The sequence below is a fragment of the Copadichromis virginalis genome, linkage group LG22 (genome assembly GCF_057382275.1).
Source record: "Copadichromis virginalis isolate Kocher_CV1m ecotype Utaka linkage group LG22, C_Virginalis_male_GT1.1, whole genome shotgun sequence".
NCBI lineage: Eukaryota > Metazoa > Chordata > Actinopteri > Cichliformes > Cichlidae > Copadichromis > Copadichromis virginalis.
In genome coordinates, this window is record NC_140638.1 from 16,326,741 (window position 1) to 16,378,871 (window position 52,131).

The 52,131-nt window shown below is 40.6% G+C and overlaps 4 protein-coding genes and 1 pseudogene across 9 annotated transcripts; 2 read left to right on the forward strand and 3 right to left on the reverse strand.

Moving 5' to 3' along the window:
• Nucleotides 1-927: 927 nt before the first annotated feature.
• On the reverse strand, nt 928-6,902 carry vps72a (vacuolar protein sorting 72 homolog a). Its single transcript, XM_085447101.1, has 6 exons — nt 6,363-6,902; nt 3,988-4,140; nt 2,915-3,032; nt 2,546-2,722; nt 2,033-2,177; nt 928-1,708 (listed from the first exon to the last, which is right to left on the reverse strand). Exons 1-6 carry the CDS (start codon nt 6,477-6,479, stop codon nt 1,318-1,320), a joined length of 1,101 nt encoding a protein of 366 aa, XP_085303227.1. The 5' UTR covers nt 6,480-6,902; the 3' UTR covers nt 928-1,317.
• Nucleotides 6,903-7,043: 141 nt separating this feature from the next.
• LOC146683073 (cathepsin K-like) lies at nt 7,044-22,777 on the forward strand. 4 transcript variants are annotated; one of them, XM_085447104.1, is made up of 10 exons: nt 7,044-7,107; nt 7,185-7,260; nt 17,635-17,702; nt 18,863-18,983; nt 19,066-19,188; nt 21,360-21,512; nt 21,599-21,823; nt 21,930-22,095; nt 22,431-22,536; nt 22,616-22,777. In XM_085447104.1, exons 4-10 carry the CDS (start codon nt 18,864-18,866, stop codon nt 22,713-22,715), a joined length of 993 nt encoding a protein of 330 aa, XP_085303230.1. In that variant the 5' UTR covers nt 7,044-7,107; nt 7,185-7,260; nt 17,635-17,702; nt 18,863; the 3' UTR covers nt 22,716-22,777. The 4 variants fall into 4 exon arrangements, with proteins under 4 accessions (XP_085303230.1, XP_085303231.1, XP_085303229.1 ...); XM_085447105.1 differs by lacking the exon at nt 17,635-17,702; XM_085447103.1 differs by lacking the exon at nt 7,185-7,260.
• Nucleotides 7,045-25,907, forward strand: LOC146683074 (cathepsin S-like). The gene is made up of 8 exons (XM_085447107.1): nt 7,045-7,107; nt 24,110-24,238; nt 24,486-24,608; nt 24,676-24,825; nt 24,916-25,140; nt 25,220-25,385; nt 25,463-25,565; nt 25,651-25,907. Exons 2-8 carry the CDS (start codon nt 24,119-24,121, stop codon nt 25,748-25,750), a joined length of 987 nt encoding a protein of 328 aa, XP_085303233.1. The 5' UTR covers nt 7,045-7,107; nt 24,110-24,118; the 3' UTR covers nt 25,751-25,907.
• On the reverse strand, nt 7,349-13,369 carry LOC146683075 (leucine-rich repeat and immunoglobulin-like domain-containing nogo receptor-interacting protein 1 pseudogene; annotated as a pseudogene). The gene is made up of 2 exons (XR_014917768.1): nt 12,984-13,369; nt 7,349-9,610 (listed from the first exon to the last, which is right to left on the reverse strand). The product of XR_014917768.1 is annotated as a leucine-rich repeat and immunoglobulin-like domain-containing nogo receptor-interacting protein 1 pseudogene (transcript).
• Nucleotides 25,908-27,605: 1,698 nt separating the features above from the next.
• On the reverse strand, nt 27,606-51,307 carry LOC146683076 (synaptic vesicle glycoprotein 2A-like). Of its 2 annotated transcripts, none has more exons than XM_085445469.1 (13): nt 51,074-51,307; nt 44,465-45,208; nt 42,005-42,185; nt 39,970-40,121; nt 39,410-39,543; nt 39,224-39,313; nt 37,056-37,163; nt 36,143-36,231; nt 35,883-36,047; nt 35,653-35,786; nt 33,833-34,039; nt 33,584-33,743; nt 27,606-32,269 (listed from the first exon to the last, which is right to left on the reverse strand). In XM_085445469.1, the coding sequence occupies exons 2-13, from the start codon at nt 45,072-45,074 to the stop codon at nt 32,086-32,088; spliced, it is 2,214 nt and encodes a 737-aa protein (XP_085301595.1). In that variant the 5' UTR covers nt 45,075-45,208; nt 51,074-51,307; the 3' UTR covers nt 27,606-32,085. The 2 variants fall into 2 exon arrangements, with proteins under 2 accessions (XP_085301595.1, XP_085301594.1); XM_085445468.1 differs by having other exon boundaries at nt 44,465-45,212.
• Between the last annotated feature and the right edge of the window lie 824 nt (nt 51,308-52,131).

Below are 52,131 nucleotides of genomic sequence, written 5' to 3' on the forward strand. Positions count from 1 at the left end.
TAAAAAACAAAACAAATTGCTGTTTCTAATAAAATAAATGTGAAACCTTTGATTATCTGAGGCCTTGAAACTTAATTAATTGTATTTGGGGGGTTTAAGAGTGCTGGGACTATGGGACATTGTGCAGGGGAGTAGTTCGGTGTAGAAGGGGTCAAAGGTTTCACACTAGTCAAGCACTCAGCTGTGTTAAGGGCTTACTCTGTCTCTCTGTGATTACACACAGAGAATAAATATAGAAAAGCTAATTTAAGGTCCCAAAGGGATCAGCAAAGCAGTATTGTTCGAGACTGAAGCTCAAGCAATTTTCTGCCATTAACAATTCAGAGAGGAGAAAAATTTTTTTTTATAAAAGCCTCACAATGAACTAGAATATACTCTGAATGCTCGATGAGACAGCCCTGTCTGCATAGAGGCAGATAGAGGAAATAAAATAAAATTTAAACTATCAGACTACACATTAAGAAAGAACCAGGAGATAAATGTGGAAGAAACTGCCTCGCTGTCACCCATAAAAGAGAATATCTTATGCTTGCTTCTGTGTTAAAAATTAAAATGTATAACAGGAGGGAGGATTTAAAGCTTTGATCAATTAAAAGTGTCTCAGTGATTTGTCAGACGCAGACAATTAATTAAACTCCAGGGCCCAGGTTTTCCAAAACAGTGATGTTTTTTTTAGTTACGGTGCTGGACTGAAAATTAAAAACCAAAACATGACATTTAGTTCTTTGCCTTCTATCACTCAAAAACAAAAAAAAAACAAATACTAAACTGTAAATTAAGACGGGCATGACAGATTAAATGGATTTTAGCCTGGTGAAAACAAAGATGATTTTATGATGATGGGCTTATTTTCCCAGTTTTTCCTGTGGTTCCCGCTGTGCAGACGTCCCATTTTTTATTATAAAGCAGAACTCGTTTAACTCTCAATTATTACAAGTTCCCAAAATTTATTTTTTTGATGAGAACATTTGCAAACACAAAAGTAAAAAAAACCCATAAATCTAAAACAAACAAACTAAATAAAAAGAACAATCACAGCTGCCACTGTGCAGATGCACGCCTTTTTCAGCTGATTTCCACACAGACTTCACAAATAAGACTTTTTACATTTTAAGGCCATGCGGCAGCTGTTTTGGTTCTACTACTGTTTGTTTTTTTTTCCTTTTAGCAGCTCAGTGACAGCTCAAACCCAAAATGTCAGTTTTTTCCACTAGACTCCTCGTGAGCTGTAAGGACAGAAATAAAAACAGTGTTTTCGATCATTTCACTGAGAATTTCAAACAGAAACCAATCCTTTATCCTCTTTTTGAAACTAATCTATGTAGCAGCCGCACTCTGTTTCATAACCATTTTCTGCCGAGCGCCCTTTGCTGCTGAAGAGTCAAGTACCGTCGACCCTCCTGAAGTGTTCGGAAATCCATGAGCGGCCACGTATTTGCGGTATGCTTCCCGGATGATGCGGAAGGCTCGTGCGTTAGCGTACGGTATATCTGTGACTGGGTCTCGGTACAGCGCGGCCTTGTGGGTAACAGGACAAACCTCCTGGATGGGCACTTGAGGACTCGTCTGGGAGCTTGGCGGGAAGGCGACCTCAAACGCTTCGTCGTCACTGAATGTTATATAAGTGCGGGAGCACAGGCCTCCGGCAGACTGCTGGGAAGGTGTGGTGGGATTCTGCGGTGCAGTCTGGGGAACGTCCTGGTCCAACCTTTGGGAATATGACAAAACCAAGAATATATGTTTTTAAACATAATTATCAGACAGTTGTGCTCATAAGTCTACATGTCCTGGCAGAATTTATGATTTTCGGCCATTTTTCAGAGAATACGAATTATAATACAAAAACTTTTTTTTCCACTCATAGTTAGTGGTTGGGTGAAGCCATTTATTATCAAGCTGTTGTGTTTGCCCTTTTTATATGAAAAGAACGACAGAAAATACCCAACTGACCCCGTTCGGTCAATGTTTAAGCAGCAGATTACTCCAAAACAGAATCAAAAGAAAAACCAGGTAGCATCGAGTTTCTACGTACCCCTCAACATCAACATTTTCTTCTTTAAGGACTGGGTTTGAGACGAGGGGCATAAGGACTGAATGGTAACGGATGGTTGGTCCTTCAAAACGCCGCTTCTTGTGGACTTGTTTCTTCTTGTCTGCCTCCAGACGTTCGTAGTTTTCTGAAGACGTGAAGTAAAAATCAGCAACACTGATGTGTTTTGTTATACCGCACAAACAGCTTTAGGTAAAGTATTGGTGGAACTATACTGATTTACATTACAATCACGGGCTCTTCCAATCCTGATTAATAGATAATTATAATGTTCAGCTTACATAACTGGCAACGTGATACTCAGTACTCGCACATCCTGGAGTGCTTAACAGGATGCTTTCTGTCTGGTATCATTTCTGTTTTCTATGTTTCTGCTAAGACACACTAATCTCGACATTGGTTCTCTCTTTGCATAACAGGAAAGATAACCAAGAGTCCTGAATTACCCAAAGTTTGTGCAGATATTTAAAGAGTAACTCTCCAACATGTTCTCACCAAGTGATCGAATGTTGATCTCGGCTGTTATTTTCGCCTCAGCCAGCAGCTCTTCCTGGGTGAGGGGTCGGTCACGATGAGCGCCTCGTCGCCTTCGCGGGGCGTCCTGGCGTTCTTGTAAGCGCAGATTCGTCTTTCGTGTATGTTCACTGGTGGACTGTCGGACAGACTTCCGAGCTACACAAGAATTAAGAAATGCAGTGTTAAAAAAAAACAGCTGAATAAAACTTTTTAAACATGTTTGTAACTTTCCCACAATATTATGATCCATTCACTGAATGCACACAACTGGGAGGTTTATGCATCCTTCTTTTCAAATAAAAGGAAAACACTATGGAAGCATTAGTAGGAGGTTTAGAGAAATCTTACTCTCTGCAAAATCTTGGAATTCTTGTGGAATCCTCCTTTTTGGCTCCACTTTAGTTTTCTCCGTCTTCTTCTGCTCCTCTGTTCTTTTAGGTTTGGGTTTTGGCACTTTTATTGGTTCCTTGGATTAAACAAAGACAGAGAGCATTTTCAATTCGCATCTGTTTCACTGACATTCAGTTTGAGGAAGAAGATGAAAAACATTAAATGTTATGCTATAATCACACATTAAACATGTTCATGCCAGGAAATAAAAAATATATTAATATTAAAAACAATGCAAACTGTTATGTTAAAGGATTTTTTTTAAATCAGTTTGTTTTTAACAAATGTTAATACATGTCATTTGACAACCAGTGGCTTCTGTGGAGCTGCAGAGCAGTTTTAACCTTCGGCTGACTGACTGAGGTCATTTATATGTGTCAGTATGACATTTTTAAATCAAAAATCTTTCCTACAATGATTTTGTCCTTCAGCTCTTCATAGATTTTTAAAGGATTTGGCCCATCTGTGAGCCAAGGATAATGTACTGTTTAGATACCACTTTTCTAATCTCACTGAGTACTCCGATTCACTGCTGCAGAAGCCTTGAGGCAGATACTTAATGCCAATATGATGTGGAAAACAGCGAAACTGACAGAGATAAGAGGCTTAACTCCTTTTACCATAAAAATATAAAACATCATTAATTATATGTTAGAATATCTGGCACAGATAAAGGAAACAGCAAAGGTGAAACAGGCACAAACAGAAACAGAGCCACTTAAAAGAGTATTTCTGTGTAAAATATAATGGGGACATTAGTGGTCCGACTTGGCCATTAGTTGCTAAAAAGCTTGTTCACCTGAGGGATAAGGAGCACATGTGTGCAACTGTACCCATGTGGGGCTGAAGGACAACACAGCGATTAAAAAAAGGTGGTAAATAGTACTTTTCCTTTTCCTTTTCTTTTAAAGGGAAAAACAAATAGTTTCCATCTTTGTTTTTCAAGTCCGCTGCAAAGTGATACATGATGACACAAGGTATTAGGGCAATTAAATTCAGCTTAGCTCAAAGTTTGATTGGTCCTGCATTACCTTGTAAGCTTTGGTGACAACCCGACTTTTCCTTCGAGGTGCGTCCTCCTCCTGGTCACTGTCCGGCTCGTCACCCTCATCGATGTCGAAGTCACTGTCAACCTCGTCCTCTGTGTCTGAATGTTCTCCGTGATACTCATCATCTCCCGATTCCTGAACGACAAACAAATGGAGCAATAAATAAAAATCAGGAAAAGAAAAGAACAGCAGAACAAACCATCTGCAAGTAATCCGAGACATACCAGCAAAGACACCAAACACCAAATTTCCTCTGCATTTTTTCTAAGTGTAGTCTTCAGGCCTATTGATTAAAATCTTACACTTTTGTATCTGGCAAGTGTGTAGCTATGTATGCAAAGTCACATCCCATTAAGAGATTCAGTAATAAACAGATTATTTATTTTTAATAAAGATGTTTCCCCTCATTGTCAAAGCTACATCACAAAACTCAAACAAGCAGCCTTAAGCCCAAACCAGGTGCAAAGATAAATAAAATAACACAAATGCATTATGTGCACTAACAATGTGAATTTTCACATTTCTTAAAATAAATGTGGGTCATTTTGAAACCCAACATCCAACGACAGTAAAGATTTAGAAAGCAGCACAAGACAAAAATATCCCTGAAAACTGAACAGATAAAGGAAGCGTTTGCACACACAGGCACGTTCACAGTGCTTTATCAAAGTCCCAGCAGAGATGACTGAGGCATCTCAGGATCTGTTTGTGATTTTTTTATGAAGCCACTCTTGTCAGAACTGCCAGAGCTGCCGCTGCCAAATCCCCCTACACAAGGTGACCCCTGAACCAGCAGCTGTTTGAAGAAAATTAGCCACACTGTAAATTGAGGAAACAAATTAGCATCTTCAAAAGCAAACCATAACGTGTGAGATTGCTACAGCATCAAATGTTCTGACAAACAATATCACACAACTTTCTTCTCTCTTCAAGCGTGAAGCGGGAAAAGCTGGCATCATCTAAGCTCTGTTTACAGCTGGTGTTCAAACTATAATTGTAAGGCCAGCTCTAAACTAAGTCACGGTCACCATTTCGAATGAACAGTGGCAAGACGCACTCATTTTTAGATGTGTCCTTTTAATTCACCTCATTTCTCTTATAGTTCCAAAACTGTACTCTCAGATGTGAGAACCCCAGCCTGATGAAGAGCTTTCTCCATCTATCTTTCCATTTTGTGCTGCTAATCCATGTCCAGGTCATAGGCACAGCAGTCTAAGTAGAGAAGCCCCAGACCTCCCTCTACTGGGTCTGCTCCAGGGCTACCTCCTGCTAATACACACTCAAAACACCTCCCCTGGGAGGCATCATATTCCAATTCTTGACCCACCCCAACCGGCTCCTTCTGATATGTAAAGTAGACGCTATACTCAAATCACTGAGCTCCTCATTCTTTCTCTAAAGCCGAGCCCAGACACCATTTGGAGGAAACTGATTTCTGACGCTTGCATTTGCAATCTCGTTCTTACCCACAGCTCGTGGTCATAGCGAGGGTAGGAACACAGATCGACTGGTAAAATCGACAGCTTCGCTTTCACACTCAGTTTTCGCTCTTGTCAAAATCCAAAATCTGATGAGATTGTTTTTCAACATTACTACGGAAATGATGGCAGGAATGGTTACTGTTAAAAATCACAATCAAACACGACTCCCCAATTACCAGTGAGAGTTAATCAACTTTTAAACCACAACCTCAGCCTAGTAGAGAGGAAGTAAGTGCTTTCAGCAATGCACTACTAAATTTATGATACAAGACCCAATAAACCCCAACAAATATAAATAAATAAACATTTTATTGATCTGCCCTAACAAGAACATGATAAAACTAAAATAGCTTTTAAAATTGCTGTTTACATGATGCACATAACCCTTTAGTCAAGAGCTTCCTGACAAACTCTTTAAAAGTATTGAAGTATAATGCAGCGGCCCTGCCATATATGATACTCTCATTAGGATTTAATACTAAAATAAACGTGTGAAGATGTGCTGGCTTGTCTAAAAGGTCCGGATCGTGTAATGCTGTGAGAGTCTGATTTATATCAGTGAGACCCACTCCCAGTCATGTCAGTCTCAAAATAGTGAGAGATGTCTCCTGTACTAGTGCATGGTCAGTAGCCTGGCAGAAACTAAATTCTTCCGTTGTATTAATGTGTAAATAATATAAATAAGTGAGTTGGCTGCCGGCTTCATTGTCGGGCAGCAAATAGGTATGAACCAATTTCCCCAAAATTGAGCAGCAGTATTTCAGGCATTGCAAAAAACAATAAACTTTGTTTTTTGCAGGCTCTAGTTATTAACACTGGAGCCGGCTAATGCTAACTCTTTATTATCGCGCTCTGTTTATCAGTTTGGTTACTCACATCGTTGAAGCCTCCGTAAGTGGTCTTGTAGAACTCATCCTCTTCTTCAGCATCCAGTAGTTTGGACATACGGTTTCCCGCAGTCTTTCTGGGTTCGCGGCCAACTGCGAGGCTCATGATTGTGGTTTCAAAATATGCTAATCAATGCTAAGCTACTTAGCTCGTTATGTTACGCTAAAAGATATAGATCGTTTTGCGGGAACCTCTTTGACCTCGTCGTTACTCAGTATATTTGCTTAATTTTATGTTGGTGCCCATATTTTTTAGACCCTTTTAAATTCAAGGGATACTTTATAATTTTTCTTATAAGAGACGATAAACACTGACAAATGAAATGTACAACTGACCGCTAGCTCTCATTTAGCAAGCAACCATATCCGGGACTGTTGATCTACTTCCGGGCTAGCGGGCGGACTAAAAGTTTATTTTAGTTGTTTGGCTTGACATAGGAAAATATAATCAATTACACAGTTAATGCGAAGCTTCTATTAGAAAATATTCTATTCAAAAATTGTATAACTGTTTCATGAAACCGAGGTCTTCTTTTGCGCCGAGAAACGTATGCGTTGTCATGGCAACTCTGTAATTTTAGCGCACGATAATGACTGCACTACTCAGCAGTCTCTATCTACTGTTAAAGTCATTTATTTATTACGCATTTATTTATTATATTTGTTTATTGTTATATCCACCCCTTACCGTTTTAGCTGTCAGTTAATGCAGCCAGCTCCACTCACCGGTGAAGGTAAGATAAGTATTACGGTCTACTCGCCCACAATGTAAGTACAAAACTGCTTATGGAGATTTTTTTAAACCTTGCAGTTCACATCTAGACGCATTAAACCAAGTGCTGTGTGTGCTGCTCCTCACTGGATGCTGTAGTGCTGTAAATTTTTAAGTAAGTACACCAAATTTGTGAAAGCATAATCACTTTAATTTTTGTAAGTTCTTGGATAGAAAAATGTAAAAAACCAAAAACAACCAACTTGCATTTCACACATTTATTAAATAATAAACAGTGCAGAAATTAATCAAGAAAAGATCACATGCTACAGAAAAGAAGCTGCATAATAAACTGCACATTAACCTTAATATAAGGTTAATACCGCTATTGTTAGATTCTCCATATCTCATCAGTCCAAATAGTCCACCTGAAGTCCAATGTAATTGTTATTTTAAGTTTACTCTTTAATTTATTTTATCCTCATTTCCTTATTTTTTTGTGTTGCAAGATAAACATGATCATGGTTTGTCAGGTCACATTTCTTAAATGCAATTTAAAATATTATTAATTAAGACAACATGCTCATTATTATCAGATTCAAGCAAAAAACAAATAAATTGAAGCATCTTGCAGTTTATTCACTGATACCTACTAATATCAGGTGAATATATTCTTTGCTTATTGACTCATAACAGCTTCATGGTAAACCTCCCCGTTTCCATATAGCTGCTTGTCCCTCCATTACTGCTCGACATGGCGCTTCGTGGCACATACGCGATTGTGGCTGTGTGTTTTATCTGACCTTTGCCCTTACTCCAGAAGAACATGAAAATGAAACAAACACTCACAGAGCTGAAAAACGAGAGAAACCCTATGGTTGCTGCTATCAGTAGGGTCTTTACATCAAAATTGAGTTTCTGATTTCCGTTCACACCTGGAGCAGCAGATGGAAAGGCAGACCAACCTTTAAGACGAAATGGTTTCTTAGAAGATGATGGAAAGGTTTGGACATGAAGGCTAATGGGCAGGCTGTCGTTTCCCGCTGCGTTTGATGCCACACAGAGATACTTGCCACTATCTTGAGGCTGAGCATAGCGAACCTCCAGCGAGCCATTGGACAGAGCTCGTACTCTGCCGATGGGTGATAAAGATCTTAGCTGTGGGTTTAGCCATCTGACAGATGGCAGAGGGTCACCTTCGGCACTGCAGTGAAACACCACTGTGTGTCCCTGATCTACTTTCATCACCTGAGCTTTGCGGTTAAGAATTCGAGGTGGCCGACAGGTAAGCAAATCCGGCAGCTCAACCTCAGGGAAATCCAGAAAATTCCAGCCCTGCAGCTGGACTGAGGTAATGCAAGTTGGCGGACTTTCACCAAAGTCCATGTATAGTCGCCTTTGCACCACCCAAAGCAAACGGCAGTCACATGCCAGTGGGTTGTTATCAAGCCCCAGAGTTCTTAGGGTGTCCACTGAATAAAAAGCTCCAACCTCAAGTGTGGTAAGACGGTTTCTGGATGCATTCAGCAATCTGAAGTGGGCCAAACCCCTGAATGCTCCGATTTCAATCCTAAGCAGCGATCCCCCAACAAGATGTAACTCTTGGAGCCGGAGCAAGTCTCCGAGAAGGTTTGCATGAATGTAGGTGATGGGGTTAAAAGAAAGGTCAAGGTATACGAGATATACAAGGTGATGTAAGGGGATGTAGGGGAAGGCACTTAGGTTGCCGTGTTTAATGGTTAGTGATGTGAGGTTTAAGCCAAAGAGACTGTTCCCTGACAGACTCTCCAGCCAGGGGCAATGAGAAATGACAAGTTCCTTTAGGTGGACTAGGTGGCGGAAAGAGTAGTTTGGCAGCGTAGTGAGGCCCAGTCGGTGAAAACTAAGGCTTCTCAGCACGCTAAGTTGTGTGAGCGCTTCCATTGGCATAGCAGTAAGGTTGCAGCCATCAAGGTGCAGCTCCTGCAGACTGATTAGTCCTGTAAAAGCTTGATGAGAGACATAAACCAAGTCATTATCTGCAGCTTTCATGAACCGCAGGGAAGTTAATTCACTGAAAGTAAAGTCGAGGAAAACAAGAAGCTGATTGCTGCTTACATCCAGTAACTGGAGGTTTGTTAAGCCAGCAAACGCTCCCACTGGGATAATCTTCAGGTGATTGCGACAAAGGCGCAGAGTTCTCAGACTCTGCAAGCCAAGAAAGGCTTCCACTTCAATTATTACCAAAAGATTGTCACTTAAATCCAAGTCCGACAGCTGTGTCAACGTGTGGAACTGCTGACGCACCAAAGTCTTAAGCGTGTTGTGGGTTAAGTTTAGCAGCCTGGCTTCCTGTGAGAGACCATCAGGAACTCTGGTAAGTTGGCCACCAGAGCAGTTGACTTCCAGCACTGTAGCATTACAGTGGCAGGATGGCGGACACAGCCAACGCGTCTCAGATGTCAGTGCCACCCCTGCTGCCAACAGGTAGAAAGCTCCCCAGCACAGCCGTTGGTGGACGGCGCTCCTCTCGAACATCTGGTGACCTGTGTGCACGAGTGAGGGGATAGATAAAGTGAATCACAGGTGAAAGGAGTCACGGGTCTTTCTGTATACATTTCTTTACTCGTAAATGATTATTTTTGTATCACCACTGCCAGTTAGGAATAGAGCAAAGAGGAATTGGGTGTCAACTTGTCAGATGGATGGTGGCAGAGATCCATTGATGGGGTTAAATTAACTTTATCTAATGCCTGTCTGACTTTAAATCTGTTTAAACTCTACATACAATACACTTTAATTTACAAAACCTGTTTAACACAAGCGATGAATGTGGCAGATGTTAATTTGATCCTCATTCTTTGATTTACTCTCTAAAGCTCCCGAGGCCCTTTGAGATCTATGTGCCTGGAGAATTTACACCAACAAGGAAAGTATTAAAGTGCCCCACTTCAGTGGAAGGAGACAAAGCTTCCCCACTCTCATAATTCCATGGCTAAAAGATTTAACGTTGTTCCTACACAACATTAAGTATAGTGTCAGGCGGGCTCCAACAGTTTTTGTGTTTTTGTTGTTTGTGTGTGTGTGTGTTTTTAATAAAACTTGATATTCAGCTCTTTCTCTGCTCATCTCCATTCCAGCTCCCTCTCTAGAAGATTAACTAAATGGCTCTAATTAGGATAAACAGCAAATGTGAATATTTGATTCAGTCACAATGCTGAAAGAAGCCACTTATCCTCAGTTATGTGGCAATATGGTTGCCAAGCACTTATTAATTTGCTTGTCTAAGCGTTTTAGACACCACCACCGTCTCCCCCCCCCCCTTCCCCCAAATATGAAGAATGAAGAGAACACAATTAATACGATTTGTGGTCTTCTATGGGGAAAATGATCTCTCCTGCATGATCATGCATTTTGACTAGATAAGCCAAAAAAGATGAATGTGAAGAAAAAGATTTATAATTTTAAATCCAAGCCATAATAACATTAAACAAAGACCTTTAATGTATATAGAAAAATAACAATTTCTTACACGTGGCAAAAGTTTGTTGAATCATAACTAAACCCACTATTTAATAATGTGATCCTTTTGCTTGACAAACAGGAGGTGTATATGGAAACAGCTCGTACCCCTGAAGCCTTGTAAGGTGATATTTTGTCGTTTATTTCACACAAGATTTAAAAATATACCTTACAGGACCTCATGTGTTCTGATAGAGTTTCCTTTATTTGTAGACCTACAAATATTGGGAAATGTGCTTTTGACTGACTTTAAGTGTTAATAATTTCAGCTCATATAATACCTTTCATTCATCAGTTTCATCATTTTTCTCCTTTATCCTCACTGATGTGACATTTAAGCCAGATTCACATCTGAAGTGCTCTCCAAAATCATCCGTCTGAAACCTCGACACCTGAGCGATTCACTGAGGGAGGCTGGGAGTTGAAAATTTGAGCTCATTATTTTGTTACAGTTCTCAAAGCTCAGGGACAAACCTCCACACTGTGGATTAGTTTAAGAAACACATTCTCCTCTAATGTGAACAACCAACGACAAAATAAAGATATTAAATTAAGATTTTAACTTCTCGGTGAACCGATACTGCAGTTCATTCAACAGAATCCATCTCTGTATGAGATTATCGCTTCACCGCTTCTCCTTTATCTGTTGAGTGTTACCAGACAAAAGTTGCATCACGCTGACCTGAATTGCCCCTTCCAGGTTGCTCGTGCAAAAGCACGGTGCACCTCTCCTCTAAGAGGCTGCAGTCCTGTGGATAATTTTATTTCAGCTTCAAAGCTCTACTCGGAATAAATTACACCCAGAAAAACAAGAGCAGATTGCACGCTCACTGTTTTTGTTTGATTTTTGTGGATAGAGGGAGAAAGAGTAAACCGGCACCACATGAGGCATCACGTACGAGAGTTATCTGTAGTTCCTCGGTTACATGCCTCTCTGGGCAAGATTATAATGTGAGAGTAGCACATACTCCCTGGCCAGTATTACAATGACTATTTTAGATTTTTAAATTATTATTATTGTTATTATTGTGCACATTCTTCAGTTTCTACAAATGATGGAACTCATTTAAGGTTTATTATTTACAAAGATTGTAAAGAAGGACTGGTGAAAGCTGATTAGAAGGTGGCTGTACTTTACGTCAGTGTCTTTTTAATTTTTTTTGGCAAAGGTTTAGTAAAGTTCAGAGCCGCTGAATTATGGATCACAAATAATTCTGATTATTTATAATTTTCTTTAAGATGTTTGTAACAGAAAGTCTCGCAAAGCTTTCACAAAACATAGAAAATACAATAGTCTGCTGTGCAAAGGTTGTCAATCAGACATTACATAATTGAAGACAGTAGCAAACATAGTGCCAGTAGTTATGGAAAACAAAGGTCATGATCTTATTATTCCTAGAACTGTGATCACATAACAGAGACATGCATGACTGGAAGGACGCCTATTACAGCTACTAAAATTTTTTCAATCTCAAATCATCATAAGCTCGTTGTATGTATTTTTATTTTACTTTGCCACATCCGCCAGTAGGTGGCGGAAAAAGCAAAAGCATTTCGGTGCCTAGAGGAAACACTGTCCACAGGCTTGGTGCATAAGTATTGCCAAGGTAGTGTCTTAATGTGTTGCCAGTAAACACATAATGGTGGCTCTGTGGCTGAACATGTGAACATGTAAACAGTTGTATTCCTGTTAAACTTTGGTTGCACGTCGGTAAATACGACGAACGTTGCAGCTCATCAGAAAATGTGCTGTTTGGATTCCCAAGAGCACGAGAAAGAGAGAGAGATAAAAAAGCAACACCTTCAAGTGTGAAGCCACCCTCTGTTTTGGCAGCTCGGCTCACACGTTGTTGTGCTGAGCTGCACAGAGCGTGGCACATGTAAGAGAAGAGATGGTGTGAAAGAAAGAACGATGTCCATTATGTTTGTGACATCTCTCACAAAAGTGACTGCAGATAAGAAAGTACTCGTATGTGCTGGACCTAAAAAGGTTCATTTGCCGCACTGATTTTCACATTCCTGCTGATTCTGATCCTGATTTTACTCTTGTCATCTTTGCTTTCTTAGAATTTCCTCAGTCATTTTCCACATGATACATCCATATAAAGACGCCACAGTGGAGTGCATGCATCTACTTTTCAGGTAATTTTACATCAGCACTGGTGTCTGCGTGGATCTTGGGAGCGGAGTCTGATTGCTGGTGGTGACGGCAGCTCCCGGTGGCATTGAATCACGGAGGAGTACTCCTCCTGAATTCCTCTGGGAGGGCACATGCTTGAGACTGAGAATAGTTTACAGGTGTGCCTTGGCAGTTTAAAAAACTCAGGATGGTGGTGCAAAAAAGGGAGTTGCAGTAGTTTGTAAAGAAATCAAAGGAAAAGCAAGCAGCCAACTCACCTTCTCTTCAGACTGATGGGTTCATCATTGTAATAGCTCCATTTTTACATGCAAATGACTTTTCTTGTGCTCTTTGTTCTTTTTTTTATTGTTCTGTTTTATATTGTTCTACTTTTATACCAATAGAAGAAAACAGAACTAAAAAAAACCCAAAGTAGATGTGCCAGTCTCTCAGTTCCTCCTTACGTCAGTGCTGATCAAAAATCCAATCCAAATGTACCAAGAAACTTCCCAGAGCAATCAAACACATCACCAAAAAAAAAAAGCTTCATGCTCCCATTCCTCAAACTGAAACTCTGAGGGAAGCGCGATGCAGTAGCTCAGTCCTCCTGTTGTTCCGCTGTCCTCATGGCAACAACAACCTGGCTGCGGACGCGCGGGCGCTTGGTGCATGCTGGGGGATTATATGCACTAGCTCCTGGACTCCATCCAACACAGTGCACTGGATGACGGGAGGCAAGCACAGGTCAGCCAAATGCAGAGATTTATGTGTAACACCAGATGGGGATGAATTTCAGCACTCACACTTGGAAATAAAGGAATATCTTTTTAACTCTTTTGCCCCATCGGAGGCTTCTTAAAAGTTTGATTAAGACATTAACCACAAGTTCCTCTGTGGTTGTAACACTGTGGCTGTTCATCCAGTTTAAAACTAATGTAAGACTCCTGAAAAAGGAGGGACATTAGGAAAGGTGGGATTTCTAACAGTTGATTGGTCAAGGTCCATGAGACGGTGTAATGACCATGCTTTCTTTTCCACATCAGACTCAGTTTGCCCACAGCTGTTCCCTGTATCACACTATATCATTCTAGCAGGTGGGAAATGTAAATGTACAGCTTAGTATTAAAATTTAATGCAAGTTTGACTCAAAAACTCAGCAAATCAACCAAACCTTGTATGGCCACTCTTAGAAAATCAGGTTTATTGTAACAAGCAGGACTGTAACTGCTGCTGTTACTAAACTGCAACCTTGAGCTTTGTCTTTTAAGTTGTTGTCTTGACAACTGGAGACAATTTTGTATGTTAATGTAAAGCGGGAAAAGCAGGCCTTTCAAAGAAAGCAGGCTACAAAAGTATGAATAAGGTGCCCATTCATGTAATTTCCCATTCATTCATACAGTGGACTGATGTTTGCGTGCTGCTTCGACCACAAGGATTATTTTTTTTCCTCACATGTGGAGCTAAAGCCATGAGGCACAATGTTGTTTCTGTGAGGCAGCAGTGCTAGATGTTACATACCGTGGTGGCAATACTTAACCGAGGTTTTCATTTTCCTTAAATTCCAATTAAAATCTAAGAGTAAAATTTAAATTTTAATGTTTTTTTCTGGTATTTGACTTAGTTCAGAACGTCTCGTGATATTACAGCTTAAAATCCAGAAGAAACTGTGTAACTGTTTATCTCTCACTGCCTTTTATGTTTATGTTGGCCAATTTTTTGGCCTTAGAATATGTAGAAAAAACTAGTTCAATTTTATTTTTGATTTTTGGTGAGACTTTGAATCGAAAGTCAAAGGTCTGTGTTTTTATTTCCATACATTGCTTGCTTGTATGTCAGTAAAGATTGTCATCTTGAATGTTTCATTGATCAAGTTCCCACATTAAGTGTTTCCTAATTCAGTTATTTTATTTATTACTTGACCTCCAATAATTATCCCAGGGGGTATATAAGTCGTTTTTTGAAGTAACCCGTGTAGGGTTAGAGAAGTGTTTAGTGTGATCTGGAACAACAGAGTCATTTCTGTTTATAAGTGTGGTAGAAGCTAAATTTTGGGACCAGGCGGGAAAGTACGAAGAACTAGTGTAGCAATATCATCATCACAGTAAACAACTGTTTCATGTCCAAAACAGAAAAAGCTCTGCAGAGACTTTAAGCAGCTAAATGCATTTATTGAACCAATAATTAAGACTAATCGACACTTGCATGGTTAGATTTAATAAACTAATTATAGTCTCACTATAATTATAAAAATCCTGTTTTTCAATGGTCGGTTCAATTACATAACAAGCTGTTCTGCATTGTTTAGGAGGGGCTAGACTGAAAATGAGAAGTGACACAGGTTCCCGAGCAGCCAGAGAAGCAGATTCAAAATTATTATCATTATTTGGTGTTAACTATTAGAGGTGGACTATAACATGTTCCCTGATTTAAACTTGCTAAAGAGGCAAGATGATTCGACTGTTTTCCTTTCCCTTCTGTAACTGAATAAATCTCCTTTAATCGACTGTAAACTGGGAAAACATAACAGGTGTAAATGATTTTCTGCATTTTGAGTTTTAGTTGCTAACAGCCACCTACGCTGCCCTCACTCTTAATTGTACTTTGCAAAGAACTTGCTGAAATTTGAAAGCACTCCCGCCGGATTCAGCGAAAGCCAACAAAACGATCAGGTGTTTGAGTCGGGGGTTGAATTCCCTCTCCGCTCAGCTGCATGATTGTGAGATGTAATGATGCAAAACATGCACAATCACCAACGAAGAAGAGCTTGTGCTGAGTCAGGAACTTACCATCTGCTACCTTAAGGAACCTGCATTCATCAGCAAATCTCCGTCCAACCGGGCATTCAGGAAGAGGCCGGATCAGAGATGGAGACCAAAAATAGCAAAGGCCACCTCAGATCTCCACGTTGCATAATGTCCTTCTGTCCAGTTCTCTTCATATAGTTTCGTCATTGCAGCTCTCCGCTGTGCAGACCGCTGCCATGCCTTTGGGTTTTTACAATATTGTACAGAAAGCTGACAGGAAATGAGAGCGAAGACGGCTAAAAACTTGGTGACCAGCAGATCACGGTATATAGCCACAGTCTCCAAACCACTAATCCCTCTTCTCTTGGTTTACTATCCACTTATTCACGTTGCAGTCGATGATGATCAGCTCACATCTGTTCTTTACATTCTGATCCGTTTGTCTTCTTAAGAGGATTTTGTGGCACGCTATTTATTTACCAACAAATGTACAATCATCAACAGCATCAGCTCGCATCTGCTAATAACACTTTAATTGGTCAATGCACAAAAATAAGCAGAGCACACTAACATATAAAAAAAATTCTATGTGGATTTTTTTCCTTTTTATGTTTGTTTTAAATTGTGGTCTCACATTGACCCTTTTTGCATCTCTGAAAATGCACTTAAAATGCCTCTTAGGCAGTGGACACCTTAGACCCAAGAACCATGAAAAACATATCTATAATGTGTTGTTCAAGATGTAATAAGGACTAAATGTGTTTGTGGCTCAGGAGGCAGAAAGAGGCAGTCTTCTACTAATCTGAAGGTTTGATCCTTGGCTCTTCTCGTCTATATGTCGAAGTGTGCTCGATGTTGTACCCTGGGCTGCCTATATAAAAGTGTGTGTATGAATCTTAAACAAGGTGGTTAGGTATAGAAAAAAATGATGATGGATGAATGTGGGTGTGACTGGGTGAATGAAGCAATTCAGTAATTTACTTTTTCTTGTATGGCTTCTGGACATTCAAAAGTCAGCAACAGGATCACCTCACAGAAGAAGCATAAGCAGCCTGAAATGGAGAAGCTCAGGTTGGGTGGGTTGCAAAGTGTCTTGCAGAGGCAACTACTTGCAAGCTAAAATGGATCAAACAGCATGCCCCATGAGATCTGACAGCAGGATGTGCAGCAGGGAATTCACTGATCGGCTGATCCATCAGTCTTTCTTGCTGGGATTGATTCCCCAACCTGTCAGAGCTAAGAATCCACAGCTTTATTTACATACAACTTTACCAAGTACACTCAAGAAGTAAATACAACAAGCATGAGAGGAAAAGGAGAACCTGTCATCTTCTTGCGGTTATTTGTGGTAGTCTTACAACTCTTCTCTCTTTTGTATCCCAGTAGTTGTTAGAAAAAGTCACATTTTAGATGAATGGCTGCTGCATGTCAGAGTAGAGAAGCTGCTCCTCTGCACTGAAAGGACCAGTATACTTTTTGGAGACCCGCACAGATACAACACAGACCACATCAGATTGAATGACTGGATCATGGTGCATCCGGTGGTTGTTTCCACTTGTATACAAAAACAAGACGTGAGGAAGTTCACGTCAAATTCAAGAATAAAAGAAAAACATTTGAACAAGAATGATCAAGAGTTCTGGCTTGACGTTCAAAACAAGAATCCAGAAAGAAAGAGCATTTTTTAATACGCCTCTTTTAGTTTTCTACAAATCCACAGCATGTTTGAAGGCAAAGAGCCCTGATGATTAAACTGCAGCTTTCAAAACAGACTCGCTCTGACCCTGTGTAATTCGATTTAAATTAGCATCATTAGGCAGTAAATCTGGATTTTGCTTTTGGTTGTGGCAGAATAATAAATTAAGCTCATGTGCCCTTTTCTCATTTCAGCTAACAGCTACAGTACGTCAAAATATGATTCAAAGTCGTGATTAATTATAAAAAAATCTCCCTGAACTACAAAATCAGTTTCATTTCTATCAGTTTATTCTGAAACGTTTTCATTTCGCACGTATTTCCCTCCACACGCAGGGGTATTTTCATCATTTAACTTTCACCATGTGCAACTCTCATACGGGAAGCCTAGTTTGTGTGGTTGCAGCTGGTCGTAAATTACATTCACATGACGAGGCAGTGAGCAGATGCATAAAAGCTCGCATCAGGAAATAAAACTTCCTCTTTTTAGGCGTGAAGATCTAAGCGTGCTCATACCGGGTGAACTTGTCTTTCTGGGCGAAGTCATTCTGCAACAAGGTGAGTGTGACTCTTTTCTTTTTACACGTCTTGTTAAATTAATGGCTTGTTTAAGGTTATGGATGTAAGCGAATAATCATATGGTGTCGGAAAAGATTTACTGAGAAAGAAGCTGGGAGATTACAGTAAGAGATTACGGCTTGAACTTCTCTGTTTTGCGATGGAGTAATCTTCAGACGTCTGCTCTGTAGATGAGAATCATGTTTACAGGCTCTTCTGCTTTTGTTTACAGACTGTGTTTCATTGCAAATGCAGTGTTGTGGTTTTGTGCACTGAATGCTAATCATGCTTAACCCTTTCACGCATAGTGGTTACTACAGTGGACAGCTATTCAAAGGCTGATTTCTTGTATTTGTGTCAGTGTTGATGGTATACTTGCACATAAAGCACTACATCGGGCACTGATGTGCCACTCCTTACCCTGCCACCCACTGGTCGTTTAATGCTACTATAGATGTATGACATGTTTCATTGTAATTTTTGTTTTCTCACCCTTTCATGCATGAATTATGACAACCTCAATCAGGATTTTTAGTCATCTTTTCATGCCTAAAGATGCCTAAAAATCCTGATTGAGGTTGTCATAATTCATGTATGAAAGAGTTACTATGTTTGCGTGACCATTTTCAGGCTCAGTGGTGACGGAAACCTGGAGTTTATCATTCTGTGTTTGAGTTGTATACATTCCCGCACTGTTTATACTGGGACTCTCTTGTAGAGTTTTGTAAACCTGAGCCGAGATCTTCTCAGAGCTCCAACTTTTCACATCTTTCAGTTTAAAGGAAAATACTTTTACTGCATTATTCCTAAACATTATCATTATCAACATTTTTAGACCAAAAGTAACCTCAGGTGCACACCAAATCACAGAAAGTTAGATACTGAAATTTCAAAATGCAATCCAAGTTGCCTAAGTTGAAGGCAGCAAGCTTTTGTTGTTCAAATTTAGATCATGAGGAAATGATTGAGAGGGGGTAGGGCTAAATAAGTATATACTTTTGCCTACTCCTTTTCAAACAACTGCATGGAATGATATTATGAAATGTTGGTGAATCTATATGTTTGAAATAAAAATAAACTGAACTGAACTGAACTACTGAAGTGATTAGCTGATTAAACAAGGATTACATCTGCTTTTCTTTTTTCCCCTTCCTTTTCAGTATGCACACTTTGTGTGCTGTGTTGCTTTTGGCCTTCGTGGTCCTCGCCTGTTCTTCGCCCGCTGTGAACAAATTGTGGGAAGAGTGGAAAACCAAACATGGAAAAGTTTATGATAATCAGGTAGGACTTAAACAGACATTTTGTCTTTGTTACCACATATTCTGGCAAGGTTTGAATGAGACAGCGCGGATTTGTGTTTCAGACCGAGATCGACTTCAGGAGGGCAGTATGGGAGAAGAACGTGCACTTGGTGTTGAGACACAATCAGGAAGCCTCGGCAGGGAAGCACAGCTTCACGCTGGGACTGAACCACCTGGCTGACATGGTAGGATGCTGCTGCTGAGAAGACAGGATGTCTAAACTTTCTAAATCTAGATAACAATCTGTTATTGTGCAGTCGTTCATTAGTAACATTAAAACAGCTTCAAGGCTCATGGATAGAATTGCATTAAATTATCTAAAACTATCTGCAGTCTGGAGTGACCACAGGAAAAATATCTGAGTGCTGAACAAAGCTGTAGCAACAGTAGAAGACAGAAGAGGAACAAACAATTGCAGGATCGGTGCACTTGGTTTGGCATTACCATGAATTCTATGTAAAGTAGAAGTGAGATCTACTACAGAATAGGCGCTCATACGATTGTGGTAGTAACTGCTGACTTTAACCACAGCTGGTTTCATACAGTGACTGTAAACAACATTCAGAAACTTCATTGTCATCATTTGTCTTCTCATCCTGACAAAAACCATCCATCTTAGTCTGATCTTACTGGTCCTTCTCAGTCCGAGTCTGCTCTGCAGTGGTCCGCATACCCTGCAGTGTCTACACTCAGTTTGCAGCATTTAGTGGCAAAACCACTACAACAAACATGTGCTGTACAGCTGAAATCGGTCAGAATAATAACAGTAATTTGTCTAGTTATTATTATGATTTTTGTTCCCTGTATTTCCCTGCACAGGAAAATCTCTGGGTTATATTTTAATCTCAGTATATTGAGGGGCACATTTTGAACATATTTGAATATCAAGTTTTTAAAATATGTTTTAATATTAGGGAGTTGAGTTGCCTCCAGTCTATATTATGACTATTATGGCCTTGCAGCCACACTTTGAGCCACATATCGAGTATAAAGTCAAAAATCTCTACACAGACAGGATTGGTGTCTCTCTCTCTCTCCTTGTCTTTCTCACTCATGTATTAACCAATATGTAACTATTACACAAATCACACTCCCAAATCATTGTATAGTTGTGCTGATGATGGCAGAAATTTTGACAACAAGAAGAAGAATCAACCAAACTGAAAACATTTAGCAATTCTGTTAAACTGAACAGCACGAATTGCAGCGCCAGACTGGAGCGATCACTCACAGGAGCGTATCTGAGAGACCTCTGGTGGATACAAACATTTTAACACCGTGTAAACATAACCATATGTTTGCCATCAGAACCTCAAGCGCATTCATGCACATTGATCTTTTGCTGGTGCAAGATGGACGTGAATGACCACCACTGTTAATCTGCAGATAAAACTGCATCCCTGCGGGCTTAATTTAAACAGCTCTAATCTCCCTTCATACAATCAGATTAATTTAATCCAGTATGGGCTGGGCCAGCCTGGACAATCAAGATGCTTATTTTTATGTACATAAGGACCCTTATGTAATGCTGGAAATATATAACAGAATATAGAATAAGGGTTGCAAACTGGTTGGTTCTGTGCCGTTCTGGTTCAGGTTGGACTTGCATAAACTATTAAATGAAATACTTTGCTTATGTGCAAATGTCTGAGAACCTTGCATTTTATGTGGACTTTGTATTTTAAATAAAAGGATCTCAAGAAAAAAGTTTCATCAAATGTTTTGCACATTGAAAGACCAGAAACACAAAGTGCAAAAACCTTAAAATATTAGAGCAACATGTCAGTGTTACAGTGTTGATTTCTTGTTCCTGCATGGATAATATTTTAAATGAATGAATGGATTGTTAATATTAAAAAACAAGTGCAGAAACAAGAGAGGAATTGTATTCTAAGTTAGAGGGGTTTTGTTTTTGATTAAAAATCCAGGAAGCCCGAGCGGTAAAGCCTGGATGGGCGTGGCGTGTTGGCTCTCTGCAGGAAACTGGCAGAAATGTTTGGGACACATGCAAGCTTTTGGCCCGCTGTCAGAGGACAGAGTGCTGCAGTTGCCTGGGTGAATAATGTGAGGCAGCTGAAATACACTCACATGTAAGGAGAAAGATTCTGTTTTTAAAGCTGCTGTGAAAGATAAAATGACACAGAGCCTTATCTGCTACAGCTGGACTGTTCACCTTTTGTATTTTATGCTCTTCGTCAAAGACAGAGGTGATAGTTGGAAGGGCAAACACACAGCCAACCCGAGATCGGTGCTGTGTTTATACATTCGGTGTCAAGTGAAAACAATGCTGTTGTGCAGAGGTGATATTTAATGGTGTTTTCATTTTATTTACCGCTGCCATTTCTTTGCCCCCAAGACAGCTGAGGAAATCAATGAGAATCTGAACGGCTTGAAGCTGGAGGAGACCGTTAATTTCACAAATGGCACTTTTAAGGACGTGAGTGACTCACCGTTACCTGCGAATGTGGACTGGAGGAAAGAGGGCCTGGTGGGTCCTGTCAGAAACCAGGTGAGATCGGGTGTTGTAAGAAAAGGAAAATCATTAACGCGATCCCGTGACAAAAGTGACACTTTGTACTGTTTTTATTTTCTAAGGGTTTGTGTGGGTCATGCTGGGCCTTCAGCTCTTTGGGAGCTCTCGAGGGCCAGCTGAAGAAGCGCACTGGTACACTTGTTTCCCTGAGTCCGCAGAACTTGGTGGATTGCAGCACCCAGGACGGAAACCTGGGTTGCAGAGGAGGCTACATCACGAAAGCCTACAGCTACGTCATTCGCAACGGAGGCGTTGACTCGGAGAGCTTTTATCCCTACGAACACAAGGTCATCCTCGACACGCACAAAGAGAACTGTAGGAAAGAGGGTGGACAAACACAGAAAGACTGACAGTGCTTCTGTCTTTTCATAAATGTCTCGTTTCTCTTTGCAGAATGGGAAATGCCGCTATTCTGTCCAGGGCCGGGCTGGCTACTGTTCCAAATTCAGCGTCCTTCCAGAAGGAGATGAGAAGATGCTGCAGAAAGTTTTGGCATCAGTGGGGCCGATCTCCGTGGCCGTGAATGCCATGCTGGAATCTTTTCATATGTACAGTGGAGGTGAGGAGGCTAAAAGCTTCACGGTGCAGGAGATTCTAGTGAATTTTACTTTATTTGCTGGTCTCTGATCCAGAAAAAAGGCTTCAATCCCAGAGGGATAACTCCTCTTGATTTTCGTTAAGTGGCTTAAACAGAATCATGCATTCATTCACTTGAAACTGGTGGAGCCCCCTCAGGGAGGTCATACATCTCCTACTTTCATTGCAAAGTTTGCACATTACCGCTGCTATAATTTTAGGTTTGTCAGCCCTTGGGAGGCCCTTAGCACTGACCGGCTGTACCACATATTTTTTACCTTATGTATTTTTTTTAACTTACACGCCTGCATTTATTAGGTTTATACAACGTACCAAGCTGCAACCCAAAGCTGATCAATCATGCTGTGTTGCTCGTGGGCTATGGCACAGATGGAGGACAAGACTACTGGCTGGTGAAAAATAGGTAAACGTACCTCCGATTGTTAACCTGTAAAATATTTCCGATATTTTGAACCTAGATGTGAATGTTTTTGTCTTTTCAGCTGGGGAACTGCATGGGGAGAAGGAGGTTACATTCGGCTTGCCCGGAACAAGAATAATCTCTGCGGCATCGCCAGCTTTCCAGTCTACCCTACAGTGTGAAAATATGGCCCACTAACTCAACTTAGTTTATTTAAATTATTATTAAAGACCAGTCAGTGTCACTGTGTTTTATTTCACATCACCGCTAAAGATGCTTAAAGTCCAACCAACTGAAATAACTTTTCATCTGATAAAAAAAAAAACAATATCACTGTACTTTAAATGTCTGACTACATACTCACACATGTCTGAGACTGAAATACTTCAGCTCTCATTCAGTAGTGTTGTTTCTACATTGTACTCTATGTATTTATTTACTTTCTGCATGTTAAACCTCACAGATTTAATAATAGTGACAATGACAAGTGAAAAAATTGAAAGATTCATAACATTTTGTGCCATGTAAAAATACTTTATGCACATTCGCTTATTTGTACATTTCTAAGCACAAATTTACACTCAAGAACAATAAAGATTTGTTAATCAAATAAGGACTGCTCGGTGTTATCTTTTAAACTGGAAATGTGAAGCTTAGATGTAAGCCCACATGCTTTTAAATCAGTACGTGGCTGGTGCACAGTATACAGACAGCATGAACGGTATACAGTCAGTGTAGAGAACGGGCATCAGCCAGGACAACTCATGAAACATCTGCTCACATCTGGTTGAATTCAGGTGTGTACATCTGCAAAGAGCAGCTAGTCAGCTGATCACAGCCTATACTTTAAAGAAAATCTACTGAAGTTCTCAGTAAAAAGTGAGTTGTGATTCTCTTCCCCACACTGAGCCATTACAACTGATTTTAGTTCCCCCACCCTTTGATTCCACTTTAACCTCAGACTGGACTCCTTTTCCCATTTAGAGGCAAAGAAAACGGAGCTTTTTTTTTCTTCTTTTTCTCTCATCCTGTTCTACATAAATGATTCAAGCTGTTATTATCAAGCTGATATTATTTTATCGTTACATTAATACATTAATATAGCACAATGTTCAGTAAGCTTGTATAAAAATAGCCAGTAAAAATCTCCTCCAACGAACTACTTCTTATTTTTAGTACATTTCAGAGCCGATACTTTTTCCACTTTCAGTTCAGTGAAAAGGTTGAATCACTACTTTAACTTTTACTGGAGTATTTTTCAACACTAGTGCACTGTGGCCACAAAGGGATGGACATGGCAGGCATTCACTGCTTTTTACCAAGTACCTGAGTAAATCAGTGAATGCAGGTTTGATGGGTTTTTTTCAAGTTTGTCAAATAATCTGAACTGCATACAATTTATGTGGATGGCTCATATGACAGCCCCTCTCAGTGCTAACATACTTCAGCTGACTTTAAATGTAAATTGATACCACCTGTAAACTCTGCTGCTCCAGTCCACTTAAAAGCAGGAGCCACACTGCAGGCTGTTTGCTTTGTCACACCGTGGTTGGAACCCGTCTTCTTCTTTTCCCAGATTCTGAAAATGTTTCAGCGCCTGCTTTTCACAGTCTTGTGTGGATTTGCAGTGGCCGATATCAGTTCGCAAACAGATCGACACTGGGAGCTATGGAAGAAAACGCATAAGAAAGTATATTCTCACCAGGTAAAACAAAAGTGGAAAAATACCAAGGTGCTGAATCCTGTAACTTTAACAGGAATGTTTCATGTCTTCATCTATATAAGTGTTTAGCTGGGTTCAGTTTAAGCATATAAGTCTGTTTAAGCTTTATTTTAGAACAAGAACCCACCTTGTGTTTCATTAACATCAAGCTGTTTGGATGTCTGAACTCTGGCTTAGTTACGGTGCACATATATGCCACAGAAGATTTGGTGTAACATTTATGTTCCAGATTGAGGAGTTGGGACGCAGATTGATTTGGGAAATGAACTTGAAACTGATTAATCTTCACAACCTGGAAGCCTCACTGAATTTGCACACTTACGAACTGGCAATCAACCACTTCGGAGACATGGTGAGCATTCTCCTCAAACTTTACATCACTTGATGGTGAATGGTGTGTAATTTCTCCATGCTTGCAGACCCCTGTGGAGATCGCTGGCACTCTCATGGGCACTAGGGTACCATCTGACCTGGAGATGGTTGCTGCGAGCTTCATAAAAGTCAATGCTTCTCTACCAGCTTCAGTGGACTGGAGGGATAAAGGCTTGGTAACTCCAGTCAAAAAGCAGGTGAGGTCCTAGCTGGTCCCCTCAGATATCCACACATGTAACAGGAAACCTCTACATTTTTAATCATGTCACGAGTAACCTTTCTTTTAGGGTTCTTGTGGCGCTTGTTGGGCTTTCAGTGCGGCTGGAGCTCTTGAGGGGCAACTTAAAAAGTCTACAGGCATTTTGAGATCTCTCAGCGCTCAAAACCTGATTGACTGCACCACAGATTATGGCAACCGGGGGTGCAATGGTGGCTTAATAGCACGTGCCTTCAAGTATGTTGTTGATAACCAAGGCATTGCTTCTGAAGATGCTTACCCCTATATCGGAAAGGTGAGTCAAGCTTCCACTTGCAGGTAGACTGTGATTAAACCTAGATGTTTCTCATGTTAAAGAGTCTACTACTTTTCAGCATAATCAGTGCAAGTACAACCCACTGTATCGGGCTGCTAACTGCTCAGGGTATTGCTGCTTACCAAGGGGGGATGAGTTTGCACTGAAGGAGGCAGTGGCTCTTGTGGGGCCCATCGCTGTTGCAGTTGATGCTTCCAGGCCACAGTTTCGCTTCTACCATCGTGGTTGGTTACTTTATTAAAATGATGCACAGATTGAATCTTAGTCAGAGTTCCTATATTTGCCCTCCTGTAACCAACAGGCGTGTACATGGACAACACGTGTACCCAGAAAGTGAACCATGGCGTGCTGGTTGTGGGTTACGGCAGAGAGAAAGGACAGGACTTCTGGCTCGTCAAAAACAGGTTGTTCTGAGTCACTGGTTGATGGACTGGGTTTCTTTGTTTCCTTTAATTTTGAGTTTCATGACAGCAGCTGCTTTATTTGTAGCTGGGGTGTACAGTTTGGAGAAGAAGGCTACATCAAGATGGCTCGGAACCGAAACAACCAGTGTGGCATCGCTCACCATGCTTGTTTTCCTTTTGTTTGATTAAGTTGGGTCTTTGTTTTATATTTTGTTTTTTGTTTAAATAAACTGGATCACTGACATCTTAACATGTTGGAAACTTTATGAATTTGCTATAAATTTTAATCTGAATTTGTTCACTTCTATGGATCTACATTATACAACACTGGTCAACCCAGGGTCTCCCTGCCCTTTAGTAATTAAGGCTGGGAATTTGCTATATAAATGCCAGCTGACAGTTCCCAGTCTCATTTTATTTCAATTTGTCAAATTGTATAAATGTGGCATTTAAAGAAACTGTTTTGTGGCTTGAGGCAAGTTTAAATGGGCTCTTTAGATCCACAATCCTCTTGACTCTCATGAGCAGCCCCTGCTGCACCTATGACTCAACTGCAGCCAGTTTCTGTAAAACAGGGCTCCATTAAACTGCAGGTTTAGAAAAGGTACAACAGGACTCCTGAGTTCAGATGTTGAACCTGCACCAGCAGCAGTGACATCAAACGTACTCCATCAGTGATTCATGGGCCCCAGCCAATGTTTTTCTTCAATTAGACACAAACTAGTTCTAAATCATCATGGAGAGCATTGCTCCCAACTGGAAAATGAAAAAGCATCAATCACAATACCGCTTTGACCTCCAGGTATCTGGTATTATGAGGATAATGCTGCGCTTAATTCAAATGTCTGAACCCACAGCTGTTGTCTGCTTCCTGTTGGATTGCTCTGCTCTGTGGGTTCTTTATATCTGTTTGGCTAACGATCTCTCTCTTTTCATAACTCTGCTGTATTTGATCATCATTCTAAATATCTGCAGAGGTCTCTTAGTTTTTACAGCCTGAGCTGCTGGAAGCTCTGCAATCTGAATATAAGCTGAAATATATGCAACTGATGCAGAATTTATATATTTTTTTTAACAGTTTAACACTGTTCAATATTTGTTTTATATTGGCTTTTGACTTGGTATCACATTTTTGGGGGCACCTTTTCACTAATTGTACTTAACCCCTTTTCTATATTTATGGCTTAATCTGTTCTATTTCTTTTCTCAATTTCTTTTGATGTATCCTTATAGGCCATTTTGAACATTCATTTCTGATGTTTTGCCTTTTAAATGTCATTTAAAATGGCTTATTGCAAAATTAGTTTTATTAATCTTACCAGCAAAACAAAATACATGTTTACAATAATGAAAACATCAAGATGTGATTTTAAAATCTTATTTCACTATATTTTGCTTCTTAGGAGACATTGTTTTTAAAGTGGTCTTGAGCCCTATCAACCACAGATGAACAATATCTGAAAACCATGTCTAATACCGGACACGCCTGAGAGATGCTCCATCTATGTTCACTGAAGCCTCATCAGAAATGGTGGCTGTGAAGAAGCCATTCTTAAGGAAGGGAAATGGGGAGAAAAGGCTGGGGCATGCCACATTACACAAGAACTGAAACGAAAGAGGAAATTCTTTAGGTTTAAATCAATATGTGCCGAGGTCGTCACTGTATATGACAGTGTGTGTATACAGCCAGCTATGAAACACTGTCGTGGTTTCCGTCAAAGGTTTTGGAGATCTAGTCAAATTTGATGGAATTTACGTCATCTGTAAAGTGTCTGATTGACAGTGACTATCCATACCTGGATAGAAAAACGCACAGTGGAACACAATCATGGATTGCCCTTGTTTTTACTGTACTTAAATGCATGTTTGCACATTTCAATAAATCCCATTTCCCACTTTTCCAGCAAAATACAGAGAAGCAAGGGGTGACTCAAGACTCAGCACAGGACTGTACATTGAAAGTACAAAGAGAAACGTCTAAATGAAGTGAAAATTATCTGATGGTGTGAAATGGAGTACAGGACACTGGTTTTCTTCAAGTTTTATTTCCATTATGATTTTATTCAAAGAACTGGATAAATAGCACAAAAGTGCAAAACCCAGCATAATGGACAACTCTCACATAAAATAAATACAGCACCTTTTCAGCATCACTAAAATATTCTCAATATCCAGAAGTAATAAATACTGAATTTACCAAGATGTTCAGTCTTGATTTACAAAACACAAAGACAACACACAATAAAGTTTTGTGTCATACCAAACTTTTTTTGGAACTGTTTCCGTAATCTTTTTGTTTCACAATTTGCATACTTGCACATACAAACATCTACAGTTTCTACACACAGTACACTGAATCTTGAATTGAACTCACATTTAGAGTAGAACTTTTTATCAGATAATAAAACAGCTCAGAGTCAAACTAAAGAAAGCAAACAGAAACGCCATCGCTCCAACTACAGTGATGGATCCTTGCAGTTCTCTGCAGATGCGGGAGGTGTTTCTCCCACACTTTTTAAAAGACTGCCGTCATTAAGGGGAAGTCGTATCAGGCTGGTGTTTGCTTTATTTTGACCGCACCCAATATCTCTGCCTTCCTTTATGGATAAAACTCAAATCAGCAACTCTTTTTATAGTTTATACATGTATATATATATATATTTATTTATATTTATATAGAATGAAATTCTACACGTAGCAACATTAATCCGTAAACTTTTACAGTTTGGACAGGAGCTTCAAGTTGACAGAGGGCGCTCTTTTGATGAGTTCAAACCCGTGGTCCTTTTGAGTTTGACTTGATTACTTAAACCTCCCCCTTTAATACAGACTCACATAAACAAACAAGTTTATGTCAAATTACACTTTTCATGCACTTCACATTGAAAGTGTCCTTCCCTTTCCAGCCAAAGCTTATCTTCAAGATCACAAGCAACCTCCTCAGAAATTCAAGCATGTATATTCACATATATATATAATAAAAACAAAAAAGGTTACCTGGTTCCAAGGTAAACAAGGAGCACAGTCACCACTAACTCACTTTCAGAACACATACTCGAGTTTCACCAGTTTTCACCCCACTTTGATTAAGAACAATCACTGCAAGCAACAAATCTATGTCATCATACGACAATGAAAACACTAGTTCTTGCTTTGGACAAAAACAGCTGGCATACAGGACGTCCAAGAAAGTCAGACAATACGATAACGAACATGCGTCACAGTCGTTTGAATACAGAAGGTTTAGGGGGTGAAGCCGTCTTTATGAATTTAAGATGCGATCCCTTTCTCTTTTTTTCCCTTTTCTGCGTGTTTCTAAAACTGAGGAGCAGACTGTGTGTTATTTCTGGCTGCCTTTCAAGGGACTTGTTTCAAAGGCTGTGTCAGCAAAAGAGCACCCGAGTCTGTTATGAAGAACGACACACTGATTTCTACACTGCATATATAGGTCTTTTTTTTTCTTTTCATAGTGTAAATGTATTCCATGGTCCCCAACTGAGCTGTAATCATCACAGGGATGAAAACAGAATTGCAACAGAAAAAAGTAGAAAAATATGTGACAGACGATTTAGTCAGCAGACGCACACAGACACACATACATCCAAACAGTCTTTCCAACAGGAACAAGATGGGACAAATCTGTTCATTAAACACATACATCTTTGTACACAAACAGCAAACAACGGAGGGGTGTACTACAAAGGAAGTTAAACATAGCCAGGCTTTCTTTGGCTTAAGCCCCAGCTGGAGATAATGTGTATCATAATGGAGGTTATCAACTTTCTCTGGTAAGCTGGGCTTTCCGCTTCATGGTCTTTGTGCACTCATAAACATAAAAATGGGGGTTTTACAGGTACAGCTCTTCTTCTGCACAAAATGATACCTATGAGTGTCCTCCCTACTCCAATCATAAATGTTATCAGATCATTATGACAAACTGATGACTTTTAGCTTGACGTAGCTTGCTAATGTGCTAATCTCGCCCTGACCTTGTAGTACACCCCTCAGGTATGATCCTCAGCATGTAGATTTGAAGAAAGATTTCAAAGAAATAGGTTTTAGAGATAGTATCATTTGCATTCTTTAGTGAGAAGATAATGTTCTCATGTCTTTATATGCTGAATATGAAGCTACAGCTGGCAGGCAGTTAGCTTAGCTTAGCTTAGCTTAGCTTAGCTTAGTTTAACAGGAGAAACAGCAAAGCCAGTGTAGCTGTTCCCCATCATGTCCAGGCCTTTTTGCTAAGCTAAGCTACCATAAGTGAACAAGGGTATTTGTTTACTATAGAGGGGGCTGATAACAGCACTAACACACACATACACACAATCCAGAGGACGTTTTTCGGTCAAAATGTCACACTCTCTCACTGATTGTCAGCACACAAATAGTACACAAAATACTGTCATATGTTTACAGAATGAAGGTGTACACAATCAGCTTCGCTTTAAGGGTGATTCTGATTCTTGAGATGAGGTCACAGCAGGTTTTTACATGTAAACTAAGAGCCTGCGTACCCTTAAAGACGAAAGAAATAAAAATGAGTTACAAATTTTCATCTTTTCCCAGCGGGAATGGACGCAGTGAAGGAATGTCTGATCAGGAGCCCTTAAAATAAAATTATATTCTTGTTTCTCTTGCCACACTGTCTAATTGTTCACTTTTTTAACAGCTTCTTTTCCCATTTGATTTGTGCTTGTGATGCAGTTTTTCTTGGGTAAATGAAGACTGCTTTGTTTGCGTGTTTTGATCCCCAACAAAAAAAATACAGCAAACAAAAGAATTAAATCAGTCTCCTTTCGTTGTTTCGACTTCAAGAATTAGCTTTCCCATTCAATCAGATAACTTATGTTCTGACTAATTCTCATATGGATTGGAGGTGAACTACACTACATGTACAATAAGGATAACAGGGATCTAAATTCTTAAAAGCCAGGGTTTTGGTTCATATGTTGCTTTTCCTTTAGAGCGGATGAATAAGATAATAATAATGGAGATATAATTGATTTTACCGCAGGCCTGATTGCTTTATCCTGAAGGGATCATGAAGAAAAAATAAAGAAAACTGAAATTATTACTACAATGTTGATTCCTGTCCTTGTCCTTGAGACCCGGAGGAGACACAAACCCAGCCTCAGCATCCGGTGTAAAATCTGTGCCAGATCAAACGTGCAGATCCATCTGGTGTGGGAAACAAGGTAGCCGCCGAAAGTACCGCACAAACATTGTGCTGTTTATTAGTTATCTGAACAAGCCTTAAACATTACACCTTTTACAGGCATTAGCAAGGGCACTGAGAAGATGCTTTTGTGGCAGGATACTGTGGGTGTTTACGTGGAGATTTCAGGCTAGTTTTTACAATAGTTACACCTCTAAGGTACCTTGATAATGTGTGGCCACACTGCTTATTCAAACCGCTGCCGGACAAGTAAAATTCCCACTGACGCAAATGACACTGTCATTTGCATGAAACACAGAGATGTAAATGAATAAATCAGAGTACAAACAAAAACATGCGCACACACACACATACACACACCACTAATTTAGGCAAATACCACAAGTATCTGCTCTCACAGTTTAGCACTTGACCAAAATCCGTCCCACAGACGTTCCTCGAAAACATCATCAAACTGACACACGACACGGAGGGAAAACATCAGCTTTGACACCAAACACAGAGGAACTGGATCAAACTATTCCCATTTACAACAGAGAATCCTGTGAAATGCGTCTTCGCCTGCCTGCATTTCGAGGCTCTGAGCACAGAACTGGAATTACTCAGGGAGAGAAAAAGCACCTCGGCTCTCTGTGTCTGAGTAACAGCAGCCTCACTGGAATGTTTTAACAATATTTGGTAGAGAATAACAGCGGTCAGCAGGTCAGGCTTCAGTAGGAGGCAGTGATCGAGGGTCACGGGAAAGTTTTTTTTGTTTTTTAACAGAAAATATGTTCACCCTGAAATTCATTTTGAGAACTTTTGCAAGCAAGTCTATGAGCAACAGTCTGGATGCAAATGTAAACTGAACTGTTCCAGTAACGTCACAGCACATTAAACAGAGGCACTGGACGCCAGTCACTGAGGTCGAGGACAGACGAGAAAGAAAAACGGAAAACTCACCACATACACTGACTAAATCATTCTCGTTCCTTCAGAAATGGCTTTTTTAAATCAGTTTCCTCTCATCATGTGATCGTTCTGTGTCACTGAGCATCTGTGGGAGCACATTATCACTCTCTAAGAGTGGCTCTTCCATAAGATATCTGATTCTTTTTCTGAATATTTTGAATACCTGACAAAGCAGCGGAAATTAAGTGATCATAAATATAACATCATCTTTTTCTACCTCTGTGTGTTCTCCTCTTTGAATGATGCAATCCACATTTCAAAGGATTCTGGGCTTACAATGGGGATGGCAGTCTGTTTTTGTTGGTATGTGACAGCAGAGCTGAAGCTCTCAGGGATGTTGTTAGTTGTTAAACACGCCAGCTGGACTCTGCTGCCCTCTGCTGGTCGTCGGCTTTACTGCAACACTTGGCCTCTCGTTTCGGGCAACTTTGTGGCAAGGAAACTGCCGGCGGCGAGGGCGCCGGCCGCAAATAGGATGGGTATGGCCTTGGTGATGCCCACAAATGACTGGAAGATGCTGATCCCCAGCACGGCCGCCAGTTTACAGAGGGCGTTCAGGAAGCCGAACGCTGTGGTCCTGGAGACAAGAAGAGAGGGACACACAGACAAGAACGCACACACACGGTAAGGAGGGTTTTTAACAGTATTTATCACTCACTGCTTCATATTTGACCTATTACGGCCATATTTAAGATAATCAAAGTGAAAAAAAACTTTCCTCTTTCTCACACACAGCTACACTTTTATATGAATCCCACCAGGACATGACATGAAGAGCCTCTAGAGGAGGACTGGCCAACACCGATTCTGCTAATAAATTTTATTGACATAATTTCTAAGTGAAGCCAAGCGGATGAGGGTTTCCAGTTTTGCAGCCCCAGAATCATCTCTCCAATCCCTGCATATGAAGTGGTTTATCTGGCTTCATCAAGGGGTGGCCTCCAGCATGCAGTGGCTCGGTTTGTAGCAAAATGTGAAGCGGCAGGAATGAGAACTGGTACCTCCAAATCCACAACCAGGACCCAGGGCAGAGGATGGATGTTAAAAGAAAACATATTGTTAAAGACCTTGAATAAATGCGCATTTGGGTTAATATGGTGGTCTTAGAAGCATTTAATTTACTTTTTTTTACTATGTTTGATTTGCTTTTCGCTTCATAAAAAATATGCCAATTCAATATTTTTAATAAACAGCCAATTCAGATTCAACTCGAGTGAGTGCTTTTAAAAGTGATTCCCAAAGGTCCTTAAGGGGGATTTAAGTGGCCTTTATAGATCTCAAACCTTACTCACACTTTGCCTTGGGTGACCTCACCTTGAGGGTTAAGAGTGCTTTGACCCTTAAATCCTCAATGATTGTAAAGACCCACACCTTTTTTCACACCTTGGCTCATGTGATGACCCATACGTTCAGTGGGTCAACAACCCTCAGTATCACTTCCAAAGAGGACAAGCCCCTTCAAAGACCTGGACTCAGCACTGTTTCTTAGAACTGAAGAAGCCTCTTGGATGGGAGGGGAAACATCCTTGCAAACCTAAAGAAGTCTAGCTGCCTTCTTTTTCAAGCTCTCAAGGCTCAAGGCGTGAGCTGGGTGACTGAGAAACAACACTGATGTGGCGTCTCAAACTTTTGCCATCCACAGCAGATTTGTTGGTAAAAATTCTGGTATCACTCAGCAGAAACGAGTCCACCTCCATAAAGATCCTTCTCTCTCCAGAAAAGAAACTACAAATAAAAATTCAAATTCTTAAGGGATAACAACCCTGAAATGACACTTTTGGACGGCATTTATAACAACACAAAATGAGTGAAAGTGCAACCAGACAGACAGTATTACTCTGTCAGAAAACAGAAACCTCAGCAGTAGTAGAAACATCTGCTCTCGTGTTACCTTTTATCCGAGGGGTAGAGCTCCACTGTTATCACATCCAGGGCATTCCACGAGGCGATGCTGATGCCACCAAATAGACATAAGAGGGCGATCATCCCCGACTCGGTGTTTCCAAACATCAGGAAGAAGCAGCTGACACATGATATGACGCTGGACCCGGCTATGTAAAAAGACGGAGCAGTAGTTACGTTAAACCGAGTCGCCTCTGCACTCATAACTGAATCCTCCACCCAGATTAGACTAACCTACCCAGCATCCTTAACCGCCCAATTTTATCCATTAATAGAGCCGAGACGATGTTGCCAGGCAACACCGCCAGGGTGCCGAGAAAGTTGACAAAGTAGATCATGTAGGCATTGTTGAAGTCGTCGCTGAAGTCGAGCATGCAGCCCTCCTTGTTGTGGAGAAACGTGCTGTTGACCAGTTTGCAGTTGACGAGTCTGTATTTGAATAAATCTGAAGGCATAAAAGGAGGGGAAAAAAATTGAAAATGATTAAATAACTTCATAAATTTGTGAACATCTGTGATTTCCACTGGGTAAAGAAGCTCTCCTCAGCTGAAAGAAACTCCTCTGCATGTTTCTCCTCTGATTTAAAGAAGAAAAGCTAAGTAAAAGATACAACCTTAACTTTTTGTTTAGAGCATAAAAAATATAAAAGATTTACGCCACGTCCCGAAGAATGTCTGACCCAATCCAAACCAAATAAAAGATCAGTTTTCCTCAAACTGGGAAGGAGGGGATTAAATAATCCCTTAGCAAAAGAAGCCAGAACATTACAGCAGCCACCACACAAGCATCTGTTTTTAATAGGGGCAAAACACGAAAGCAGCATCCAGGACAGCATCTCCCATCGTCACAAAAAACGACAGCAAAGGTCAGGAGACATTTCTGTAGAAGATAAAGGGGATTAGTTCTGACAGGCTTCTTAATCAATAACAGTTTCATTAAACGGAGTCTGCAATAAAAGTGCTGAACGATCGTAAAATTTTAGATGCACAAATGACACAAACATAAAAGAATGCGTTGCTGGCTTCATCGGGGAGAAAGCTACAGCTGCCGTAAAAGCTGCAGAAGAACTGAAGCTGAATAAATCTGCCACAGCTTGAGACGGATAGCCGCAGTATGCTAGCAGAGGAACCGTTTCTCTTTAGTTTCTCACGTTTCCCAGGTCTGAATGTGACGTGCTGATTTAAAGCACAATCGGAAATCCAAACCACACGCGGCTCAGTTGCTTTTTAAACGATTTGGTCTCCGCACACGGGGAATTTCTGGTTCTGATCAGCCATTCAGCACATTCTTACATCTGTTTTATTCTTCCTGACAGGGTGCTGTTGTACAGACAGCCCGATCACTCGCACCGTGTCATGCCTTTTGTTTTGACTTTAAGATGAAATGTAAGCATTTCTCACATAATTTATCTGTCAGGTGAAACCATCAGCTAAATGAACAGAGAATCTCACATTTGAGGATTTGTTAGATAGATAGATAGATAGATAGATAGATAGATAGATAGATAGATAGATAGATAGATAGATAGATAGATAGATAGATAGATAGATAGATAGATAGATAGATAGATAGATAGATAGATAGATAGATAGATAGATAGATAGATAGATAGATAGATAGATAGATAGATAGATAGATAGATAGATAGATAGATAGATAGATAGATAGATAGATAGATAGATAGATAGATAGATAGATAGATAGATAGATAGATAGATAGATAGATAGATAGATAGATAGATAGAGGCTGCCCGACCATGGTGAGCCACGCCATGAAGCTCCTGGTGAACAGATTTGGTGCTGATGTTAATGACTTTTAAGCACTCTGTGTCTCAGCGCTCGATGACCCCACACTATAACTTCATACCACCTCCTAAATGCTTCCACTTTGCTTTGCTTAATTTTACACACCGGTGGCAACAAGACTAAAAGCACCTGAATTCACAGATTAAGAGATGTGGCCATATAGTGCATGATCTGCTACGTACCTATGGAAAGCCATGGAAAGCAAGTTTATAATGTTCATTAGTGCTCCTGCACACGAGGAGTCATATTTACCTGTGTTATAAAACAAGCTGGCAATGAAGGTGCAGTTTCTAAAGAAGGTGTGCGTGGATGTGATGTCCTCAAAGTAGCACTCTTCAAACACGGAGTCTTCAAAAACCATGGACTTCATCTTCAGGTTAAGGAATCTGTGATCAGGAACATTTTTTTATTGCATATTTTAAAAAACAATATTCTCTACTTTGGCATTAAAGTAATTAATGTTGCCCTGAAACAAAAATTACTTGTCGTTGAAGTAGTATCCTTGGCGATGCACTTGGTTTTCCAAGGTGAAGTTAAACGTGACGTGCTCCACTCGCTCCTTAGTGAAGGTCTTCGTGCGCGATTCATATTCCTGCTTCTGGATGTACTTGATCATGTCCGGAAACCACACGGTTAGACCGTAGTAGCTGGAAAGTTGTGGGAGTCAAGAGAGATTAAATAAGCCCCAAACGGAGCACGAGAAACAGTAGACAGCAAGGAGGTTTTCTTTTTTTTAGATTACCTGAACGACATAGAAAACCAAACAGCCATGAGCATGAAGGTCGTCCGTTTATATTCTGGCCTGAAGCAGGCAAGGATGTTATTCCGTATCTGCAACAAGTGAACACGGAGAAACACAAGAGCAAAGCTCATGAACAAAAAAGCTGAAAGCAACATGACAGCGGCTTCCACATAAAACAAGAAAACGCTGCTTCAACTCTCTCATTGTTCAAACTTTTTCTTGTAGTGGGCATTAAGCAGGCATTAAGCAGCAGCGCGTAGGCGTGTGTGTGCGTAGGAGAACGTAGGCTGCGTGCAAATTCAAATCAGGCAAACAGCCTGGTGAAGGATTTTTTTGCCCAGAGCATAAAAGCCCAGTGCAACAACATGCTGCTGAAGTTTAAACACATCAAAGCCAAAAAATCCACACAATACCTCAAAAATGCATCATCTTTGTGTGCCGAGTGTTATCACAGAACTTGAATTTGGGAGAAACTTTGCAGGCGGACAGGTCAATAAATGCTCAAGCAAGTAGCTTATTATCCCTTTAATATACTCAAAAAAAAATCAAAGACAAACTAAAGGAAAAGACATAATATTTTAGCTACACTTGGATTTACTTCCACCTGTGCTTGCACATTGCTTTCATCCACTGAGGCGTTTTAATGCCAGCCCTGAGTTGTAAAACACCTCAGCTTCAGCACTCTTGAAAATAACTGTAATTTTGAGGAAGCTGTGATCTTGGGTGGGTGCCAGAGGGGGCCTTTTTTATTTCACACTGTTAAAGCTTGGCCCTTTAGTTACTGCTTTTGCTCACAAAATCCAAAATACCAAATTTCCTGGTTACTCAAAAAAAAACAACCAGTTTAGAAGAACAACATTTGTAGGCTGGACAAAATGTATGTAAACTGTATTTTTTAATTAACTTTACTCACCTGTTGGGAGAGGCTCATAATCTTCAGTCTGTAGCGCTGCCAAGCAGGCGTGTCGGTGCCAACGTCCACCAGCTCATCCATCTGCTTCACAGTTTTGATTGTGGTGACCTTGGACCAAAGTCACAAAAGTCAAATTAGAGATGACTTTGGCTCAAAAATAATGTAACTACTGCAAGAGACTTTCTGAAAAAGAGGCTCTGAAAGTCACCACCAGATATTACAGAGACATTGACTGCAATAACGTTTACTGTTAATCATAAGCCTGATGAACATCTCTGTAATGGGTAAAGCATCTTTAAATGGACTGGGAGCTGTTACAACAATGTATTTATTCTGTTCCTGTTCTCATGACTTGTTTAACCGGAATACATATTGTGGGAAATCACACATTTGTATGATTTGTGGGTCGATTTTAATAGGTTTTATCTCAACAGGAAGTAAAGAAGCAAATCCTTGGAGCTTATCTCGAAGATGATTTACAAGCAGTTCAAAATACTTGTAATAATGTAAAGTTTTGTCCATCAAGCATCAACTGAAACCAAATACTGCAGTTCCTCAAATAGCCACTAGAGGCTCACTCCCGTTCCCTTAGAACAACGCGTGCCCCCTCCAACCACACCCATATTTTGTTTTCAAACTTGATTGCAGTTTATTCCACACCCCACAATAAAATAAACCACGAAACAAACTATCTTTATGGTGTAATTATTTTACGTATAGTTGTTTTTCTATTTTACTGTTTAAAAATATTCAACACTGGTATCAATACATTTTTCAAAAAAATGTCTCTCTGTGCAAAATGGGTTTAAAAACTGTGATAATGTTTGTTTGTTTGTTATTATTTGTATCCCACTGTAAATTTACTGTATAAAGAGCTAAAATCGCCAAAATTTCATTATAAGAAGTGTTTGTGAACTTAAAATTAAGAATGTGGGATACTGTTTGTCCGTGATCCCAGCACGTGCTCCCGAAGCGGGGGAAACAAATTCTTTTGGGGGTACCTACCTTTGCACCGCCGTTGTGCAGGTGAAGCCAAAGGCAAGATATGCTTCATCATATTTTCTAGTCTTTAGCTCGGAAGGAAGTTGGTTTGCAAGCATATTTGGCGATGGTTCATCCTCTGCTCTGTGTTTGTGTGGGATCCCGGTCAAGAAACCTGTCCATTATGCTAGCAGTGTCCAAGCATTCTTTAATTTATTTATTTATTTTATTCATAACTCGCCACCCCCCTGCAATGGCTCTGCGCCCCCCTTTACTAACATGCTATCCCCCTCCCCCCCAGGAGGCGTGCCCCTACTTTGGGAACCACTGCCTTAAATCCACATTTCAGAAATGGCCAAGTTTACATTTACAGCTTTCTACATAAAATACTTTGAACTTATCTACATCATGTCCTAATGTCCTAATGACCCATCTGCAGTTAAACTGAGAAATGTGCAACACAAGCCAGCTATTCAAAGTAAAAGTAGCTATTCAAAGTAAAAGTATTCAAAGTAAAAGTAGCGCCTCATAAAACTTGTTGGCTGTAGCCCTGATGTAAACCTTCTCCATGTCCTTTCTGCATTGCTCATTATCAAGTTGTACCATAGCTAAGCTAGTAGTCTGCAAGTATTTGCAGACAAACATGAAAAGCTACAGGTAAACAACCTGTTACCAAGACAATTCCTGAGAGGTGTTCGGTGCAGCATCTTCATTTAAACTGATTTCACCCAGCAAGAGGTAGCAACCTCCAGGAACCACTGCTGACCAGCTGGGTATTTCACATTTCCATAGCAACCAGAGGGTGTATCACATCCAACATGGCAGGCAACTCTTGAGCAATGTGTGCATGATGTCATGTGACAAACAAACCTGTGTTAATACATCTTCTGCACCGGTTAAATTTGAGGCCACAAACCAGTGGGTGATGTCATAGTGGTTGCATCAGTCCTTTATATACTCTGTGGTTTTCATTGCATCACATAGCAGCAAGTTTCCTTTGCACAAGTCATCGGCTCTGATCCAAAGTCAGTGTGTCTTTTTGTTCAGCTTACTCCAAACTAGGGGCGTAACCCCAGGCAGCCAATGGGTATCTGACCAGAGACCCCGTCTGTTCTCCCTCTCCCACACTTCCCTCTGCTGTGAGCGCTCTGAGAGATTTACATTGCTGTTTTCTCACTGATACTTACAGAAAACACCCTCTCTGGGTATCCCTTTGCTCGCATGTTTGTGTCGTGAACTTGCTTCAGAACCATCCAGCCTTCGTCATGTTTGCCATTCTGTTAAAGATGGCATGGATTTAATAATGAGAAACATATCAGCAGCTATTACTGTAAGACAAAGACTTAACTGTTTAAACAAGCACATCTGCTAACCTCTAAGTAGAAGCGTGGGCTCTCTGGCATGGCGTTAAGGGCAGCGATGGCTGCAACTGACGGAAAAGCGCACACTAGCACAAACACACGCCAGCTATGGAACTGATACGCCGAGCCCATCTGGAAACTCCATCCTGAAAGGAAAAAGCAAGCCAACACAAAGAAGTGAGCACACATTTCCAAATAGTTAACCTTCAGTGCAGTGAAAATAACATGTTTTTAAAACTCACTATGAAGCATGTTCTCAAACAGAATTTAGAGGTCAGAGGTCACCCTCAGTGCACGGTTTCTGGGCAGATCACTTTCTAGCAAACAAAGTCAGCTTACGTTTTACCCTCGAGCTTTTCAACTGACTGACAAATCTCCAAAAATATTAACATCTTGGTGGGATTGTTCATACGTACATGCATAATAATAATTGTAAAATAAAGAGATTGTAATATAATATTTAGAGAGCTTTATTTGTATCTCATAGGCATTTGATGATGATCAGTCAGCCTGGGCAGAGAAAGTAAGGATCCATAACTATCTGTTTTCTTTACTCTGATCACTGTACTCACCATAATGTGGGATTATAGCCCAGGCCATTGCAGATGCGTATATTCCTCCAATCATCCAGAACATGCAGAGCCAGCTGAGGTGCTCGCCACGCTTCTCTTGGGACAGAAATTCAGAGTAGTACGAGAAGACGATGGGAATCGAACCACCGATTCTGCAAAATTCAGAACACAACTGAGCCTAGAGGTGAAGTGTTTGTATCAGTGATACTATTTTTGATATGTATATGTGTGTTTGAATAGATGGGCTCTTTCTTCTGTATCATATCAAGAGTCAAGCAACATACTTATGTTATTGTTTTTAAAGTAGAGCAACTGTTTGCGAAACTTTCCAACTCGTGGCTCTCTCAGACCTTGAATGTGCAGCAATTGCTGTTTCATTTAGCCACTAAAGCTTTAACACAACCAGTGCATTAAATGTCTCTGTGCTTGTGTGATTATCATCACCATGGTGCAAAACAAACTCACAGGAGCTCAGCGGGAAAACGACTGGTTTGAGCCCAAATGGAAACGATGTCAGGCTTTCAATTTGCCAGTTCGCTAAACTTGAGAAACTCTGTTTGAACACTTTGCTACACGTTGTAAAAACTAAATGAATCATCAAAATCATTTTGTGCTCGTGCGATTTCACTGTTAAAATTACATTTGTGCAGCCGGATAAAAATTAAAAGTTTCAAAAGGGAAGGGACTAATACTGCAGTTATGGCACACTGTGCAGTGAAAAAGTAATTACCCCCTAAACCTAAGAACTGCCTGTGCCATCCTTCGCAGCGAGGATGGCACTTTCACATCACTGTGGAAGAATTTTGTCCCGCTCTTATTCATTTATTTTTTAGCACATCAGAGGTGGACTTGCTGGTATGTTTCAGGTCGTTGATGCTTGAGCTTCAGGTACGAAGTTATAGCTGGACATTCTCCTTTAGGATTTTCTGGTAGAGAGAAAAATTCATGGTTCCATAAGTTGCCCTGAAGCAACAAAGCAGCCCCAGATCATCACACTATCACCACCGTGTTTGACAGTTAGTATGACGTTCTTTTTATGAAATGCTGTTTTAGTTTTATGTCAGATCTAATGGGACTCAAACCTTCCAAAACGTTCAGCTTGTAGAGTTCCTTGGAGATGCTCCCATACATGCCATTTTTGCCCAGTCTCTTTCTGGTTGTTAAATCATGATCTCCGACCTTAACTGAGGCGAGTGAAGCTTGCAGGTCTGCATTTGTTATTCTGGGACCTCCTGGATGAGTCATCGATGTGCTCTTGACAGGCCAATTTTGGTCACCTGGGCAAGTTTTCTCCATTTGTTGAAATGGCTATCACCACGTTTTACTGGAGTCCCAAAGCCTTAGAAATTGCTCTAGGCCGATAAAGGTCAGTGACTTTGCTTCTAAGCTGTTTCTTTAGATCGTATCACATAATGTGTCCCTTTTTGAGATCTTTGAACTACACTTTGTCAGACAGGTTCAGGTTAACCCTCTAAAACCGAACCTGTCGCTTATATCAGACAGGAGTTTTGCAACTTTTTTTTTTCTGCTCTCAAATACAGACTTAGCTGTAACTCTGTCTGTGAAGCTGGACTAAAGAAATAAGTGCCTAAAGTTTTGAGAACATGTCTACCGTGGTTGGTTGGTTGTGGCTAATAGACTTAGTTTATGTTAGCTAGCTAGTGACAGAACCGATAACTCAGTGGGAAGAAGGGGACTAAATCTAAAACTCTGTTTAAGGGGAACACTTTTGAGCTGCTCCTGTCTGCAAGAAGGAGTTTAATTTTTAAACCACAGATTTGCTTTCCACTTTCCCTGTCTGCCTCTTTAGCAGCAACTGCTGTTAGCTTGTAATGTTTGGGTTTGTGAAGCACCTTATAAATGAGGACTGTGTAGACGAGAGACTTTGAATTCATCATTTAACAAAGATGGTCCGGGTAGGTTTGGGCAGATTATTGCCCCTCAATAAATGAAATGATGATTTTTTTTTAAGTCAACTAAATGGCACGGGCAGAAACAACAGAAGTATTTTTGTTATTATAATTATTTTAATTACCCAACACCCGAGAGGAGGCGGCAAAACAGAAAGGTGCTGTAACCCTGGACAAAGGAGGAGAAGAAGGAGAAGATACTGTTGATAGAGAGAGAGATGAGAAGAGACTGCCGACGGCCTATCCGGTCAGCCAGAGCTCCCCATAGGAAAGCGCCAACCATCATCCCAAAATATACAATAAGACCTGCAGAGAGAGCAAAGGAAATTCAATTGTCAGACTACAAAGACTTGCCGGCTCATGATAACTCTACTATATCTCAAATCAGATTGATAGTTTGATGATAAACATGCACATTTCTTTTGTTTCCCTTCTGAGGGAAAGGCTGAGAAAAGAAGAAAACATAGAAGTGCCAGTGTGAAGCTGGCTGTAAAAGCGTGTTAATCCCCACAGACTTCCTGATAAAAGATTTAACCACTGTTTCATGACTGTAATCTGAGTGACTGAAAACCTCTTAACCATGTTTGTGCTGATGATGCCTTTGGGGCCATTTTAATGCATTTATCTTTAAAATTATATGACTCTAGTGGGTAATTGTTCTAAAAGACCATCCAAATATGGTCATTTGATCTCCAAAGAATCAAGATAGTGGCAGTTATGATGCTAAACACCACACTTTAAACTGACCAACCCGGTGGGTGATGTCATGGTGCGTATGAACATCTTTCATACACGACCCCAACTCCCCAAAAGGTTGGATGCGGTATAAAATGAAGATAAAAACTGAATAGCTAGTTAGGATAATTGGCTGCCGGTCAGTAACATGATTGGGTTTAAGACAAGAGGCAGAGTTTCTCAGGTTCAGAATATTGTTCCTAAATGTAAAATTGCTAAGAATTTAAATACCTCATCATGTATAGTACCAAATATATCAAACGATTTAGAGGCTGAAAATGATGCAGGATGCTTCAGGTGCTCAGGCAGAAACAATGCATGGGCTCAGGAATCATTGTCTGTGAACACAGTTCACTGCGCCATCCACAAATGCAGATTTAAACTGTTGTGTAAAGAAGAAGCCATACGTGAACATGACCCAAAGACTCAACCATCAACTTTAAGCTAAAATAATTTAAAATAAACTGAAACAAAGTAGAAAACAGTGAAATAAAATACATAAAAACATGGATTCCTCTATTCTGCATGTTTTAGAGCAGCGGTCTCCAACCTTTTTTGCGCCACGGACCGGTTTATGCCCGACAATATTTTCACGGACCGGCCTTTAAGGTGTCGCGGATAAATACAACAAAATCAAAACTAGTACCGGTACCGAAAAAAAGAAGATTTATTCATAACACACGTGAAAAGACCCAGGAAAACCGAGTTAACGATTAAAAACGATAACAAAATAACGCTGAAAACCAATAAATACCCTGAAAACCACACATTTCACACCTGAGCCTCAACTCTCGCGGCCCGGTACCAAACGACTCACGGACCGGTACCGGTCCGAGGCCCGGGGGTTGGGGACCGCTGCTTTAGAGCAGTATAATATAATCTTAAACAGCACGCTGCATCTATTTCAACAGCATTGATTCATAGTAGAAGGGTCTGTGTGCTAAAGTGACCTGCCATAAAGTCCAGACCTTTCCCCAACACCAAACATTTGGTGGATCAGGAAAGAAAAATTGCGAGAAAGACGACCCACGACTGCTGAGCAGCTAGAACCCTATCTGAGACAAAAACGGGACATTTAACTTCCAAAAATCAGCCAAGTGGACTCCTCATTTTCCTAATGTTCAATGTTTTCTCAGCTCTGTTGTGAATAAAATGTGAGTTTATGAGATTTGCAAATTATTGCATTCAGTTTTCATTTACATTTCAAACAGCATCCCAACTTCTTTGGAGTGGTGCAGTGTATGTTAAAGAGGCTAGTTTCAGTCACTCATTGTATCTTTGAAGAGCTCATTGTTGTTAAAACCATTCTTTGGAATATTTATTAAAAACTAAAACATAAAACAAAACGTTTTTTATGAAATGTTTAACATAGACGTTGCTGCATCCACCGAGCGCTCTGCCTCTCTCTCGCTTCTTTGCTGCTGCATTGCTGTGTTTCTTTTTTGCATCATTACACAACATTATCTAAATCAGTCTGGTGGCATGAAACCATTGGCAGGAACCTGTTACTGCCTCACTTGTGTGTGTAAATGTTTGTCCTTAAAAAAATGAAGACCAGTCATTTTTAAAAACAAACAAACATAAAAAGATTTTTCCCCAGAGTTGATACACATCTCACGCTCTGGTGAGTATTTCAAGTATGCTGCAACAGTGTGACTCATTTAGTTTTTTAAATAGTTCTTGGCTGAGAAGTAAAGATCATGCCACAGAGGAATGAGTTGTAGCAAGCCTTGGATACACAGCCAAGGTTTGTTGACGGGGACTAATGTGTAGATTATTAACAGCACTGTCATGTATAAAACTGATAATAAGCCTGCTAAACATTTGCAACAGAAGGAGCAGAGTCCTACCTAGCATGCTTTTGTTGGGTTCAGACAGACACATATCCTTCTCAGCGCTGGGGAGCACAAACCCGACCACAAAGATCTCCACGCCATCAGCCATGAGTGCGAGGCCCAGGACGAAGTACAGGCTCCACTGGAACTTCCCGTGGCCACATTCTTGCAAAATGGTCTCGTACTGTTGGGCCAGCTCCTCTTGGTCCTTCCTCCTCTCAGCCTCGGACACGCCGATATCTCTGAACTGCTGAGCTCCGGCTCCCACTGATCCTGGACCCCCAGCAAGGCTACCTTTTCCTGAATCAGCCCTGGGAATTCCTTGGTACTCTCCCTCATAGATCTCGTCATCCTCATCGTGACCCTCTGTGGAGTCACTGTGGCCGCCCTCATCGTCGTTCGCTGCCTGGCTGTCTCCACGGTAGTAGCCTCCATCCTGACTTCCCTGCATGGGGTAGTTATCGTCATCGTCCTCTTCAAAGCGGCTGTAGGAGCGCTTGCTGTACTCATCGCTCACTCGATCAACTGAGCGACCCACTTTCTTGGCAGCTTGCCGCTTGACTTCTTTGGCAATGTCTTTGGCTCCTTTTATGAAGGCAGTCCGGTTTTGATAGCCGTCCTCCATGTTAAAGAAGTACAGAAGACGCACAACAAGTCAAAGGTTTAGCTTGAGAGGCCACCTGTACGTGCTGTGGCTTCAGTTTGATCAGGACACCTCAGAGCTGACTCCCAATTTGCTTGACTGGTTACAGGTTGAAGCTGTCTGCAACAAAAGCGAGAATTTACATTGGTTAAAATAACAAGTCAGGCTTGGTAACAAAAACATCTTTAATGGAAAGATGCTTTTGTTAGCAAGGGACTCATCGGATACTTCCAGTGCATCTATTTATGTTTCCTGTAGACCCAGAGCCAAGTCTGCTTAAGTGACAAGAAAGAAACAAAAAATGACGTGTAATGAATTCAAAGATGCTACAAAAAGACACAAAAAACACAAACTCTAGAGAGACTGGCTCACTCAGCTCAACATTAAATTCTAACAGGGCGCAGTCCAGTAACATGAACGTTTTAGAGAGGCTCTACAGAAGTTAAATGTGTCGCTTGACCCTCGTTAGACTTTTTAGGTACACCTGCGGCAATTCAAATCAAGATGGTGAAATCAAATCAAGACAAGATGGCCTGCTAAAGTTCAAACTGAGCATCAGATTGAGGAAGAAAGATGATTTAAGTGCCTCTGAATATGGCATGGTTGTTGGTGACAGACGGGCTGTTCTGAGTATTTAAAAATCTGCTGACCTGCTGGGATTTTCTCACACGACCATCTCTAGGGTTTACTGATGATGGTCTCAAAAAGAAAACAGGTAAAACTGCCTTTCTGACGTGAGTGATCAGAGTAGAATGGCCAGACTGCTTCAAGCTGATAGGAAGGCAACAATAACTCGAATAACCACTCGTTCCAATCACACTTCAAACCTTTATGCTGATGACCTACAGCGGCAGAAGACCACACTGGGTGCGACTGCTGTCAGCTAAGACCTGCACACTACAATTCACACAGGCTCATTCAAAGTTAGACCGGGAAACTTTGAATGAGCCTGTGTGAATTGTAGTTTCAGAGTCTGGATTTCTGCAGCAACATTTAAATGGTAGAGTTAGAATTTGGAATAAATAACACAAAAACATGGCTCCATTCTGCCTTGCATTAATGGTTCAGGCTACTGGTGATGTAATGGTTCATGGCACATTTTTTGCCAACTGGGCTTTGTTTAAATACCATAGCCAACCTGAGGATTGTTGCTGACCAGGTCTATCCCTTTATGACTGGCACACCCTGTCACAGAGCTCAAATCATCTCAGCAAGTTCACTGTACTCAAATGGCCTCCACAGTCACCAGATCTCAATCCAGCAGAGCACCTTTGGGATGTGGTTGAACAGGAGATTCTCAGCATGATGTGTGCCGACAAATCTGCAGCAACTGTGTGTTGCTGTCACATCAATATGGACAAAAAAGGCTCTGAGGAATTAAGGCAGATTTGAAGTAAAAAACAGACCAACCAAGTGCTAGCAAGTTGTACCTAATATAGTGTTGATATGTACAAGAATATTATATGACTGAAGCCAATGAGCTTGCAGTTTCGCAGTCAGACCCGTCCCATTCTCATCACATTTCATCACCAAGACGATGACGGCAAAAACTCATCTCACAGCTTCAGAAACTGCAAGTTTTTCTATAGTCTAGAGTTAAAGCGGAAGAGGCAGCGTGAAACATTAAACAAGATCAAAGTATCAGAATTCTAATAATTCTTTCTTTTTTATTTGATTTTGCATTGCACTTAATAAATTGTCACAATCACAACCTTTTAACCTTTTTCATTTTAACAGTTTTGAATGTTTCCACAAACTGTAATGAAAAACTGCTGTTGATGCGGCGTTGTGTTTTACATCTGAGTTTCATAATCCATCTCTGCCTGTCATGTTTTTATCTTTAAACTGCTTCTCTTTTCTTTTATCCACTTATACCATCTAACCAGCCTGTAATGGTTCCCATCCAGACTACACCTGTTGCCTCTCCATATTCACTCAGTGTGCGTCCTCTGCTGAGTCACAGACAGGCCTGAGCAATAATTACAGGGTTAAACATCAGGCCTTGAAAACAGTGAATCTAACTGATTGTTCTTGGTGCACAAATGTCCTAAATGCCTCATCGTATGCTGAAGAGCTGCTCTGTGTGACTATGGCTCAAATGGATCTGACACTATTGTAGAAAAAACCTGAAATCATATAATCTCTAAATGTTCTTTATTTGAAAAAAAGGAAAACATGCAGATTGGATGGAAGCCGTGTGATAAAACAGACCAAGCTTGAAATTGAGGAAAAAGAAGCTATAAAACTGATATCTATTTTATTCTTTGCCACAGTGTCACGTTGCTTTTTGGAAAACGTGCTGTTTAAAGAACAATTTTAAAGGTTCGGTTCAGGTGGTCCGTATGCTTCTGCAGGGAGACGCTACAGGCGGGGTCACTGTGCAATAAAACCACTTGTCACTTTTAATTTATGGCGCAGCGAAAGCACGGACAGACGGTGATGAGACATCAGTGTGATGTCACTTTCTCCCAAAACGAGGTCTGACAGGTAATAACAGGCCTCACGGAGCAGTAAGTGTTTGTCAGTTGTACAGTACACATCATGTACTTCATCAAATACTGGTATATTTACATTTATTTTAATACTTCTGAACTAAACCAGTGAAATATAAATATCATTAAACTATGGCAATGGTAGATTTTTGGTTTGAGGCATAGTTTACATGTTCGTCAGCTACAGAAACCCAAACTGTGTGACGCATATAAAAGCGTAAAACTCTTACAGCAAAGAGTAACAGCTTTTATTTAATTAAAAATATCTCTGTAAATCTTTGCAAGTTACTGCAAATGAATGCAAACGATTAACCAAGCTGTATATAACTGTTTTATAATAATAGCAATAATAATAATAATAATTCTTGAATGATTGCGTTCACACAAGTAATCAGAACCAGAAGCAAAACCAGGGGGTTTAAATTACTTGAGTAATGACGTCTCGCTGTAAAGCAATGAACCGAGCATTTTGAACATCTTCTTCACTTGGTGCAGTTAGGTCCATAAGTTTATGGACATTTACACATAAAAAATATATATTGTTGCTTTTACAGTCCAGCACGGGTGATGTAAACCAAACAGTCAAGATGTGGGTGTATTGGATCACCCATGTTGATATTTTTCCTGCATCATCATATTAAAGTTGGTTTAGGATCAATGTCGCAGTTGACACGTTAGCTATATTAAAAGCGTTCTTGTTTATATAAAACTCTCTTCTGAAGCAGTTGTTAAGCATCTTAAGTGTTTTTGTCATTACTTTATACAGTAGATAGTAAATATATTAGAAAGCTATATTTGCTGTTGCCAAATTTAGGTCACTCCTTTTGGTTTCTTGGTAATAGTTTTTATTAGCATTAGCTAATTTCTTAGCTAATGCTAACATCTTAGTTAATGCTAATTTCTTAGTTAATGCTAGCTGAATGCTCAAGCCACGTGATTGGTCAGCTTCAGTGTTGATCCTTGACCAACATTATTATAATAATATATTAGTAACACCAACACAAGTGAAGACTTTTACCTTTAACTCAAGGTTTCAATGATATTGTATGAACTGTTGAGGAACAGCTGCTTTGCGTCATCAGTGGTGGTTGTGTAATGTTTTACACATCTGCTTGGCAAGTGAAAGGTCACTGGTTCAATACTGGCATTACGAAGGGCATCAAGCATTAAAAATGCTGCGCTACCTGCTGTGATGACCGTTTTGTGACAAGGCAGTAGCTTCTTTACTCTTGATTGACTGATTCAAAATTCACTGCGGGTGAATTTAAAGTTAGGTCCACCTTAAAGCATTCACTGGATTATTGTTCATTTTGACTGTAATGTGGAAAACATTTTAGAAAAAGTACACCATGTTGGATTTAGCCAGATATCGAGTTAGAGACTGAGACTTATTAGGAAAACGTTAACTGAGAGCAAAAGTTGAGTAAACAAACTTAAATGCAATTTTGGATTATTTTTGTAATGAGATTCGCCCCCTGCTGGCCACTAGAAAGCACGCAGGTTCAAGTCTTCCCTTTTCAGACCAGAATGCGTATCTTTCGTATACAGTCTGTGAATGCTCTGAGCTATTTTCATCTATGGCATTCAGTCGTCGTTACTTATCACCAAGGACAGAGTCAGAAATCGTAGTAGGTGGCAAAAAGAAAGCTGTAAATGGAGCTTTAACCTTGATAAGCGAATCAGCTCAAGATTACCATTAATTAGTGGGAAAACAAAGAAAAAAACATTTATGTTTATGCCAGCATCTGTAGCATCTGTTCTGGATGTTATAATCACACACTGTTGATTTGTTTTTTCTAAATTTCATTCAGAAGATGATTTCCCATCAGAAGGCAGCAGATCCATCAATGTCAGCATGACAAACAGATTTACTGGCACTGATCAAAGGAACCCTACCAGGCCTGGTCAGCCAGGCTAAACTGTAGGACTCTAACCTAATAATATCCTGGATGGGCGCATTCACAGCCCATAATCTCTATGCACTTTAAAAACAAGCATGCGTGCCTGTATGTCAGTATGACCAACACACTGAAATCAAGCAACAAAATCACAAAAATGCTTCACTTTATTGTGAGGCTTTTTTGCAACCGTGCTGGACCTGCGCAGATGTTTTTACTTGGTTTGACCTTTTCTCGGGACACTGAGTGTCATCAATACCTCTTTATAATCACATCATTGCACAGCCTCGGGTCTAATGCCTGCCGAGAGATAGAGAGATCAAAGAACTAACTAAGATGCCTATGGGAAGATTTTAAAAGATTTGCTTGGTGCTAAAAAAAACAAAACAAAATCCACATTAACTTCACACAAGGGGACACTTATAAAATAGTAAGGTTATGAGGATTATAGATGAGACCCCTGAAAAACTAACAGTCTGTGTAGATAAAGTCTGGATAGATAGATAGATAGATAGATAGATAGATAGATAGATAGATAGATAGATAGATAGATAGATAGATAGATAGATAGATAGATAGATAGATAGATAGATGCAACAGGTACTTCTTTCTGTGTTTTTTCCATTAAGAAACCAAAGAGTCAATGCTAAGACTTGTCTGACGCAAACAAAAGCTTCGAGGCCACTTTCGTCTCACATTTCCTCACTGCTGTCAACTTGACAGCCTCTCTACAGCTCACACAGCCTGCAACACACAGGCCTGTCACTGGAGGGAAGAGGAAGGCCTGAGGATGAGGAGGATGTCTTTGTATTGCTTACTGCTCTCTAAAGCTCTTTATTATTCATTTATTTATTTATTTTAATTCCCTCATTCCAAAACCAGTGAGCAATAAGTCAGCAGCTGTTTATCACTTCATTGCAAGACCACGCAGGGCAGATAGTCATCAGCATCTCCTGCAGGGTTGTTAAAGGGAGATTTCAGCCAGCCTCCTTTGTGGTGATAATCTGGACACCTGATAACATGGCTTCAACGACAGTCAAAAGAGATCCCCAAAATCGCTCCTGCAGCCCTGATATTCTCCTCTCACGGGCCTGTTCCCAACAGTGTCAGCCTGTCAGATCTGTACTGTGCTGTCCTGCTTTCACGATTTGTATATTTCACAATGTGGATACATGCCTCGGATTAAACATGGCCAAATTTAAGCCTTCGGTGCGGTCGTAAATGTCTTCATTTATAATAAGCCGTAAAAAGGGCCTTGTCGCCAAAAGGGCCAATTTGTACAGCCCTACAAATGCGGATGGATTATAACTATAAATCTGTTACAGAAACCAGCCGATTGTCTCTTCGCTTGCGTCCTGACATATGCCCCCATTCTTAGAAATCACACTGCCATCGGCTTGTCACGACTTGGATTAGATTATAGGGCCAAGTCTCGATTCACAAAATCGATCCTAATTGCCGTGTGAAGCAAACACACCCATCGCCCCCCTCTCTTCATGTTTTAATGCAAACATAAAAAGAAAGAAAAGAAGAGGGAGAGGGGAAAGAATCAGCGCCATCAGCCACTAAACGCTAATTAATTTCACCTCACCTTAAATCCTACGATGCCAGGGTCCCTCTTCAGCTTGGAGATGGTGGTGATGAAGAATGAGAAGGAGGAGGATGAGGATGGTGATGCGTACGAGGCTGTCGCTGTGAGCCGAGTGGTGACGATGATGGTGGTGGTGGTGCTGCTGATGCTGCGCGGTTTGGAGACGGAGAGGAGAAGCCCACGCCATCCACACACACTCACAAGAGTGATGCTCAGAGGTTCCCCTCCCCCACGCGAAACCCTTCACACACCCCACACGCCCCCCTCCTCACGAGCGCATTTAAACGCCCCTCGTCGATATGGAGAGTTTTGGCGCAAATTGTTGCGCACAATCTGCGCACACACTTTCGCCAGCTTTACGTAAGACTGCGTTTAACGAGCAGATTTTACACCGTGGGGCTGGAGACTGTTCCTGCGTGATTAGGATTTCTCTGCATGCAGCAAATTAGACTCGACCATCTGCTTTTTAAATATGCATCATTGTCTGTACATATATCAATATCGCACACGTGCCAGTGCACCTGACTCCTCTGTTGCCATGCCGACCACTCGCGTATCCCTGAGTGCATCAAGAACTGGCAAAACGAGACCTGAGCCCTCTCGATCAGCCTCCGAGGCTCAAAGAAAAACAGAAATGTGGTGTGGACATAAGACATCTAAATGTTTTCATTTGTGTGGAAACGTGTGGGAACTACGTGAAAAGCGTGTTTTACAACTAAAAGAGGCGACTGCTTTTAGTAATCAGCGCGTAACACCTCATTTAAGACAACATTTTTCAGGCAAACATCTGGTTAGAACACCTGCACCAATCATCTAAACGGGGGGCTGGGGTAGAGAAGCATACACAGCTGCAGTAAGCCCTGATTTGATTTTTTTTTCTTAAGGTATGCTTGTCCTTTACAGTTAAATACCTGTAAGCACAGCAAGACCTTACAGTACTTTTTGCAGTTCACATCCTCTCATCATGGGTATGAATATCATAGTAATGCTGGGCTTTAAAGATTTCTTTGAAGTATTTGTTTTTAGGGTGTAATGATTCCACAGCACACATCTTTAAT

Excerpts from the sequence above, each read along its gene's own strand:
- vps72a (XM_085447101.1), bottom strand. The coding sequence starts at position 6,479 with ATGAGCCTCGCAGTTGGCCGCGAACCCAGAAAGACTGCGGGAAACCGT. Across the intron at positions 4,141-6,362 it reads CTTACGGAGGCTTCAACGAT|GAATCGGGAGATGATGAGTA; the intron begins GTGAGTAACCAA and ends TTTGTCGTTCAG. Across the intron at positions 1,709-2,032 it reads GAAAATGTTGATGTTGAGGG|GTTGGACCAGGACGTTCCCC; the intron begins GTACGTAGAAAC and ends ATATTCCCAAAG.
- LOC146683073 (XM_085447104.1), top strand. The coding sequence starts at position 18,864 with ATGCACACTTTGTGTGCTGTGTTGCTTTTGGCCTTCGTGGTCCTCGCC. Across the intron at positions 19,189-21,359 it reads TGAACCACCTGGCTGACATG|ACAGCTGAGGAAATCAATGA; the intron begins GTAGGATGCTGC and ends TTTGCCCCCAAG. Across the intron at positions 21,824-21,929 it reads TTTATCCCTACGAACACAAG|AATGGGAAATGCCGCTATTC; the intron begins GTCATCCTCGAC and ends TTCTCTTTGCAG.
- LOC146683074 (XM_085447107.1), top strand. The coding sequence starts at position 24,119 with ATGTTTCAGCGCCTGCTTTTCACAGTCTTGTGTGGATTTGCAGTGGCC. Across the intron at positions 25,141-25,219 it reads CTTACCCCTATATCGGAAAG|CATAATCAGTGCAAGTACAA; the intron begins GTGAGTCAAGCT and ends ACTACTTTTCAG. Across the intron at positions 25,566-25,650 it reads TTCTGGCTCGTCAAAAACAG|CTGGGGTGTACAGTTTGGAG; the intron begins GTTGTTCTGAGT and ends CTTTATTTGTAG.
- LOC146683076 (XM_085445469.1), bottom strand. The coding sequence starts at position 45,074 with ATGGAGGACGGCTATCAAAACCGGACTGCCTTCATAAAAGGAGCCAAA. Across the intron at positions 37,164-39,223 it reads ACCCAGAGAGGGTGTTTTCT|GTCACCACAATCAAAACTGT; the intron begins GTAAGTATCAGT and ends CTTTGGTCCAAG. Across the intron at positions 32,270-33,583 it reads CTCTACCCCTCGGATAAAAG|GACCACAGCGTTCGGCTTCC; the intron begins GTAACACGAGAG and ends TCTTGTCTCCAG.